Source organism: Podarcis melisellensis, assembly GCF_964234715.1.
Source record: "Podarcis melisellensis genome assembly, chromosome: 17".
Lineage (NCBI taxonomy): Eukaryota > Metazoa > Chordata > Lepidosauria > Squamata > Lacertidae > Podarcis > Podarcis melisellensis.
This window is the reverse complement of record NC_138534.1, coordinates 41433181-41504424: the sequence shown is the minus strand read 5'-3', so window position 1 is coordinate 41504424 and position 71244 is coordinate 41433181. Positions and strand designations below refer to the sequence as shown.

General features: G+C 46.9%; 2 protein-coding genes across 3 annotated transcripts in view; one reads left to right on the top strand and one right to left on the bottom strand.

Moving 5' to 3' along the window:
• Positions 1-23536, top strand: part of VANGL1 (VANGL planar cell polarity protein 1) — a 47115-nt gene extending 23579 nt beyond the window's left edge. For both annotated transcript variants that reach the window (XM_081894374.1, XM_081894373.1), the window contains exons 5-8: positions 10384-10517; positions 13628-13760; positions 19473-19707; positions 23242-23536. In XM_081894374.1, coding sequence (XP_081750500.1) covers positions 10384-10517; positions 13628-13760; positions 19473-19707; positions 23242-23502 — 763 coding nt within the window. In that variant the 3' untranslated portion in view covers positions 23503-23536. The remainder of the gene's footprint in view (positions 1-10383; positions 10518-13627; positions 13761-19472; positions 19708-23241) is intronic.
• A 10171-nt stretch (positions 23537-33707) lies between these two features.
• Positions 33708-70985, bottom strand: CASQ2 (calsequestrin 2). Its single transcript, XM_081894553.1, has 11 exons — positions 70492-70985; positions 58657-58741; positions 57179-57279; positions 56071-56182; positions 54768-54841; positions 52695-52825; positions 49461-49506; positions 45592-45646; positions 44585-44685; positions 37605-37679; positions 33708-34123 (listed from the first exon to the last, which is right to left on the bottom strand). The coding sequence occupies exons 1-11, from the start codon at positions 70723-70725 to the stop codon at positions 33950-33952; spliced, it is 1188 nt and encodes a 395-aa protein (XP_081750679.1). The 5' UTR covers positions 70726-70985; the 3' UTR covers positions 33708-33949.
• Between the last annotated feature and the right edge of the window lie 259 nt (positions 70986-71244).

Here is a 71244-nt window from a genome sequence, read left to right as displayed (position 1 = left end):
GATCGGCAAGTCCTAGGCGCTGAGGCTTTAACCCACAGCGCCACCTGCGTCCCCTGCCCTGTGCGCAAGCCTAGTGCAAAAAGAGGTTTGGCATGCGGGCTGCACTCTTGGGAAGCCTTTCAAGACCAGGAGTTGGAAATTGTTTCTGTGGCCCAGCAGTTTCCTGAGGAATTCGGGCTGCGTTAACTAGTGCGCTAAAATGTTTAAAACTAAATAAATAAAAAGCTTAACTGTGGAAGTTGTTTGATCAGTCTGTTAAGAAAGATGCACCCTCAAAACTAAAGGATTCAGAATATCAGCACCTCTTTTTTGCATTCTTTTTGAAAATATAAGAGCTTCAAGATCATTTCACAACCCCCTGAACATTTCACGGACCTCATGCTTACCCTGAGAAGAGTAAAGCATTTTGCCATAGGATTAGTTCCTCCTTTCTAAGCCCCTCCTAATGACCAAATCAATAGTCATGCCTGATTTATAAACAGTGTAACTTGAGGACCACCACAACATATACTCTGGCGAGACTTAAGAAGACTGCTTAATCTTGAAAATATTAATTGAAAGATTAATGGCCCCATCTCCTTCCTGGTCCTTTCTGTGTGTCAGAGGGAGATCTGGCAGATTCTGCTTCTCTCAGCAGAGTAATGGCAGAAACTGCACCTGCCAAGCTCCTCTCTTCCCGCCTGCAGCCAAACAGTGAGGGCTCGTCCACCCAGGGCCGGATTTAGGTTTGATGAGACCCTGAGCTACTGAAGGTAATGGGGCCCTTTATATGTCCAGCTGTTCTTTGCCAACAACAAATTGTCACAGTTTTTTGTGTTGAATATATGCTATGGTAATTTATGGACCTAATAGGTATCTAAAGCCATTCACACACAACAAAATACAGTGGTACCTTGGGATGTGAACGGGATCCGTTCTGGAGCCCCATTTGTATCCTTAATGAAACGTAAGACGCGACGGTGCATCTGCGCGTGCACGGGGCGCATTTTGCCGCTTCCACACATGCACGTGACATCATTTTGAGCGTCTGCGCATGCACGAGTGGCAAAACCCAGAAGTATCGCGCTCCGTTACTTCTGGGTTGCCGCTGAGCGCAATCCGAAAGTGCTCAACCTGAAGCACATTCAACCCGAGGTATGACTGTATGTATTTCATCAAAGTAATTGTTGAAAAGTCCATGCAGAATGCAAAGTCCATGCAGAATGTAGGCACCCTATATATAGAAATGAGCAAACGAGTGATGTTTTAGGGAGCGAGCTAGCAGGAGGGGCCCATGACTTACATCATAGGAGCCTACACAACACAAAACACGTTTGCTGTATGTAGCTTTTATTTTATTTGTTTTTTATCTTATATTTTGGAAATGTACATCCAGTTTTTCCCCTTTAATTTTTTGGGGGCCCCCCAAGCGAGTGGGGTGCTAAGCTTGTTTAGCTTATACATACGTCCGGCACTGCGTCTACCCCTCTGTTTGCCCTGCTGCTTCCGCCCAAGGAAACCTGCAATTTACCGCTGAATCAGACCAAATGGCCATTAGGTTTTCCATGGATTGCATTCAGTGGTAGACAACGTGTTTTTCTGGGGGGAGCTGCGGGGCAAACACAAAACTGCTCAGACCCCTGCTTTCTAGGCATGGGGCAATGGGAAGTGTGGATGAGCCCTGGCTGTTACTCCTAGCCAGATAGCCGATCCATCAAGCTCATTTCGGCTCAATGAACTCTTGTCATTTTGCACATATAGAGTTGCTCTGGAAGTGACTCTCCTCTGTGCCTGAAACTTTTGAATATCGATATGATTTGGATTCCTTCCATTCTTTTTGAGAAAGTGAGTGCATTTGCCCTTAGTAAACTGTCTTTCAAAAAATGCTCTCTCTGTGCTTCTCATGGAAAGTGGGGTGTGTGTGTGTGTGTGTGAGAGAGAGAGAGTAAAACAAATGCAAGGTGTATATATATATATTTAAAGGTGGAATAAATTTGTATGCACAAGACTTCCCAGCACTCCTGGCACCTGATGAAGTTTTAGAGCAGCACATTCTACTATAGCTGCCGCCTTCCTTGCCAGATCATGCTCTGACATGACCCACTTGCAGAGTTCCCTGCAAGAAGGGGAGTGCTGATGCTGGAGTCTACTGGCACAGCGGTAGGCTAGACAAGACTGAAGCAAGTTGTTGCAACGTCAAAGTGAAATTGCATGCCTGCTTCTGAAACACCCCATAAAAAAATCAAAAGATTTATAGCCCAGCAAGCCTGGTTTTCTACAACCATTATGCATGGTATCATAAGTTTTTCCTTCTTAATTACTGTGGAAGAGCAATTGGTTGGTGGCCAGGGAGTTTAAAAAAGAACCTTGCAGAACAATTCTGTATGTGTCTATTCAGAAGTAAACCTCATTGGGTTCAATATAGCTTAAAGGTAAAGGTCCCCTGACCGTTAGGTCCAGTCGTGGACAGCTCTGGGATTGCGACGCTCATCTCGCACTATAGGCTGAGGGAGCCAGCATTGGGCTGCAGACAGTGGTCATGTGGGCAGCATGACTAAGCTGCTTCTGGCAAACCACAGCAGCACACGGAAACACTGTTTACCTTCCCGCCGGAGCGGTACCTGTTTATCTACTTGCACTTTGACGTGCTTTTGAACTGCTAGGTGGGCAGGAGCAGGGACCGAACAATGGGAGCTCACCCTGTTGCAGGGATTCGAACCACTGACCTTCTGATCGGCAAGCCTATGCTCTGTGGTTTAGACCACAGCGCCACCCCCGTCCCCACTCAATATAGCTTACTCCCAATTAAGTCGGTATAGGATTGCAATCCTAACATGTCAGGGCTGGGGAAGCCTTCCCAATGGCCTGTGGTTTTTCTCCAGCCTGCCTGCTGAAGTCAACCTCATCTAGCTATGGAGGGAGAGAAGATGAATAGCACAAGGGCCCTCCTTGCATAAGTGCCCTGGGGAGCCGCCATAGATCAGGAGAGGAAAGCCATTCAGACAGCACACATTTCCTTGCCCTTATCAAAGCTTCTTCTTTCTACTGCAGTAGTTGGCACAGGGGGACAACTATCTTACAAAATTGCTTCCAGCAACACATATTTTGATGCCTGAGGTGGAAAATCCAAGATGTGTTCCCTTCTTTCACTTCATCCCCGTGCTGGGGAACCGGCTCCCCCCAATACATTCAGTAACACTGCCTGTGACGTTCTCTCCAAGGCACCAATAAAGATAGATATCAGATTTCCTTAACAATCACAGGGTAGTTTCCATATTTACTTTATTGTGGTCCTGTTCTGTTCCAGGTGCCTCACACACAGCTGCTCGGTGCAGTCTCTTTGCTTCCTTGCATGCTGCTGAGGCCCATAAACCTCGGACATAAACCTCTCAGGCGGTTCCCCCATGAAGCACAACAAACCTCTTAAAGGGATATCACCACATCTCCCTCCTTTTTTAATAATAATACTAAAAACTGATAATCAAAAAATGCAATGCAGTAATAGTAACACATAATCACTTTCAGTGCGTCCTTCTGGCTTTCTTATGGCTCTGTTGGACCTCCCTTAGCTGTACAGTATTCCAGTTCCTGCTGCCTATTTGCTCATACTGTTTTGTTTTGCTGAGTTTTGAGGAGTCTGCCTCCTTCCCCTGTCATGGATTTGAGTCCCTCATTTGGTGCGGAGTGGTGTTGGTTGTTGTCAGAGCTGCCCAAGGTCCCAGCTCACAGAGGACCAACGCCAGTTCTTGTTATATACAAAAGTCCTTATTAAGGTTCAGTTTCGATTCCAAAGCCGCGGCGCGCAGCTCTACGTCTCAACCCTAGACCGCTGAAGTCCCGTCTGAATCTCCTCCCCCCTGACACCAGCCCAAGATCCTAGCCCTGCTCCACCTCTTCCGCTGCTCTCTCCTCCTCTGGGTCCTCCTGCCCGCTGTGGCATTCCCCTTTCTGGACTCTTCTGACGCTGAGTCGCCTGACTCCTCCCCCTGCCTCCGGCGGGCTTTAGGACCTGGTTCCCAATCCTCATTCTCTGTTGTCCCGCGCTCCTGTACATTTGAACTTGTCTCTCGCGCCAACCCAGTGACCTTCCTCCTGACCGTTACACTGCTCCTGTCACTGCTTCCGTCTTCCGGGAGGCTTGCTGGACTTGACCTCCCCTCCTTTGCCTGACTCTCCGATGGAGGCGTGGCCAGCCCTGACTCATCTTCTCTCCCTGGCGGGGAATACGCTGGCCCCGCTACCTGGGACTCTTCCCCCCCCACTACGCTCTGGTGGGGAAGCTGGTCCTGATCTCCAACTGCTGCTCTGGGAGTCCCCGCTGGCCCCTTGCTCCTGGAGTGTCCCTCTTGGGGCCCCCCTTGCCCTGGCCATAGGCGCCTCATAGGAGCCTCTCTTCCGATTCGCTGGAGAGGCTCATGGAATCTCTCGGGCCACTGTCATCTTCTCCTACGCTCCCCTCGGATTCTTCCCCTTCGCTCTCCATCTCCTCTCTTCCCTGTGCCTCTGCTCCTGAGCCCCTGACAGTTGTCCATCATTGTTTCTGAGTGAATAATAATAATAATAATATTGAATCAGTAGGAGATGCCTTCTCTTCCATCGTAAAGGAAGGATCATGGGATGATATTGAAGGCCACTTAGTGGTGGAACACTGTCTGTTCCCCTTTTGGATTTCCATTCCTACAGTGGTACCTCAGGTTACAAACGCTTCAGGTTATAGACTCCGCTAACCTGGAAGTAGTACCTCAGGATGCGAACAGAAATCATGTGGTGGCAGTGGGAGGCCCCATTAGCTAAAGTGGTGCTTCAGGTTAAGAATAGTTTCAGCTTAAGAACGGACCTCCAGAAGGAATTAAGTTCTTAACCAGAGGTACCACTGTATTGGAACTCAGCACATAATTTTCTTGAAGTGATGGCAAGTCTTTGGTACCCTTATCGTATTACCATTTCCCCTCAGCCTTGCACAGATTTTTGCACAGGTAGATGTCAGCATCACATTGACAAGCATAAGCCTTAAAACAGCAGCTTCCCCAGAGTGAGTTAAAAGTGCACAGCTTTGCCCTTTCCCTGACCAGGAGCACCTGCTCAAACCCTGAAGATGCATCCCAAGTGGAGAAGCACCTGCCGTATCCCCAGAGTTCATCCCTTGTGGGAATGAGAAAATGACACACTTGTTCAGTTGTTTGGGATCCAGGCATAACAGCAGGCAGCCTTCTCACAATTAATAAAGGATGCACCCAGGGAGCTGGCTCTTCTGCCTTTCAACAGTGCCCAGTGCGGTTAGTCTGCCTAGCTCCTCTTTCAACCTTTTTCTTAGGGCTAGGGGCACATTTCTTGAGACAGGAATGGTAGCTGTGTAACCTTTTTCTCTGTGGTGTTTGCTGTCTTAATCAGGTTTAGGTCTCAGCATGCTTTTAACCCTATGATGGGCACTGGTGATGTTGGCACGGTTACAAGCTGCGCTTCCATGGCATTGCCCTTGTCTTTAATTACTAGTTCGCACATGCCCTTGTCTGGAATGGGGGTTATCTTCAAAGTTTTTGAATTAAACTTCTTGTACTCTGAATAGAGGGGCTTGACTTGCATATTGTAACTTCATTGTGTGGCCTCGTGTCTTCCTTAAATGTTACCGTGTCGAGGGAAATGATCTGGCCTTGTGATGTTTCATCCTCTTGCAGCTTGCCAGTGCAGAAATCTTCCCCACCCTCACCTGTGCAGTTGCTAACTTCACCATGCAGAGCATGAACTCTCCGTTGGTGATACTGCGTCTTGTGGCTTTAATTGCAGACCCTTGAAAATAGTGCAGCTGCTTGCATATGTTGCAACGTATCCTGGGCACTTCAGCCACATTTGGTGCACAGCTTTTTCCTGTTTTCTTCCTTGTGTCTTGCTCCAGTTGCTTGCTTCCACTTGGAGCTCTCAGTTTTGTTTGGTTTCTGCGTGGACTTGTGGGGTGCTGCTTTCCAAATTCCTAGGACTTCTCTGGAGTCCTGCCTGCCTTTTGATGTTTGCATTCCCTGCACTGTTGCTTCAGCTGTTTTGCAAATTCTGAATGCCTTTTCTAATGCGGGATCATGATTTTCCAGCAGCCTTTTCTGGATGCTGTTGTCTTGGATTCCCAATACATACTAGCTGCTCTCTCAGGCAGGTTTCAGTCAACTCTCCATAATTGCATGTTTCCATAGCAGGCTGAGAACAGCCACAAAAGCCTCAACCGTTTCTCTCTCTCCGGTCTCATTTCGAATGTATAATGTTCAAAGGTATCATTCCTTTTAGGGAGGCAGTTTTCCTCAAAACTTTCCTGCGCCAACTTGTAGTTAAGTTTTTTTCAGTGGCAGAACGTTGTAAGCCATTGCATAGATACGTTGCTTCTTTGTCCACTACATTGAGAAAGAAAGGCGCTGTCTTCTGACTGCCATCATCCATTTCTGTTTTTACCCAGAATCACATAGAAGTCAAAGGCTTGTTTAAAACGTTGCCAGCCTTCTGCTTCATTGCTGGAGAGGCTCAGTATAGTTGGTAGTCCTAAATCAACATTCTTATTTTCCTTGACTTTTCTTCTCTTCTAACCAGACAGGTTTTTCTGGAGACACCCCACTCCTGCTACCCTTTTCTTAGATGCACCTATAAAGTCTGATACCAGATTTCTTCAATATAATGTTGTTTCGTTTATTTAACTATTGGGAGGGGGTCATGTCACAATTTACCTTCTCATGGTTCTGTTCTGGGTGCCTCTCACACAGCTCCCACCTACAGTCTCCCTTCACCCCACCCCACCTGCCCCCAAAATATAACAGACCTCTTAAAAGCGACATTGCCACACTTGCTTTTAATGGCACTGAAACTCAGTTATATGAAGTGGCTGCCTCAGTTTGACTTCTTTTAGACCTGGCTAGGGGGGAAAGGGCTTGTGTGTTGCATTAGAGATGTTATCCTATAGAATTGTAGAGTTGGAAGGACCCTGAGGGTCATCTAGTCTAGGAATATGCAGCTGCCCCATATGGGGATCAAACCTGCAACCTTGGCGTTAACAGCACCTTGCTCTGACCAACTGAGCTATCCCTGTTGCTTTTAGCAACAGAAATTAGTCTGGAAATTAGCATGGAAAGAGAGGGCTAATGTGTCCCTTCTGTGGCATTAATAACCCACAGTAAAACCTAGACTCATTTAATCTGGTCAGTAGCCAAATAACTTTGGGAGCCCCTTTCTCACTGTTTCATTCATTAGCTGAACGCCTTTGCAAGCTTTTCTCTCTGCTGAGATGGTTTCCATTCTTTGCTGCCTCTTGGTAGTGTTTGCTCATAGAAGTGAATGCCTGTGTGGGAAGAGAAGGGTGTGTACATGCGCTAACGTTGGGTGGGGGCGGTTCCCATTCCTTTATGGCTCGTAACATGCAGCCGGCAAAGCTGAGTTGCAAAGGGTGGTGCTTCTCCTTGATGTGGGAAGGTTTAAGCAATGCAGCCCCAGGGGGCTGTTTCAGGCATGTGCTCATTCTGCAAATGATTGTGACCTTTCTGGTTTTCTTGTTGGTGCCATCCATGTAATTAAGGTCTGCTCCTCCTTGCCTTTCAGCTGCCGCCTCTCTTTAGTGGGCAAAGGAGCAAGTAAAAAAAGGAAGGGGGTTAGAAAACCCGAAGCCTCATTGGACCCAGCCAATGACGCTTCTTTTGTATGTAGCTGGTTCAGCAAAAAAAGGAACACAAAGAACTTACGCATTTCTCCTTAGTTGACAGCCACAAGATGGTTATATGCATGCAAGTAGAGATTACAAATAACACCAACAATAAATGAATGGAGTGGGGTGAAATGGGACACTTCTTTAATGGCCAAATTGAGCCATTTTATCGGGGGTGGGGGGGAGAGAGCAACAGTATATTTTTGATAAAACTTTAAACCCATTTACTTCGAGAATCAAAGGAGAAATAGAAATTATTTTAAATGATACTATTCTGAGAAACAATAATATTTGTAATGGAATAGCTTGGTAACGGTGTCTGTTTTATAAGATGTTAAATTAATAAAGAAGTAAAATCATTGCATGTGTTAGGAGTTTAAGATACTGGAATAATACATACAAATATGTATATACTATGGGCTGTGACCCCATTTGCTTCTCTTGCCAGCCACACCATCCCGTTTCTTTACACATAGTGCACAGTTGAACTACGGAATTTGCTCCTGTAGGGGACAATGATGGCCACCAACTTATTTGGCTTTAAAAGAGGATTGGAGGAGCCCATGGAGGAGAGGGATCTCAGTGGTTACGAGCTGGGATGGGATGTTCTGCCTGCACAGCTGGAGGCAATAGTTCTTCCGAATACCAGTTGCTGGAAACCACAGACAGGAGAGTGTTCTCATGCTCAGATTTCTGACAGGTGTCTCCTAGGTCACTGTGAGAACAGCATGCTGGACTAGATAGATGGGCCATTGACCTCAGCCAGCAGGCTCTTCTTACCCCCCTGGCCAACCCCTTCCCTTTACACCTGGCTAACCCACCATATTTCCATTGCTCACCTGAGCTGCTTACCTGCCCACATCTCTGTCCTCTGGTTCCCTCCTCCTTACCTTGCCTGGGCTGCTTGCCTGGGCTGCTCGCATCTCCATCCTCCAGACCCCTCCTCCTTGCCTCGCCTACCACCCTGATCACCTACCTGCGTCTCCCTCCTTCAGATTGCTCTGCCTCACCCAGACTTCTTGCCTGATCCACTTGCTTGCTTGCTTCGCACATCTCCATCCTCTGGCTCCCTCCACTCCTCACCTGTGCCTTCATGTTCGTCCTCCAGATACCCTCTCCTCTCCTCACCTGGGCTGCCCACCCTAAGGACCAGCAGCTCCCCATACTGTAGTCCCTTCCAACTCTACTGGTGTAGGATTCTATTATTTTATCATCCAGGATCACCTGTCTGTGGCCAAGCAAACTGCAGCATCATTATATCCTTATAGTTTTATTAGAGAGGAAGCTCTCATAGTACCGGTAATTAATATAGAATAGATAACATATGTATCAATACAATAAAAATAAAAAGCAACCAATACAAAAATATTAGGACTTATTAAGTTGCAAATGGTGTTACCAAGCTTTGTTATCAATACTTGTATAAACAAATGATTTGATTTGCCTCTGAAGTTTTAAAATAAAGGAAAAGGGAGAACTATGAGCCAAAATAGATGGTGGTGAAAGACCACCAATAATAATAAAATTATTATTACTTGATCTCTCAGTAATTATAGCTTAAAACAGCTGCAAGTAATCCACCTCCCTGCCCCCAAATTAGGTTGGTGTTGAGCTGCTAGGAGAGGGAAGGTTTAACCCATGGGTAGGCAAAGTAAGGCCTGGGCGCCGGATCCGGCCCAATCGCCTTCTCAATCTGGCCCGCGGACAGTCCGGGAATCAGCGTGTTTTTACAGGAGTAGAATGTGTCCTTTTATTTAAAATGCATCTCTGGGTTATTTGTGGGGCATAGGATTTCATTCTTCTTTTTTCAAAATATAGTCCGGCCCCCCACAAGGTCTGAGGGACAGTGGACCGGCCCCCTGCTGAAAAAGTTTGCTGACCCCTGGTTTAACCTTTCTCCTGAACACTTTTCCTGATTTAAATCATACGTGATACCTATATGTAGCTCCTCTGGGAAACACATAATTTTTGATCAGGGAAATTGTAGTGTACTTATGTGTAGGGGGAAGGGTTAAAAAGAAAATTTCCCCTGCTACTGCAGCCCCACCCAAACCCTCCCACTAACGTACAGAGAGAATTTCTTTAAAGTTTTAAAACAGCGGCAACAACACAGCCCTGTCCTCTAATTACAATAAGCTGGATAAAAACCAGTGTTGGAGGAAGCTTATGAGAAGCATTACAGAGGGGTAGTCTTGCTCGTACACTCAACAGCATTGCAGTTACGTGGTGGGGGTGGAATATGGTTCTTGGAAGGCTGAGTCTTTCTTTTTTTCTTTCTTTTTAAACATTTTCATTTCATTTTAATACATCACATACAAAAAAGAAATATAGAAATAAACAAAGGCTCTTTCACTGAACCAGTTTGGTGGTGAGAAATTGAAAGACACAATAGTGGCTCTTCAGACACAATGCATAAACAAGTTGAAAACAGCGGCTTTATATTCCTGGCACTATAAGGAGTAGACCTGAGGTGACCTAGGCAGCTTTCGCCAACCTTGGGTCCCCAGATTTTGCTCCCATCATCCCTGACCACTGGTCCTGCTGGCTAGGGATGATAGGCATTGTAATCTAACAACAGAAAGTCTTTATGTGAGTTAGGGTTAAAATGAAGGCTTTCCTTGGGTTTGTGCTTGCCAAAATAGAGAGAGACTATGGAAGTTGTTCTCATATATTGTGGTTTTCATGAACTACATTTTTGATATATATATATTTCTTCCCATTTCTCTTTCCAGTATCCAGCGTGCTGCTTTAGTCGTTCTGGAAAATTACCACAGAGACTTTTCTGTCTACAACCCGCTGTTGCTAACAGCTTCCAAAGCACGTGCCGAGAAGCACATGGCGGGGCTGAAGGTTTACAATGTTGATGGTAGGTTGAGAGAGGGCAGATTAGTTGGTGGTGATGACTGGAGGCTGCTCTATGTCCTTTCCCCCTTTTCCTTGCCTTGACCTGGACTGCAGGAAAGTCAGGCTGCCATCCCACCCCTTCCCTTGCCTCTGTTATGATCCAGGGTTGAAGCTTTCAGCTTATTTTTCACATGCTGAGAGATAGATTTTGGATGATGGACACAGAGCATCATTACCCCTCCTTGAGGATAGTTGAGCCCCCCCCCCAAGACTGCCTGGTGCTGCCTATAGATGTCCACACATTGGCATGACTATCTGGAGGGAAGAGCTATTCACACATAGGCTTCTACCTGCAAAATATCACACCAATGCGTAGACCTCTGTAGCTGAGACTGGACAGCATGCCCAGAGACGTGCAAAGTCTCCAGTAATCATCTGGTGCTCCTATGACATGAGTAATGAATGATGAGGGTCTTCTATTTATCCGCCTTGCCCAAATGCAATGTTTCCAGGGGGGGACCCTTGACCAAAAAGTGTTAAACAGCTCAGAGTCACCTGAGCACTTAATTTCATGGTACACATTTCTCTCTCTCCCTGCCCCGTCTCAACATTAACACTCACCTCCTTGATACCATAAGACAGATTTGGGGGAAGCCATGGCCCTTCAGATGCTGTTAGACTAATAATTCCCATCGCCCTTGGCCACTTGCCACGCTGGCTGGCGTTGATGGTAGTTGAGTCAAACAATGTCTGTAGGGCACCAAATCAGCTACTTCTGCTCCAAGATGTGGCTATAGGCAAGCTCGTTTCCCTTAAAGATGCTGGTGAACTTCTCTACACTTGGACTTGGTGAAGAATGTGGAGCTTGCCTTAGAGCAAAATCTGAATTGGAGATGAAATTGTTTCCTTTGTCCCACCAGCCACTGGCCCCAAACCCCCTCTCCCTTTCCGAACAAGCAGTTGTGGAAACAGCTGGTGCACAGGGAAAGGGGGGCCTTTCCCCATTCCCTCCTCTCACTTCTTCACTCTTGGGTGCTAGGTGTCAAGACCAGGGAACTATGGGTGCTCCAGCAAGCTTGGGAGACTTGCCCATCTTCCATTCCCCTCTCTTGCCCTAATTTTGCTTTTGTTTTTATTTTCCAGCTCAATCATAGCCATCATTTCTAGGCTTGCAAAAGGGATCCTTTTGACCAGGTGTTGACTAGCCTATAGGCAATATTCACCCCCCCCGTAATTTCTAGTGCCCCCCCAGGCCCACAACAACTTGACTTCTTTTTATTTTGTGTGTGTGTGTGCCAAGCAGCAGGGGACATTGTTGAGCAAGGTGGTTTTGACCCCTCCATCAAGACCAGCACAGTGATGTGGGGGGGGGGTGCATGCCTGTCTGCAGGTCCCCCGCCACTCTGCTGAGTGTGTGTATGTCTCTGCCTGCCTTCTTGCCTTCTGTCTGTACACCCCCTGCCCCTGCTGCGTGGAAGTGAATGTGTGGACACCTGCCTGTGCATATGGGTGGTGAGTGTGTGCTGGTCACACCCACTGCTGGCATGCAGACCTTGGATGCATGGTCAGTGGGGTCCTCGAACGGCTTTGACCTCTTTTCCCCTTCTCTCTGGAGTGAAAATGAGACACTCCCATAAAAAACTGGGCAAATCCAGGACTCTTGCGTAGCTGTGATTAGGAAGCAACATGCTTCTCTCTCCACCCCAAGCAAATGCAAGGAGCAAACAACAGTTCCTGTCTTGGGCATTCAGTATGAGCCCAGAAGTACTTTCTCCAGATTAATGAGATGAGTTCATTTCTTACATCTCTGCCCTCAGCAGTTTGCTAGTCAAGGAAACTTACACGGACATTTTGACCTTTGAAAAGCATACTGTTCTTTTAGTTTACAGAATGTCTACTTTTTATGTACTTCTGCACATTGCTTCTTTTGTTAAAAATGAGATGATGGTGCTCATATAATGATAAACATTCTGTGGGTGCCGGCACAAAATGGCTGCCACGGGCAGCGAAAGAAGAGGTGTCAGGACTCTGTACCACTCAGTACTGTCGCAAAAAGCCCTGCTTCTTCTGTATGGCCAGGGAGCCTTCTCAGTACATGGAAAACATGATCTTATTTTGGGGTGGGCCCATTTTGCTTGCAAACTAATTGGTGCATACCAACCAGAGCTCGCTCTCCAAAGGGGTCTGTCCCTCCTATCACCTCCCCCACCCCAATGGGGAGATGTGAAAGCTCCCAGGACAAAAACAGCTTGTAATCCCCCCTTCCCTATTTAGGATGAGAGCCAAACTATAGATGTGATGGAAGACCTGGGCACATTTGGGGAGGGACCATAGCCCCCCCCCCCCGAGAGCTGGACAGCACATTCCTTGCATACAGAGTATCTTGGGTTCAGCCCCTGGCATTAAAAGGAAAAAGGATTCCAAGGCTTGGAATAGTCCTTGGAGAGCCATTGAAGGTTGGAGCAGACAAGTAGAAAAACCCAGGGGCCTAGGGCAGCATCCCATGTCCTGCTTGTCTGGTAGGCGCCATCTTGCTTTACTGTGCCTGTTTCTGCCTAAAAAATCTTTCACCGGTTTTGAGAAGTTTATTTTATTTTGTCTGGCACTGCTTCACTTTGTTTTTTGTCCGTCTCATGTCACTTGATGTTCTTATTTTCTGTCTTTGTTTTTTTCCTTTTGAATCTCTCCCCTCCCTCCCTCCCATTTCCCCTTTCACACTCCCTCTTTCTTGTCGCTGAATTGCCATGTGCTCCAGCTGCCCTTGTGGCCAAACTGAAAATGCATTTAGCAGATGGTAAGTAGCATCTTTGGTGTATGTGTCCTCTGTCTAAGTGTATTCACCCAGTTCCGGTTCTGTGTTGCTGCTGTATCTTCCTGTAAAAGTTGGTTATACGGAGGTTACATCTTAAGTTCCCTTTCCCGGTTTACATTTTGTTCTGCTGATTTCAGTACATCAGGAAAAAAACATCCCTTTACTGCACTTCTGCACCCCAAGGGAATATTTGTGGTCGGAAAGTATTTTTCCATTTAGGAATAAGGGGGGAAATGAAAGGTGGTGTTAGGTTATCACCGTTGTTGGCAAGCTGACGGGCTTTTCTTTCTTAATTCTCAGTCTTTCTGCTCTCTTTCAAGGGCCAGATAACAGTGCAGCTGGGCAGTCCAGGGCCATGATAGCTGCTGCAGCTCACCGCAGAGACTCCAGCCACAATGAGCTCTATTACGAAGAAGCAGACCACGAGCGCAGGGTCCGAAAACGTCGAGCAAGGCAAGAATTTTATCTGCAGGCCAACCACGGGAGATGATACAATTCTTCTGTAGTCTGGAACGAGAGTGGGGATGATACAGTGTTCCTATTTATTTATTAAATTTTTAAACCACCCTTCATCAAAAGATCTCAGGGCGGTTCACAGAAGAAAATACAAGATAAAACTTAAGTAAATAATTGCAACAAAGCAATAACGCCTTCCCCCCTCCCACAGATACATTTAAAAGGCTGTAGGATATTAATCAGCCAAAGGCCTGGTTGGATAGGAACGCTTTTGCCTGGCACCTAAACATATATAATGAAGGAGGCGAACCCTCCTGAGGAGAGCGTTCCACAAACGGGGAGCCACTACAGAAAAGGCCCCTTCTCATGTTGCCAGCCTCCGAACCTCACATGGAAGACACACACAAAGAAGGGCCTCGGATGATGAATGCAGAGTCCGGGATGGTTTATATGGGGAGAAGCAGTCCCTGAGGAATTGCAGTCCTGAGCCGTTCAAGGCTTTTATAGCTCAAAACCAACACTTTGACTTGGGCCTGGAAACTAATTGGTGGCTAGTGCAGTCGGGCCAGGATTGGTGTGCTCTGCTCAAGCCACTTATACCCATCCCAATAGATGTGTGCTGCGCCCTTAACTGGGGAAGACAAATGAGAGAGACCTGTGCCAAGCAAGATGAAATGGCAAAAGCCATTGCATGTCCAGAGAGGCCGCTGAGACTAGAGTGGAGTGCATGGCTCAGCACAGCTGGCTGGATTGGGAAATGACAACACACAGACGAGTTTCCCAGGCTTAGGCAAAAAGGAATGCCTTTCCTTGCGGACTGGACTCACAACTTCTCCGGTACATCTCCAAGATGTAGCCAATGTGCTGCAAAGCAAGAACAGAGGGATGGAACAGGGTTGGGGTTAGACATAGTTCCTAGCTAAAGTGGAGGTAGTGGGATGGGCTGTCCTCATCATGCTATCTTCCCAGAGCATTCAGATTTCTCTCTGGGGGCTTGTCTGACAACCTCATTAACCAATGCAGGCTACTGTGGTGGTTAAGAGCGGTAGATTCGTAATCTGGGGAACCGGGTTCATGTCTCCGCTTCTCCACATGGGGCTGCTGGGTGCCCTTGGGCCAGTCACACTTCTTTGAAGTCTCTCAGCCCCACTCACCTCACAGAGTGTTTGTTGTGGGGGAGCAAGGGAAAGGAGAATGTTAGCCGCTTTGAGACTCCTTCGGGTAGTGATAAAGCGGGATATCAAATCCAAACTCCAACTCCTCCTCCTCCTCCTCCTCCTCCTCCTCCTCCTCCTCTTCTTCTTCTATTGCAGTTTGCCATGTACTTGTTAACCCTCCTGCTTTTTGCAACCCAGGACAAGCGGCAACACTAGGAAGTGTCCAGTGGCCCACCAAGGGCTTAAATCACAGCTAATGGGCTGTGTTTGGCCTGGCTGATCACAAGTACTGTGTGTCTTACTCTCAGTAAATCCTTCCCATTTTTTGACGTGCTCACTGCCCCTTCCTACAACTATTCAGGTGTTTCTAGCAGCACATTCAACCTTGCTAAGAGCTTGTGTGAAAGCTCTTGGCTGAAAGAGTGGAGCTATGTTTAACTGTCAGGTCTGCCTCTAACTAGATGGCCTCAGGCTGTCTCTCTTAGACCTTACCCTAGTCTACTACAGTTGCACCTCAGAAGTCAAACGGAATCCGTTCTGGAAGTCCGCTCAACTTCCAAAACGTTCAGAAACCAAGGCACAACTCCCATTGGCTGCAGGAAGCTCCGGGAGCCACATCAGACTTTGGGGTTCTAAAGAATGTTGCAGACCGGAACACTGACTTCTGCGTTTGTGGCGTTTGGGAGGCAAAACGTTTGACTCGCAAGGCGCTCGACTTCTGAGGTCGACTATATGGGTTTTTATAAGACTTACAACACAGTAATGCGTTCACAGCACTTTGAACACAAAGCGGTCGGAGAGCGTTAAGTGTTCTTCAGTTGTTTGTGATAACCAACCTGTCTTTGCTGCATACATGTCATTCACTCACAAAATGAAGAGTCCAAGTACCGCAGGATACTACAACCCCACAAGGAACTTGGGGTCCATCTCCTCCACAGAGGCTCCAGAAATGAAATCCTGCTATTGCCAACCTCAGGTTGTTCTTTAAAAGGCAGGATCTGCCTTGAGATGCATACTATGAAGCTACCTGATAGTGAAATTATTTTCTATCACAAGAATATATATTTAACCATGTGCATTGTGTTGGGAAATGAAAAGGTTGGGGATTCTAGAGCAGGAGGGCATTGGCAGAGGAGGCCAATCATCAGAGCCTCCAGTGCTTCAAATTGGTACCAAAGCATTAAACTTCAACATTTGTGCCAAAGAGAATTGGGATTGGGAGGATCCTGTTCTCTCAGCCGTTGCTTCATGCAGCTGAGTCACTTGCTTTTTGGAAATATAGCATCATTGCAACCAGGGAGGTAACAGAGCGAGAAGATCTTGATCCGTCTTTAGTTTATGTCTATGCCTCAGTTTATACGCTCAGCCAGGGTGACAAAGATACTGCCTGTAAAGGATAATGAAGCAGAGCCCATCCTTTTGCCACACGGACAATATGTACGTAGCAAGCCACCCACCGCAGTCTTTTTCCAACTCAGTTAATTGTGTGAACTGGGACTGTGCACTTGTGTCAAGAGTTCATGCCGGAGGCCTCTGCGTAGGGGAGGAGAAGGGCTTGCCCCAGTCCTCCACCAACGGTGCTGTTTTCAGTGCCAAATGCTGCTGAACATTTACTGACTATCAGGAACTGACATTCCTTCTCAGACCCATTAACTAGCTCCCCCTCTAGACAGCCACAAGTTCCTTCTGCCCAGCGGTGTGCTCAGTTCGTGTGTCAGTATTTTGCTGGCTTCAAATAAGCATACAGTATATATATTAAAAACCTTCCCGGAGAGTTTGAATTCATCAGTAAACAATATTTGATTATGTGTTTAGGCAGGGCAGATTCGAGCAGCAGCCAAACAATGGGAAAGACCGGATGAATTACACATAGAGATTTCCTGAAGGGATCCCTTGCTGGTTTTTTGGGGTTTTTTTTATCTCTCTGAGTGGAGCTTCCAGACATCTCCGAGTCTTCTATATTTACAGCCTGTCAGGCTGACAAGATTTACTCCTGGCTTCATTCTTTCACAGGAAATTTGGTAATGGGATTCTTATGGCCAAACAACATGTGACATTAATTGCACCTCCTTGTTCTTTCTTTCTGCTGTTGTATTGAAGGGAAGGCAGTTGGGCCCGGTCCCTAATCCAATGTCATGCTCTCTATCTTAATAGGAAGCCTGGGTCAGTTTCCCAGAATGCCCACCCTGGGCTGCTGCATGAAGCTGCTGGTACTGCAGATAGCAGGGGCTGGGGCAGGAAGCTGCTGGCGCAGGGTCTTGATTGGGTATCTGTGCCACTGCTTTCCTGCTGAAATAAAAGTGGCTGGGATGAACGCCCTTTAAAAAAATGTGAACTGCAGTTTACCTTTTTGTGATCTGAAGGCCAAGCTAGGAGAGATGGAGATTATTGTGTGCTGTTTAAACTATTTCCAAAGCAGCTGTAGGTAGGGATCAGGGTGGCCACACACAGGGAAGGAGCTCAATAGCAAATAGCAAGGAGGCAGTTCAGCCAGGAAAATGCATAAGGACATAGGAAGCTACTGGATACAGAGTTGGACCATCTAGCTCTGTACAGTTGGCACTGAGCAGCAACAGCTCTCCAGGGATTCATGCAGGATTCCCACAGCCCCACCTGGAGATGCCAGGGATCAAATATGGGACCTTCTGGATGCAAATGAGATGCTCTGCCACTGAGCTATGACCATTCCCTGCTGTCCCCTGAGAAGGGTCAAATCCCCCCACCCTGCACTTCTCTTCTAATGCAATTTCCTTCACTTAAAAAAAAAATGAAAAGGGGTGGGAAATTAATTATTCGCCTCTAACTATGATGAGGTGTAAAAAGAAAAAAAATGAGCTGCTTCTTTATTTAGCATCATATATGCACGCAAGTCTTTGCAAAGAACAAGAGGACAGGATTAACAGTCTTCCTTTGAATTCTGCTGTCCTCCCTTCCCCCAGTTTCCTTTCTGCACCCAGCTCTGGTTGCTTGCAGATCTTCCCCTGCACTTCCCCACTGTCCGGAGTTTGTTTGCTCAGCTGCACAAAACCAGGGGTGGTTAGCAAAGGTTCAACCAGGGGTGGTTAGCCAAGGTTCCTTCCCTGCAGATTAAGAGAGCTGAACATAGTCACTCGAGCAAGCTGCCTGGAGCGCAAGGGAAGGGGCCCACCCTGGCTGCAGTCTTCTCCAATGGAGGCAACAGCTGTGGAAACCACAGACCTAAAGATACCGGGTGGTTTTCAGGGCTGTCCGATTATCAGTCTGGAATTTCCATCACAGAGCCACAATATTCTCTGTTTTTGCTTAGAACTCTTGCAGGTAGAGAAAAGAACCCAGTTGTATCCATGCTTGGCACTCGACCTCTTCTCTGTCACACAGCCTCACCACCACCACAGGGAAAGGCCCAGAGTGGCAGAGTCCGTGGCCTAGATTCAGCTCCCAGCTTCCCAGTGGGTACCTGGGAAAGATATTTCTCTGTTAACTTAGGCAGCTGCTACCAGACAGTGTGAAGTAGATGGCACAGTACTAGATTGATTGATTGATTATATTTCTATGCCATTTTTCATTCACATGAATCACAAAGTGGCTTACAAGCAATAAATAACATAATACAACATCACAAATAATACAGAAATCATATACGATAATGGACAAATCATCAGTTAACCAGTTACAAACGCTATTCACAAAACAAAACAAAACAAAAAAGCTAAATAGCACAATTACAACAAAAGTTATATTTTAGGATTCACTGCATAATCTATAAAACAACATTAACAAAATAGCAACCAAAAAATAAATAAGGCCCTGTTGATTTCATATACACACTTCCCCACCTGCATGACTTACAATCTTCCACTCCATGCAGTTCATTGAAAGACACACACACACACACAATGCCCATGGCAGCGACTCCATTCTGAAGGCTCCCAGGGCAGGAGGGGGGGGCAAGGCAGGTGGAACAAGCCGTTGCCTGGTGGGCAGCACAGTTTCACCCCCTTCACTGTTCTTCCTCTGGAAACAGCTCCATTATGGAGACTGGAGGGTGGGCCCCAAGTGTTCACAGGCCACTTTTTCTCAAATACCCCAGGGACGTGATTGCTGTGCGGCTTAGCAGTTTTCCTCTCTTGCCTAGCAAAACTCGGCATCTCTGCAGTCTCTCACGCCCTCCCTAATTTCCAGGGGTCTGCTCTCTTCTCCACCCTTCAGGCGAAGGGGAAGTTGCAGCATGAACCTGTACAGAGCTTGGGGCACTTGAGCCAGCCAGAATCAGTGGGCATGCGTACCTTTTGCATGCAATTGTCCCTGGCTGGGACAACAACAGAGAGGACCTGGCCACCCTGATTGGACCTCCCTCCTCATGTCGTGTTGGAATGTTATGTGCAGTTAAATATACTTTTCATATCATTTGGATGAGGTTGGCCGTCCGCACAGATCAGCACCAGATGAAAGTACCGCTGTGGAAGGGCAGCCTCTATAATGTTGGGAACATTATGCAAAGCAAGCTGGACCACATTGCTTCAGCTCAGTTTATCCTGAATGTTAATCCCTGTTCATGTTCTTTGGCATGCAGGCTTGTGGTAGCAGTTGAAGAAGCTTTCACCCACATTAAGCGCCTTCAGACAGAGGAGCAGCCGAAAGCCCCAGGTGACGTGATGGATCCCCGCGAGGCAGCTCAAGCCATCTTCCCATCCATGGCAAGAGTGCTGCAGAAGTACCTCCGCACTACAAGGCAGCAGCACTACCATACCATGGAGAGCATCCTGCAACATCTGGCCTTCTGCATTGCCAACAACATGACACCAAAGGTACCGCAGGAATGCCACTATTGGCACAGAATTCAGCTGTCTGAGCATCTCAGCTTTCTTTGACACATTGCTAACCGTTGCCATAGGTTGCAAGGATATGCTTGAAAGTGTGTAGGCACCTAATAGGGACAGGGTTGCTGAATTCTACTTTTTTTGGTGCAAAGGTCTTCATTTATTCATTTTATGCCACTGGCTGCCTATATTCCCCCCTTGTAAACCCCTTGGAGGCAGGCAAACAACAGTGTTGGGGTGTGCGTGTGGAAGAATGGGAACAGCAGATCACACAGCAGCCTTGGAAATTCAGTGTTAGGGGATAATTGGCCATCCCTTGCTCTGCTCACTTAGGAACACCCTTCTCCCTTTGCTGACCACATCCCCACACTTGGTACTCTACTCCCGCCCATGGGTTTGTTTCTAGAGAACAAGAAGGGAGTCACAAAGGGGGTTGCAAACATTAGAATTCTGCTGCCTTGTACAGTGCCAAGCTTTTGCCCGCTGGCCGTCCCCGTTTCAGCTGGGTTGTGTTGAGCCTGAAGCGAAGGCCTTCCTGCTCCATAGGGAGATGTCAGAGCCACCCGTCTGGTCCCAGCTCACAAGAGACCCAACTCCAATCCGGTTTATTTACAGAAAGTCTTTATTGAAGATCATGGTTGCGTTTACATTCCATCTTTGTGACTCTACGTCTGTAACGTTAGACCGCTGAAGTACCCTCTGAATCTGTACCGCCTCGGCACCAATTTAAGAGGCTTGTGCTGGACCACCTCTTCCTCTCTTTCCTTTTCCGCAGGGTCTTTCTGCCCCCCTGGGTTCCCCCTCGCCGGGACTCGCCCGAGGCTGAATCCTCTGACGCCTCCGCCCCCCTCCTTCTCGCTTTGGGGCCGGGCTCCTCCCCAGGGCTCTCCTCACTTCCGCGCGCCTCTACATTTGAACTTGGCGCGCGTACGTTGCTTCTGACCTTTCTCTCGACCGCTACACTGCTCCCGGTGCTACTCTCCACCCCTTCCGGCTGAGCGTCCTGCTCTGATCTCCTCCCCCTGTCTCCTTCTCGCTCTGCTCCCTCTGACACCCTGGTAACTCCACCCCCTTCACTCCGTTCCGGCTGAGAAGCCGGCTCCTGTGTCCCACTCCTACTGGGGCTTCTCCCTTCGCTCCCCTGCTCCTCCCTGCTTCCCCCTTGGCCTCCCTTTGGTCTGACCAGGGGGGCTCCCTTCTGGGAGTCCTCTGACTCACTGGACAGACTCATGGACGACCTTTGGTCATCGTCATCCTCCTCCTCATCTCTCTGGGATTCTTCCCCCTCGCTCTCTGTCTCCTCCCCCATCTGTTCTTCTCTCCCTGAAACCCTGACAGGAGATAATGTCCAGAAGTGTGGGTTCCTCTGCTCTTGGGCCTTCTTCGCTGCAAGAGAGCCCCTCAAACTGCTTCCAGGAGGTTTCTCTGCCAGGTGAGAGAGCCCCTCCTGACTCCTTCCTCCTTTCTTTGTATGAAGAACACGGAAGGAGTCAGGAGATGCTTTCTCGCTTGGAAGCCCCAAACTTTGTATAGCATCTCTAAGGCAGTGTTAGAAGAGATAGAAGCTAGGGGCCAAATCACTTCATAAACCAGGGTTGCAGTTGCCAAAACTGAATGTCTGGTTGGCGTTTTGGGGCAATACGGCTCTAAAATCTTATTTTTCAAATGATGGACTGACTGTGATTAATTGTCAGTTAAGCATTTGGCTCGTTCAGATGACTACCTTGAGCTAGGTTAAGAACTTTGAGAACTTTATCCAGTGACTGTCCATATATATATATTGGCATATTCCTATGTCTTTTTCTTAATGGTGACATGGAGCATTCTTAATGTGAGAACATTATTCACAACTGTGAACAGAGCAGTGGAGTGGAGTAAGGGAAAACAAGCTACAACAATTAACTGTAATCTTGTTCACTGCTCCTGCTCAGGCTGCACAGAAGAAGCCTTTTGGTTCTTGAAATTCATTCTGATTGTGCAAATAGAACGTAACTGATAGAATTCCACAGGATGTGGTATTGGTGTGTGAAAACAAGTCAAGATTAAATGACCGCCAGGCATGCACCTCCAGATGGTGGAGATAGGTTGCAAGTGGCCAATAGTCAAACTGTGCCTGGTGTCTGGCTAATTTCAAACACTGCTCTAGGGCTACATGCTAGATAGTGTTGGTATTTGCTGGAGCTTTTGGTTTTTGGGAAAGGAGGGAAGAGAACATGGTTGTGCTGTGAAACTTCCTGTGGAACGGTATCTCTTCCTCTTTTTTTGTGTCCCCTCCCAATTTCCCAGAGATGGTTCCTTCATTCTGCCATCAGAATGTCTCCTGAATATCACCCCCATGCTTCCCATTTTAAGAAAGGATGCTACTGGGTGCTAAAGATAGCACACGAGGGCTGCTCTCAGCCTGCCCCCTGAAAAGGCAGATGAGAAGACAAGACAGTTCCACAGGTAGCTTTTGGAACACAACCCTGAGGGCAGCATGGGAGGGGCTGCTCCCTTCTCTTTTCGTAGGAGGGAGAGTAGGCGCTCATCTGGGAACAATTCATATTCACAGGTGAGTGGTTATCAGCCACCCTGGCTTATAGAGATTGAGCAAATGGCACGGAAGATTGAAGCACAGCTGAACAGTGCAGTCACAAATTTCCCTTTGCTTGCTTGCAGCGTTTTCTGCCTTCCACCTTGCCTCATTACAGAGCGCCATCTGCACATGGGCAAACGTCTTATCACTCCTAGAAATCTCCAAATTCTGCTGCCATTATGGACAGGTGCATTTCCAGGTGTCTCTGTAGGCGCAGAGAACCACAAGTTCTAGATAGCAACCCTGATATTAATGTCCTCTTTACAGTTTTGCCCTTGGGCTCTACATTCACAGTGGAGTGGCTATTCTTCAGCTTCCTGTCTTGAGTCCATCCATCCAGTTGCTAAGTGATCCAACCATGATAGTTACCAGGGGTTTTCGTGTGCATGGGAACAGTTTATTGGCTCTGCTCTTCACAGCAGGGAGTTCTCAACAAGCTTGGCATCATGCATTCTGGCAGAGTTTCTCTGCCACACCCCAGTGTTTGCACTGAATAAAATAGAAGTGGTATCGAGCAAGCACCTGAAAGCATAACTTGTTCTTCCAGGTGTGTAAGCCAAAGCACTTTGCTTCCCAGCCGGTATTTTGTCAGCTGTCTTTGCTTTTGCTCAACAGAGTTCTGCAAGTCAAGGATAGAGCCCTTCAGTAGAGAGTTGGAAGGGTGAGGGGCTGCTGGTCACATGGATCTGGTGTGGAGAAAATGACTCGATCCTGCGCTGTTGGCAGAGCAGCTCATTTCATTGGCCCTGAGTGATACTGCTTTTGTAGTCTTCCTTTGCTTATGGCAGATAACAGAGAGACCTGGAAAGGGGACTAGACGAAACTACAAGGGACATTGTCTTGTATAATCAAATTAAATTGGCAGTTGTATTTTTTGAGCTGAAAAGTTACTGGACAACACTGGACCTCATTTTCCCTTCTTTCTTTCCCCAACTGCTTTTCTCTAGGCTTTTCTGGAACGTTACCTCAGTCCAGGCCCAACTCTGCAGTACAACAAAGATCGTTGGATCTCCAAACATTGGACGCTGATTAGTGAGGAAGCTGTTACAAAAGGATTAAGAGATGGTATTGTGTTCGTCCTCAAGTGCTTGGACTTCAGCCTTGTTGTTAATGTGAAGAAAATTCCATTTATCAAACTCTCAGAGGAGTTTGTAGACCCCAAATGTCATAAGTTTGCCCTTCGCTTGCAGTCTGAAACATCAGTCTAGCTTAGAGGCCATAAACATGTGTAGATGATGAGAAGGTAATTTCTGACTTCATGCTTTCAGGTGTGTGTGTGTTTTTCGGGGGGGGGGTTGCTTCATTTTTGTTCAGATTGAAAAGCGACAGACGATGGAGCATCCACACTTATCTGGAAAGAGTGGAGGAGGGTCTCTTTTGACAGATCTGAAGAGCTCACGGATTGGGTTGGGCATCTTCATTGGTTCATGTACACTGCAGAGGCCTGTAAGCCCATGCAGTGTTATGCTTCTGCCTGCCACTCTGCCTTAGATCTCCTGGTGTGTATGTGGTACTTCTGTTCCACCCCAGACTGCCTCTGTATGCCTCAACAAACAGCGTTTCACAAACTCTCATAAGCTTGCTTGGCTCTTGGCAGTCATCTCTGTGGCTCAGTTCAAACCTTATACAAAGCCATGGTTTACGGAACTGAAAACTGGTTTGAACTTCCAAACATATGGTAGGCAGTTCACGGTTTGAAGCAGCCCACTTGCCTTCGCGTTCAGTTCTCCAGCATTCAGTACCATAAATTCATTCCCATGTTGCATATACTGCCTCAGCTTCTGGAAGGGAAGAGATGCCTTCAATTGTGATTTGTCAATGCAGATATTGCATTGTATTAAAATGGTTAAAGCTTCCTTCCCATGGTTTGTTAGGATGCCAGAACTGAGCTTCTGTGAATGGGATTTTCAGTTATTGCTGTTGGGCTCTATCTGATGTGGGAAGGACATTCTGCTTCTGAAATAAGGTAATTTATGTATTTTGAAGGGAATTGCATCTACATAACTCTACCTTTCCAATGACTGACAAAGTTAGTTTCCCCCCACCAGCACCCTGTTTTGTAGCTGTTTGAATAATGACCAATGGTGTGTGTCTGGTACATAAATAGGTTTGTCATAATGGCTTTCATTCCTTTCAGCCTCCTAAAGCTATACACCTGCCCTACTGGGTTAAGCACCCCTCTTCTTTCCTTGTGTGTAGATCTCTGTTAATCTATTTTTCTAACCTTTCAAGGGTTTTTTCATTACTCCCTCTCCCTTATATATATTTATGCAGTTGCAGAATGTTTGAGAAGAGTGCGGAGTTTACTGGAGTCCGACCAATTTGATTGTTGGGGGGGGGGCGTATTTCCTATTTAAAAGGGTTTTCTATTCCCCCGGAGAAGAATAAGGATTTCAAGTCTCTTTACCAGCACATGCCTACAGGGGAGGGGGATCTTAGATTCAGAGGAGGGAATACTTTCCGAGATGCAGTTACTTGGCATTTGAAACCAAGCTGCATTGAACGTTTCCAGGACCCCCCCTCACTCAGCTGACCGTGGGAGTCAGCTGCGGTGGCCACTGATGCTTTTACCCTGGTAAGTCTTCAGTCGTACCCCAACCTCTCACTTCATTTTCTTACTGAGTATCTCCATTGCCCGAAGCAAGTGAAAAACCCCACCAGCCTTCATCCACTCTTCATGCATTTGCTACTCTTCCGTCTTTTCCCCTCGCTGGAGTTGCTGTTCCCAGCCATGGAGGGAGGTGACTGGTTTTTGCACCAGCCCTGTCACTCTGCATGTAGGAGAGGGCAAGCCCTGGCTCTCCAGTGTGTGGAAAACTCGGGGAAGGGGAAGAGGAGTGGGGGCAACTTGGCTGTCACTCTGGTTATTTCACAGCTCCATTTTGGTGGATCCCTGCATGTTTCCTTGGCCATTGTGGTTCTGTTGGTACTACTCCATCCTAGTTTCCAGGTTTTGCTGGCAGCTGCTCTTGTTTGATGAGGGTTTCTTCTAATCTTAGTTTATTTTCTAAGGATATGCAAATAGATAATCAGATAAAACCTAACACTTAACAGAAGGAGTAGTCCCGTAAACATAATACTACCACAAATGGTTCACTCCAGATAGATCCTTCATAATGGTGAGCCGTAGCTAACAGTGCTTGGCGTGTGTCTTCTTCAGGTGTTCCAATAATTCAGAAAATGAGGCCAATGCTTGCTTGCTTACTCAAAAACGCATACACACTCTCAAGCGCAGTGTATTTTCCCATTCCACCAATGCCTACAACATGTTAATTAATTATTTGAGGCTACCTGCCACACTTTCCTCAACTTTTCATTCAAATCAGGAAGCAGACTGTTTTTTTCTAAAACTTTGGTAAAAATACTATATCTAGCAATAACAAATCGGCCAAGTAATCTTTGATTCTTCCTCACAGTACCTGTTAGATAACTACTAATTTCTTAACATTTCTTTAATTATTAAAGCATGTTTCCAGTCCGGTTTTACTGATCTATACTACTCCACACTGCCATTTGTGGGGTTTTTTGGTCTCTGTTAATGCTCTGTACAAATAGCACACACTTTTCTTAATCTGGCAGATTTGTATTACAACATGCACAGTTGTGTAAAAAACATTGCCGGTGGCACATTGCATATAATTTTTAAAAGCCTTTTTGAATCAGTCTGTAAATTCTTGGTCTAAATCTGAACATCTTAGATGGCACATTAAATTGAACAGAGCCGGAAGGTGGTATTCATAGAATCATAGAATCATAGAGTTGGAAGAGACCACAAGGGCCATCGAGTCCAACCCCCTGCCAAGCTGAGGACTTCCTGGCTGGCTGAAACATAGCAAAGGATCCAAACTTCCCATGCCGAGGCATAATGATAGAGTGTGAGTAGAAGGAACAGACTCGTATCCCAAGCCAACAAGGCTCTAACTCACACCTTCAAGCCCTTAGTTGAATTTGGAGCCATAGCTAAATAATTTGGTTTGAACTCCGTGTTTGGGGCTTCAAGCCATGAATGACATCTATGCATTGTGACACTTGTCCTTCTCAAAGCTGAAAAAGAACTTTCTGCTGTGGATGTGTGTTTGATAACCTCTTCAGTTTCTGCAGCAGCGTTAAATGAGGTAGCCAAGTCTTTCAAAGGGGGTGGGAACAGCAGGGGGTACACCAATGAGATTTCTTCTTAATAAGATTGATTTTGTGCTTCCGCTTCTTCAGCTGAGTGTCATGCTAATCAGTTTAGCTTGTGTGTTTTTTATTTAAGGAGCGGTAGTGCTTTCTGTCTCTTTAAATTGGAACATACCTAATGGTTTTTAATGAAGGAAATGACAGCCCTGTCTGGTGTCTTCATTGCTACAAACCCATTTTATGGAAACTGCTGAAGCTGGGTGACCACTTCCTAAAAATGAATTCCATTAAACTGTTTAGGGTTGGGGGGGTTGCCTGATACCATCTTAGCTGGAAGGGAATGTCACATTGACATGTGAGTGTGAATTCAGAGCCAAAGAGGTCTGTAGCTTGCTTGCTGCAGAGGAGTTTATTTCAAGCACTAGTTACCTTATATTTCCCCCTTCTCCAGTTCCCTAAAGTTTGGAGGTTATTTGCTCAGGAAATGTTGACATTCTTAACCTTCTTTTGTACTCTTAGGTGACAAATGCTTGTGAAATGTAAAAAATGTATGAAAGAACCAAAAAGAAGCAACGTTAATTGCTTTGGAATTGGGGTTTTCCTTTAGCTCTAATCTGCACCCTCTGATTTAGAACGCTATAACTTTTTTGTTGTTGTTGAAAGGAACTCTCCAGTATGCGCTCAGTTGAAAGTTATTGCCTGTTCTAACACCTTAGCTGCTTAAACCTGGATGAGAGGACAAACCTCTCCTTATTTGCTGGGTATATTTACTTTTGCATTCTTTTGAGATCTGCAAAGTTTGAAAGAATGTGGGTGGCTGGGGGGGGGCTCTCCTCTTGTCTTTTTCCCGTCTGCCAGAGCTGCGTGTGTGTTTCACTAGGCAAATCGCTCCACTCTCTCATTTTCTTGGTGCCTCCACCCCTTGTTTGTAACACCAAAAGAACATTGTTGCAACAAAGTTGTGATCGATCCTTGTAAAAAAAAAAGTGTGTTTTAGACATCAAATATGCCATACTGACACTAATACAGTAGCCGTAAAATTACAGAGCTTTTCTGGAAGGGAGACTTATCATATTGCTGCTTTGTGATGTCCATTTAAACCATGCAGTTTTTACGAATATGAACTTCATGCAGTTGAATCCCAGAGGGCTAGAGCGAATAGAAAACTCCTCTTCCAGTTTCACTTAAAAATCCTTTTCTTTAAAAATAATTCTTGGTCATAAGTGTAGCTGGTATGTTTTTCAATGTTGTGTAAAGCTTTGGGGGCTTTTTGACTCTGGGCTGATGTAATGTTACCACTGTGAGCTTTGGTGTGGTCACGTTCCTCCTTAAACCAGCAAAATCTATATCCAGGAACCTGGTGGGCTGGTGGGTGGCATGCTACCTTCCCTTGGGAGATGGCAACCTTGGCATGGGAAGTGGCCCTGCCACTCACTTCTTTGACGTGGGCGTGGATGCAGTCGTTTACAAGTGCTGCGTAAGACTTGACCACTCGTAAGCAGTTCCCATGCTGCAACAGTAATTCCACATTGGCCCTTCTTTGCTTCCACTGTGATTTGGGTGCCTTCTTACCTAAGACCAGCTGGTCAGTTTGCAGCCGACAACTTGCTTTCTGCTGCATAGCACAGACTGCCCAAAGGCTGGATCCCTGTTTCATTGATGCGTGCTGACAAAGCAAATGTGATGGGTTGTTTTTCTGTGTGGGAACACCACTGTCCATTGTCAGTGATTTGCTTGTGCTGCTTTTCATATGTTAAATCTAGGGCTGTACCCCCTGATAGTGTTTTCCTTCTGTGGCTGTCTTTATACCTGCTGTGGTGACCTCTCTGACCATGTATCTGATTTGGTATTGGGGATGTTGGGGGGTGGGGAGATCATGTGGTGGAAATCACATGCATCTATGGGGAGGTGTGCATGGCCAGTGAGCCCACAGATCTATGTGTTGCTTTGTAGGGTTATGTGACTGAGTCCATAACTGTTACAAAAAAATGTTCTGTCTGAGTTAGTTCTTGTGTGAACAGATTAATGTAACCACCCTCATCCCACCTATGAAAAACCAAATATAGCTGACACTGAAAACTGACTTTGAGCAGGGAACTGTAGTCTGAATTCCCAAAACAATTTTGGCATCCTGTCCGTTTGGCATACAAGGTGTTTGCCTGGACAGGAAAATGAATGTACAGATTGGAGGGAGACATGGAGGAGGGGAAGGTTTTGTTTCATATGGTGTTGACATTTATTCCTTAATTTCTACGTCACACCTGCCACAATTCCCCACACTGTCCTTTTTTTCCACTTAGAAACACCACACATGTATTTGGGGCTGCAACCCTATCTACTTTGCCACAGGATCTCACAAGTTGGGGAGTAGCAACAATTCATGTGCTTGTTGTAGAAGAGAGATGTATAGGAAATTAACTTAAGCGAAACAGCCATATGAATTCTGAATAATGCTCAAAATTGGGACCAGGACAAACACACACAACTGGGATCCCAATAAAATGCTCATCTTGAGCAATGGCCAGCAGTGAAGCAATGTTTTGTGGCAGACATTATCTGTGTGAATCGGTGCCTTCACGCAGAGTGCTGTATATGCCAACACAGCAATTTCTGCTGTGTTAGTGGCCCTTCTTGGAAACAGCACTATCACAGAAATGGTGCAGAACCCATGGGGAAGTTTACACACCTCCATGTGAACGTGCCCTGCCTCTTCCTGAGGTGACTGCATGCATGTCCCTTGGTGGTTTCAGGTTTCCCTGTCACAAAAGACCCAACCACCAGCCTCTTGGAGGCTCATCATTTACATTAATGGCATAAGAAACAATGGCTTTGAAATGATGGGATCAACTCCATTAATATGCTGCTTAACTGGCAGCCGTTAACACACAGTCACCGATTTCACAAATTACACCAAATTATCAAGCAGCAACTACTTTGTGAATAATGTCATGCCATAAGCCTATCCATTTCGTTCATAAAATAGCTATTATCAGATGTGGGTCAGATACGGTGGTTCTTAAAGTATGCTCAAACACACTGGCTGCTGTGGTAACCAAAAACTCGCTTTGCTGATGCTGACCAGTCCCAGGGGGAGGCAGACAGTGTAAGCTTCTCAAGATGTTTGGAGGTGAGGCCACCAGCTTTTCCCCAACTACAACAAACATGTGGAAACCTCACTTGACTCACTCGGCTGCTCTGGTCTGCTGCTCACACAGACCTAACTGTGAAGTATTGTAATTCTCCTCAGTGCCTGTTGTTACCTAATTTAATCCAGCATGATTGTGTATTGGGAGAAGGTATTTTCTGCTGAACACTCCCCTCCCTTGATCACTGTGCACTGTTCAGCCTGACAACTTTTTTCTGTACAAATTGTATTAAGTATGACAGTCTATTTGTCCCTGGTATTTTTTTTAAGACAGCTTCTCTGCACACGTAACTTTAATGTCAAATATATATACGGTGTGATCTTCTTCCCTTTTTTGTTTTCTAATTGTGGATTGAAGTAAATTAAGTGGAATTCCTAATTGCCTGTAACACTGAATGTACTGTGTGTCAAACATGAACAAGTGTTTGTAATGAAACTGGTTCTTGATAGCTGTTTTTAAAATTGAAACCCTTTTACACTTTGCATATTTGTACAGTTAATTTGAAATAAACCAGAATTGGAAATTTTAATGTTTGTGGTGTTGGCATTTCCTTTGATTCAGTAGATGGAGCTTGTTTTCCTTCTGGAAAGTTAGTGTTGTGCTGGGCTCAACAAACAGCAAAAGCAAAGTAGCTGTTATTGCTGTTCCATGAACAATTGCGCAAGAGAGATTAGGGGAGTGCACAAGTGCTGCACTTGTGCAAATTATTGGGGCAGGATTGAGCTAACGGGACCTGCTAGCAGAAGCCTGCACAAGGACTTCTGCTACTGCAACAGGGCTTCCCCACACCTCCTCCTGCGTCCCTGCAGTTGGCTTGGGGGGTGTCAGAAGGAAACCCCCCTAGAACAGCACACAGAGGGAGGAGAGGGCAGCTTGTTCTCAGCGGTGGAGCAAACCGATGGGGCTCCTGGAGCGGCGCGCATGCCCTGCGCCCAGGGGCGGGGCCAGCGGACCCCCCCCCCACCGCACCCCCTTCCTCCGCTCCTGCTTGTTCCATCAGACAAGTAGAAATGTTTGTGCTGAATTCTTCCTCTGGCGTTTAGTTTTACTTTCCTTGTGCAGTGCTCTAGGTGAGGTATAAAATGGATCTTTGATCACTCTCCTTATTTGGGGTGTTAAACCAGCCACAACATTGGGTCTGTATCCATCACTTTGGAAACCAACTGTTTGAAGTCTGTCCAATCTGACTCATGTTTTGGGTCCAAAGCGGTTTTGTAAAAAAATGAAGTTGTTTCACCTCATTCACTATAATGGGAAATAAAAACTGCAGCTGTCAATCCCTCGCCCCGTTTAGCATAGCACTCCCTCCAGAGTGGATTGAGCCTGACAAGTAATGAGCAAACATGTCCAGGGGTTTTGGGACTGAACACCTTCAACTTTTTTTCTTTTAAGAAAAAAAGAAACATTTATCATTTAATTTTGGAGACAATTTGATGAAACCTGTGCCTTCTGAGCCATGGACACTACCAGATTTCAGAAGAGCAGATCATAGCTGCAGTGGTTTTCTTCAAGGGTAGCTTTGGGGTGGGTAGAAAAGACTCCCTTAATTTCTCTGTGTTCTGTGGGCAATTAATATGAGAATTGCTGAAATGCTGCATATTGCAGTGTCACACCATGTGCTTGGGAGAGACTGATCCCCCCTTAGGCTATCTCTCTTATTTGCCAGGAAAGGGCAGCAACCTGAGCACACTAACATTTCTGGCCAAGATAAATGCCGGCCAGTCTTTCAGCACCCTCCCAGTCACTCCCCTGGTCGACGCCCAAAAGCTTTTCCTTCCTGCATTTTATGGTGCGATGTTACGTTCAGTTTGGAGCAATCAAATTGCAACAGCAAAAGGCTGTTGGAATCAGAATACAGCCCTCCATAGCTGCAAGTCAGTACGAAAAAGCACCATTGAGAAACTGAGTTTGCATCTTGCAGAGTATTGTCTAGCTTAGCCCCCTGTTATTGTTTATTTATTTAACTTTTATACTGCCTCATACTTCAGGCGGTTTACAGTACTGCGGGGCTGCTATGTTTGTCAAGCAGCAAATGATATTAAGAGGTGATGGCAGTCAACAATCAATGTGGTTTTGGGGAGGGGGCAAATAAAGGGCATCGTGCCCCATGGGCCTCAAAAGGACAGGATTGCTATAAGGAAGACACCTTAAATCAGCATTGTATTGCCTGTAAATTCACCCACAGAGGCGGGTTCCCCCCCCCCTGTCTTTTTCAATTGTTCTGCACAACCACATTGTAAGTTCAGTCCTTTTTAATAGGTTCAGGATCAGAAAGCTGGAATCTTGTTTTTCCATAATGAATTGCAGGAGTGGCTCTGAAGGCCATGAAGGGGAGGGAGACTTGCATCTTTTCACTCCCCCACCAAGATCAGAATGGAGGTCACTCCCACCTGCTTCACTAGGAACCTTATGGGAAAAGTCCCCAACGGAGCCAGGGGACTCCTGCCCGTGCCAAAGGTTCCTAGCTCGCAGGGAGCCCAGTATATTTTCCGATCTTGGTGGAGGAGCAAAACCAGAGCCGGCCCACGCATGAGGCAAGAGGAAGTGACCGCTTCAGGTGGCCAAATCCACATGGGCAGCAGATAAATCCTCCAAGGAATGCACAACCTGCTGCTGCCGCCATGATGGCAGTCAGGGGTGCCATCTTGGGACGCCCCTGACTATGTTGGGCCTCCCCAATGTTCCAAGCCATCAGGGGTGGAGGAGGCTGAGCGTGGAGAGGCTTCCAGGGCCACTGCCTCCTGTGGCTGCCGTGGAAACAGGCCCCAGCTCCTTCTGACATTGTGATGTGACCCCACGTGCTTCGTAGGTTGGCACCTCTGGTGGCAGCGACAACTGTGGCACACTCCTCGAAGGCTGGGTCTGCTATCTCCTTGGCAGCACACAGATCCGCATTCTGCCTCTTGGTGAATAGGAGGTATTGCTCATCTCTTCCAATGTAGATCTTTATTCCCCCTTTGTCCTGATGAAGCTATCAGTGGCGTAGCGTGGGGGGTGCAGGGGGGGCCGGCCGCACCGGGTGCAACATCTGGGGGTTAGGGTTATGGTGCGCAAATCCACTGGTTAGGGGGCGCAAATCCACAGGTTAGGGGTCGCAAATTACTTGCCTTGCCCCGGGTGCTGGCAACCCACGCTACGCCACTGGAAGCTATTCACGCACCACTTCTTCCCTGGCAGAGGGTGCCATTTTGTGGTTTGCCTCAGGTGCCATAATGTTTTGGGCTCTCCTTTCCATGCACTGTCTATGCAGTGAGAATCAGGCTTATAGATTTATTAGGAAAAACAAGGTGCATAGCTTTGCATCTAAGCACAACAACTTTATCCCCTCCTTATGTGTCTCTTATTCATTCTTCACTTACTTTAACTCATTTTATGCTTAGTTAGTAGACAAAGCTGCTTTTTAAATTTTCAGAGCTTCGTTTTAATCTGTAGTTGGCTCGGTACAGCTAACAATACAGATAACGGCATAACTGATAATACTAACAATACAGGGTAAATAGCCTGATCATTCTAATCAGGAGAATTACAATGAAGTAAGGGGGATGCGGGTGGTGCTGTGGGTTAAACCACAGAGCCTCTTGGGCTTGCCAATCAGAAGGTCAGCAGTTCGAATCCCCGCAATGGAGTCAGCTCCTGTTGCTCGGTCCCTGCTCCTGCCAACCTAGCAGTTCAAAAGCATGTCAAAGTGCAAGTAGATAAATAGGTACCGCTTTGGCAGGAAGGTAAACAGTGTTTCTGTGTGCTGCTGTGGTTTGCCAGAAGCGGCTTAGTCATGCTGGCCACATGACCTGGAAGCTGTACGCCGGCTCCCTCGGCCAGTAAAGCGAGATGAGCGCCACAACCCCGGAGTTGTCCGCGACTGGATCTAATGGTCAGGGGTCCCTTTACCTTTACCTAAGGGGGCCATAGCAGTGGTTTCTTAAAAAGGTATCCTACAAAGTCTGCTTGATTATTCTCCTTGGGTTCACCCTGAGAGCTTGTTTTAAAAATACAAGTTGAGCAAAGCTCAACCCAAAACATTAAGATGTTTTTGCAATAATCCAAGAAGCTCTCAGCCCCTTGTAAATAATTATCCTTCTTGCCACTGGGATAATTCCATGCTTTTTTCTGCTGCTATTACAAATAAACAGATCTGCAGAGAGCAAAAATGCCATGCAGTCACCTTTTTATTGTCTTATGCTTGGGAAACAGCTTTTGGAAGTTAGAATAGGAAATATGTTGGAGATGGGTACAAAGGAAAGAAAACAAGGCAGCAAGCCTTCAGTGACCCTTAGAAACAGACTTTGGAAGTCCTAAATACAAATGTCTTCCCTTTAAGGGAGAACACTGGGAGGCATAACATCTTGAGGAATATAAATTTAATGTCCGGAGGCTTTCAAAGTGCCATAACCTAGTCGTCGTCATCGTCGTCGTCGTCGTCATCATCTTCATCTTCATCATCTTCATCAACATCATCGTCTTCAGTGTTTATCTTCCCAGAAAGTACATCCTCTATCCAATCTTCCAATTCCTCAGCTGTTGGGAGGTCGTCATCATCTCTGATATCCATCCAGACACTATCAGCCTAAAAGAAAAGGCAGTGTAGAAAGAAAAACGAAGATTTGCTTCATGTAAAATAGCAGGAGATTGGGCCAAACTAAACATTTAAATCCTGATCTGCCCAATTATGTGTATAATGCGAGGTGTTAAAAGGTAAAGGGACCCCTGACTATTAGGTCCAGTCGTGGATGACTGGGGTTTTGGAGCTCATCTCACTTTACTGGCCAAGTCAGCCGGCGTTTGTCCACAGACAGTCTCCAGGTCATGTGGCCAGCATGACTAAGCCGCTTCTGGCGAATCATAGCAGCGCACGGAAACGCCGTTTACCTTCCCGCTGGAGCGATACCTATTAATTTACTTGCCCTTGACGTGCTTTCGAACTGCTAGGTTGGCAGGAGCAGGGACCGAGCAACGGGAGCTCACCCTGTCATTGCAGGGATTCGAGCCGCTGACCTTCTGATCAGCAAGCCTAGGCTCTGTGGTTTAGACCACGGCGCACCACCTTCCAATTCCTGTAGGTGTTTTCTCCTCAGCTGAGGGAGAAAAGTGCTTAAAGGAGGTTGTGGGAAGGGTAAGCAGTGAGAGTCCAACTTTCCTTTTGGCCATCTGCCATGGATGCTTTAGCTGAGATTCCTGCATCGCAAGGGGTTGGACTAGAGAACCCTTGAGATTCCTTCCAGCTCTACAATTCTACGATTCTATGACTCCTCCCCCTTGCCCTGCTTTTGCTCTAAGCACTGGCCCTTAAACTGTTCTGAATTAAGCCCAGTTCATCCTCACTGGACTTTTGCTATGATAAGTATTTGCAGAATCTGCCGTCTGAGATGTGCATGGAACAATACATAGCAATACATACATAGAAAGTTACAATGAATAGAAATAAAAGTTGAATTTCCCTCCGCACCACATTCCTTTTTGTAGTTGTCACAGGACCCCAGCCACACCCCTGCCCATGTGAGCCCCTCACCACACTCGTTTGCTCTCCCCTTCCCCAGACTTTCCCACTGTCCCCAGGTGGAAATTCTTCATTTAAACCCCCTGACAGCCTCCATGAAACAATCTACACTCTGCTGGACCTCGAGAACACCTTCGTAGATTGGCGTTTCAAAAGTTTACTTAAAAAATAAGAAGATTTTTCTTGGGGGGGGAGGGGTTAGCATGGTTATATGCACATAAAATGGGACGCGGGTGATGCTGTGGGTTAAACCACAGAGCCTAGGATTTGCCGATCAGAAGGTTGGTGGTTCGAATCCCCATGATGGGGTGAGCTCCCATTGCTCAGTCCCTGCTCCTGCCAACCTAGCAGTTCAAAAGCACGTCAAAGTGCAAGTAGATAAATAGGTACTGCTCCAGCGGGAAGGTAAATGGCATTTCTGTGCGCTGCTCTGGTTTCGCCAGAAGCAGTTTAGTCCTCTGGCCACATGACCCGGAAGCTGTCTGCAGACAAACGTCGGCTCCCACGGCCTGTAAAGCGAGATGAGCGCCACAACCCCACAGTCATTTGCGACTGGACTTAACTGTCAGGGGTCCTTTACCTTTTGTGCACATAAAACATTCCCCAAAGGGCAAGGGAAATAAAACAGGATAAATGCATCCACCTAGTCCCATCTAAAACTCTTTTTCATTTCCTCAAATTCTTTTAAGTAAGATTATTTCAGTGGAAAGTTCTTAGGCTCTTCTGTCGGCTAGCAGCCCTAGCTTTTTCCTCCTGCACCAGGCTAGAGTTCTTCAGCTCTTCCTGCATGCTGCTTCTCATCTCTGCAAGCACCTCCACCATCTGGATCCCTGAGCTGCCCTTTTCAAATCTCAATCCACAAACAAACCAGAACAACAAAAGTTCACCTTTGTCTCAGTTCCATCTACAGACAAGATTTCAAGCAACCCACACTTTACCTCATTATTTTTAACACCTCCTGAAAGGTTTACTTGCCAGACAAAGTTGGCTCCAGTAAAATAATAATAATAACCATAATTCTCAAACCAAACTACATCCCAGATTTTTTTATTTCTTTGTAAACAGGAGTGCATCCGAGTCATTCCCTCAGCATCCCAGAACAGGATGAACTGTTTTTAACAAGTGACAGTTGGCAAGTTCTATTCTACATTAGTTGAGATTTTAGCATTGTCGTGGATGCCTTCCAGTTCTACAGTTCTGTGAGGTGCTACCAAGGACTCCCAATAAAAACCACTATCAGCAAGAGAAGGGTTGTAAGTTGTTTTAATATTGTTTTTAATGCTGTCACCTGCTCTGGGACCTTAGCATGAAGGTTCTGTTATGAATAAATTAGTAACAGAAAGGAGTATGGGAAACATGGAATAAAAAGGAGGGAAACGATAAAAGGTATAAATGTAGGTGCCATATGGAGTCAGTTTATCATTGTATCTGGATCTGGGAGCAGACGGCCTCCAGTATGAAGTGTGGAAGATGGTTGGGAAAATAAAATGCTTGTAAAAAATTATCAGGTGTAAGAACACGATTTGCAAACAGAAATACAAGACTGCCCTCTCTAGTTTGGTGGTTCCTATAATCAGTTATAATAGTTTGAACAAGATATCTCACTCCTGACAGAACCGTGCTCTGCCAAATTGCTGAAATAAATGTTTGCTTTTCAAATTAAGAGCAATTGACAGAATCGAGCAGATAACGCTTTTTCTGGGCTGCTCCTCTTCAGACTGCATGCATACTCATGACAGCACTCAGCTTCCTGTGCCTCCCTCATGTCTTCCACTTGAACCGGGGAACCACCGATGGGCAGTTTGCTAATCTCACTGCTGGTGCTTCTCTAAGGGGCAGAGGCTGACTGCAATACAGAATATTTTACAATATTCAGCCAGTTTTATTTCTGTCCTTAAGAGATTTCAAAGCTCAAATTTAGCTCTTAGGATCAATTAGGCAAGGCAAGAATCTTGTCTAACTTATTCTGAAGTTTGACTTCCAAAGCACGGCTTCTGATTGGCTGCATGAAGCTCCTGCAGCCAATCAGAAGTCGCAGAAGCCCCATCAGACATTCGGCTTCTGAAAGAACGTTTGAAAACAGAAACACTCCAAGTTTCTGATGGTTCGGGAGCCAAAACGTTCAACTCCCAAGGCATACAGGAGCCGAGGTACAACTGTATCTGAATTTTTGTACCACTTTATTGACTTCATGAATCAAAGGAAAGATGCCATAATTGGGAATTAGCAGGCTTTCCTCCTCCCTCCACTTGCTACTGAACTGACTTCCAAGCTGTCTACGATGGATCAGGGTTGGCGCCACCACTCCTGAGTCTGAATATGTATATGATCATTCTCAGCACGCAACTCTAGTTCTGTCTCTGAAATAAGCAAGACTTAAGTTGGCAGAGGACTTCCTAGAAGTATACTGCAGTGGGATACCTGGAAGAAGAGAAGAGTATGGGTGCGCCAAACGAAGAAATCCAGTTTTTGGACTTTGGATAGGCCCCATGTCAGTTTGTCTCTTCCTTGAACCTAAAGCTACCAGGTACATGAACTTGCTGATACTCACATCTGTGACATTGACCACACCAATCTGTGGCTTGAAGAGGTCAATCTTGAAGGTCTTTTCCCAGTACACAATGAGCTGTAGGGGCAAAAGAAAAGGGAAGCATTTCATATAAATATGGTGATTTATTAAGTGGTGCACAAATCCAAGTTCACCCAAATAAATAATGGGGCCTGACAAGGGGGAGACTAGAGGGAAAGAAAGGTTGCCATCCAAATGTGTGTGTTATTTTTGTAAGACTTGGGCTGTTGTTCTCCATTTCTCGTTCAATATTGTCTTCCCCTTTCCTCCTTTGTCTCCACCAACACATTCCCGAAAGTAAGTGTCACGGCCACCCAGGACGGGTCCCAGCTCACAAGAGACCTCACTCCGTTGCAGTTTATTTACAGGAAAAGTTTATTGAAGATTTCTGCTTCTCGTACAGTTCAGCATCGTGGCCGTACGTCTGTCACGTTAGACCGCTGAAGTCCCCTCTGACTCCTCCCCTCTTCCACACCAACTTAATAGCCTGGCTCTAGACCACCTCTTCCTCTCCTTTCTTTTCCGCAGGGTCTTCCTGCCCCCCTGGGTTCCCTCTCTCCGTGACTCGCCTGAGGCTGAATCCTCTGCCGCCTCTTCCCCCCTCCTTCTGGCTTTAGGGCCGGGCTCCTCCCCTGAGCTCTCTCCACTTCCGCGCGCCTCTACGTTTGAACTTGGCGCGCGTACGTTGCTGCTGACCTTTCTTTCGACCGCTACACCACCCCTTGTTCTGCTCTCCACCCTTTCCGGCTGAACACCTTGCTCCAACCCCCTTTCTCTGTTCTCTCCTAATCCTGCTCCCTCCGAGAGGCTGACGACTCCACCCCCTTTACTCCGTTCCGGCTGAGACGCCTCTTGCTGCGTCTGTCTTCCACTGGGCTCCTCTCCGCTTCTCCCTTCTCCTCCCTTTTGCTTGATTAAGGTAACCCCCTTTTGAGAATCCTCTGACTCGCTGCTCAGACTCGTGGATTCCCTCAGAATTCCGTCATCTTCTTCCTCATCCTTCTGCCCCTCCTCCCACTCGCTCTCCGTCTCCTCTGTCATCTCCTCCTCTCTCCCAGAAACCCTGACATCCATCCCCCCCTCGAAGCCCCCCCTTCCCCCCTCCCGCTCGCCGGGTGCAGGTTGAGGAAAACGTGGTTCTTCCGGGGTCGGTTCAGGATACAAGTTGTCCACTTCAACGTTCTCCTCTGTCATCTCCGTATATGTGTGTTCGAACTCGGGTTCCCCACCCACAGACCTCACAGTCTCTTCCTCCATCACTGCTTCTCCGGGCGCTGCCTGCCAAGGACCTACCATCCATCTCTGACTCCATGCCTCCCTTGGCTGATCCACCCACCAACAAGGGCCTGTCTCCTCCCCCCCCAGTCTGGGATCCCTGGTCGGGCTTGTTTCGGGCGTATGGCCCTCGGGTGAGGAGAAACCCTCGAACGTGCTGTCTGACAAAGTGGGCGTGAAAAGCCAATCATCAAAATACTCCTCGGGCATGGGCTTGTGCGGAAAAAGTGCATGGAACTCCTCCTTCAACAGGGGTTCGTCCAACGCGTAACCCGGCACCCAGCTATTGGCAGAGGCCGGAGTGCCTTCCCTGGCTAGAAAATATTCAACTCCCTCCTCCCCCCATCTCGAGTCCAGTATCTCTGTGACCTCGTTAAGAGGTTCTGGTCTTGGCGATTCCCCCCCCTCAGGCGCCCTCCTACGTGGCTCTGGGAGTGCTCCTGACTCTTGAAACCTGTGTGGGGTTTTGTAGGGAGTGAGCACCGACCTATGAAAGACTGGGTGCACCCTGGAACCCTCCGGAAGGGCTAGACGAAAAGCCACCGGATTGATCTTAGCCTCAACTTGATATGGCCCTAGCTGCCTGTGTCCTAACTTCTTCTTGGCCAATGACCTGGCCGGCATCGCGTGGGCTGCTAACCACACCCAGTCCCCAATCTGGATGTCCTCTCCCGCCCTCCTGTGCTTATCGGCCTGCACCTTATACGCCTGTTTTGCCAGCTCCAAATGTCTCCGCAGCTCCTCGTGCACCTCTTGCAACTCCGCTGCAAACTGGTCGGCATCTTGAGGCCCCCCCCCTCCTGGTGCCGCAAATCTCGGGAAGGTTCTGGGATGACGGCCATTGTTCGCGAAGAAAGGCGTCACCCCGGTGGATGCGTGTTTCGTGTTGTTGTAGGCGAATTCAGCCATCGGCAGATAGTCCACCCACGCCGCAGGTCGCTGGTTGGCGTAGCACCGCAGGTACTGCTGCATGATCGCGTTGACCCTCTCCGCTTGACCGTTGGTTTGTGGATGTCTCGCCGATGTCAGGTTGATTTTGACGTGCAAGATGCCCAGAAGCTTTCGCCAGAAAGTGGAAACAAACTGGCGCCCCCTGTCGGACAAGACGGACTGCGGAAGTCCATGCACTCTGAAGACGTGATCGATGAAGAGCTTTGCGGTCTGTTCTGCCGTCGCCACCTTGGCACAAGGGATGAAATGCGCCATCTTGGTGAACAAGTCCACCACCACTAACACCGCCGTCTTACCTCTGGAGCTGGGCAGGTCCGTAACAAAGTCCAACGCTACCCTCTCCCACGGTTGCTGCGGTGTCTCCAGCGGTTCTAGCAATCCCGCCTGCTTCTGGTGCACTGGTTTGGACCTCTGGCAGATATCACACCTGGCGACGTAGTCCGCCACCTCTCCTCTCATCTGGGGCCACCAAAAGTCTCTAGCCACCAACTCCATCGTCTTCTCCTTGCCGAAATGGCCTGCACTAGGGGCGTCATGCAATTGTTGCAGAACCTTGGCTCGAAGATCGTCGGTGGGCACGTAAAGGGCACCCTTACGAGTCAAAAGTCCATCTTGCAATTGGAACTCATCGTTGTCTCGCGACCCTCCGCGTAGCTCCTCCATCTTGGACTGTGCAAACTGATCCCTTTGCAACGCGCGTCGCACCGCGTCCAGGTCGACTGCGATGGTAGCGCACGTCCACGCCTGCGGTGCGAAAATGTGCTTTGCTGCGATTGGAGCTGCTTCCTCCAAGTATTGCGGCTTTCGGGACAGCGCGTCTGCAATAACATTGGAGTCTCCTGGGATGTATTCTATTTTGAAGTCGAAATCCGCAAAGAACTCCGCCCAGCGCATGTGTCGCTGGGTCTGTAACTTAGCCGTCCACCAATACTCTAAGTTCTTGTGATCCGTGCGGACTTGCACCGTGTGCTTGGCTCCTATTAAGAAGTGTCGCCACGCTTTGAAAGCTGCATGAATGGCCAACAACTCCCTGTCCCATATGGTATAATTGCGCTCCGTCTTGCTGAGCTTCCGGGAGTAGAACGCACCCGGTCTCCAGTTGCCTTGTGAATCCTCTTGCAAAAGAACGGCCCCAACCGCTCTGTCTGACGCATCGGTCTCTACCCGCATGGGTCTGCCGGGATTCACGTGGAGCAGCTGCTCTTCGGAGGCGAAAAGACCTTTAAGCGTCCGGAAGGACCGCTCCGCTTGTTCGGTCCAGACGAACTTCTTCTTCTTGGAACTGAGGGTGTCAGTGATAGCCGCCGTCGCGTTCGCAAAACCTTTAATAAACTTGCGGTAAAAATTGGCAAAGCCGATGAACCTCTGAACCTCTTTCCGATTTCGAGGGCTTTTCCAGTCCAACAGCGCTTGAACCTTAGCCCTGTCCATGGCCAGTCCCTCGTCGGACAACTTGTAGCCAAGGAAATCAACCTCTCTGACATCAAACTGGCATTTTTCCAACTTGGCGTACAGCCTGTGGTCCTTCAGCCTCTGCAGGACCTCCCTCCCATCCTTATCGTGATCCTCCGGCGATTCCGAGAAAATCAGGATATCGTCGAGAAAGCAGACACACTTCTTGTAGAGGAGACCTGCTAGCACGTGGTGCATAAATGCTTGAAAAACGTGGCTGCCATTTTGGAGACCGAAAGGCATGACTCTGTATTCGTATGTGCCCAGAGGGGTGAACATGGCGGTCTTCCACTCATCTCCTTTCCGGATGCGGATGAGATTGTAAGCTCCACGTAGGTCCAGCTTGGTGAAAATCCTGCCCCTCCTGACGGTCGCTAAAAGGTCGTCAATCTTGGGCATGGGGAAAGCTTTGGGCTTAGTCAAGCTGTTTATGAACCTGTAATCCACTATAAGCCTTTTTTGGGGCGTGTTTTTCTTCTTCACAAAGAACACAGGGCTGCCACCCGCTGCTTTAGATTCCTGGATGAAACCTCGCTTGAGGTTATGGTCTATGAACTCCCGAAGCTCTTGCATCTCGTCTTCCGACATGGAGTACAGCTTGGCAGCAGGCAGTTGCGCCCCTGGCACTAAATCAATCGCGCAGTCGTAAGGTCTGTGAGGCGGCAACTTGTCAGCTTCCTTCTCACAGAAAACCTCCAAGAAGTCCTGGTACTTGTGAGGCACTGTTTGCACCATACCCAGATGCAACTGCTGCTCGGCTTCTCCTCCCTGATCGGTCTGAAAGCAATGCTGAGCACAATACGATGAACAAAAGGTGATCTGCCGCTGGTACCACGCAACCGCGGGACTGTGCCTCTCCAGCCAACTCATGCCTAACACGATGGGTGTGTCCGATAAGTGGGTGACATTGAAACTAATAAGTTCTCGATGGTTGCCAATCTGCATCATCATGGGAGGGGTTTGCTGCACCACTTGCCCCCCCAGCAACTTCCTGCCGTCTACCGTGACCACGTTTAGAGGCGTCGTTGCAGGCAGGAGCGCCATGTTGTGCTGCTTAACGAACTGCAGTCCCACGAAGTCGGCGTTGCTTCCGGAATCGATCGTTATTGGAACCTCGAGGAGTCTCCCATCAGGCAACTGGAGTGTTGCTGTGAGCAGAACTGCCGGTCTGGGAGGCAAAGGGTCCACGCTCTGCCATGATGCTGGGGGCTTGTCTACAGATCCGCCTGGCTGAGCCCCAGTAGCTCTGCTTCCAGCCAGGCACTGTCGTTTCCCTGAAGCTGCTCCCCTGGTTGCACCTCTGCTGTTACAGTTGCCAGTGCTGCAGTGTGCTTCTGGAGCCTCTGGGGGCACTCTTTCGCCATATGGTGCGCACTGTCACAGATGTAACACTTCCTGGTTCCTCTAGGAGGCTTCGCTTTGGCTGCACCAGGGACAGGGCTCTGGGATGGCTTCTGAGCCCTAGCACCACCAATCTCCATTGGCTCCTCGCTGTCCTTCCCCATTGGCGAGGGGTGCGCACGGCTGAAATCCCTGTGCACAAAAGGGAGAGTCCTCGCTTGCGCACGCGCTTGGGGCCCGTCCTCCTCGTGCCACGGACGTCCCTCATGTCGAATTCCAATAGCTAAAGCCCGTTGCACCACGTCTTCTAGGGTCTGGGGTCTGTCCCCCCTAGCGATCTCATCCTTGATGGGGGGGCTCAATCCCTCCCAAAAAAGATCCCTGACCGGCTTACTGTCCTTTGGCCAATCTAAGGCGGTGAGCAATGCAAAAAATTTAGAGTGGTATTGGCGCACAGTCGCTTTCCCCTGCCTCAGCCCGTGCATTTGACGGCGCGCAATGTCCACATCCACAGAGGATTGAAAACAAGAATCCATCGCTTTGATGAACGCAGTTGAATTGCGACGGGCCGGTCCATCTTCGCGCCACAGATTGCGTAGCCAAGCCCTGGCCTCCCCATGCAGGTGCGAAACAATGAACCCCACTTTCTCCTCCTCATCTTTAAAATCGTGACGGAGTAAATGCAGTGCATATACGACGTCCGCTCTGAAATTGGGATAGTCTTGCAAGTTGCCATTAAAATGCGGAACCAGGGCACCCCCCCTCCGTCCAAGCGCAATGCCCTCCGCTCTGGAACCTGGGGCCCCCGCCCTGTCCGCGTGTTCCCACCTTGCCTGCAAATCCTGGCACGTCTTCTCCAAGTCGTCATTCTTCTTCTGCGAAGCAATGACTGCCGATGTGAGAGCGGTAACCTGATCCCGCAGTGCAACCAGCTGCTCCTCAGCGCTCATGGCTGCTCCCGTTCGTGAGCTTCGCAAAAAAAATTTTTTGCTTTCAGAGAGGGGACTTACTGTCACGGCCACCCAGGACGGGTCCCAGCTCACAAGAGACCTCACTCCGTTGCAGTTTATTTACAGGAAAAGTTTATTGAAGATTTCTGCTTCTCGTACAGTTCAGCATCGTGGCCGTACGTCTGTCACGTTAGACCGCTGAAGTCCCCTCTGACTCCTCCCCTCTTCCACACCAACTTAATAGCCTGGCTCTAGACCACCTCTTCCTCTCCTTTCTTTTCCGCAGGGTCTTCCTGCCCCCCTGGGTTCCCTCTCTCCGTGACTCGCCTGAGGCTGAATCCTCTGCCGCCTCTTCCCCCCTCCTTCTGGCTTTAGGGCCGGGCTCCTCCCCTGAGCTCTCTCCACTTCCGCGCGCCTCTACGTTTGAACTTGGCGCGCGTACGTTGCTGCTGACCTTTCTTTCGACCGCTACACCACCCCTTGTTCTGCTCTCCACCCTTTCCGGCTGAACACCTTGCTCCAACCCCCTTTCTCTGTTCTCTCCTAATCCTGCTCCCTCCGAGAGGCTGACGACTCCACCCCCTTTACTCCGTTCCGGCTGAGACGCCTCTTGCTGCGTCTGTCTTCCACTGGGCTCCTCTCCGCTTCTCCCTTCTCCTCCCTTTTGCTTGATTAAGGTAACCCCCTTTTGAGAATCCTCTGACTCGCTGCTCAGACTCGTGGATTCCCTCAGAATTCCGTCATCTTCTTCCTCATCCTTCTGCCCCTCCTCCCACTCGCTCTCCGTCTCCTCTGTCATCTCCTCCTCTCTCCCAGAAACCCTGACAGTAAGGGTTAATTTGAGCCAAGTACAGCTGGCAGAATGGTACTTTCCGCACCAGAGTTCATCTCTAGGAGATTTGCCGTTGAAGAAATAGATAGGAGGGTGCCTATGAATCTATCTGGAGCACTGGGAAAATTACAAAAAAATGACAATAATGCCATCATACTCACCAGAGGAAAGTCGTCTGGGTCAATCCACACAATGCTCAATTCAGGGTTGTCGGTATTGTCTTTAGCAACCTGCTTGACAATTTCCAGGAATTCAAAGCCATCTGAAAAGAAATACGGTTTAAGTTCCTCTCATGCATAGATGTCAGAAGACTCCACTAAGCTATCATAGTCGTTGTCGTCAGGGTGAGAACAGGATGTCCCAAGCAACCCTGCCAGTGGCAGAAGAGAATAAATAAAAAATATTGGCCCTCTGCATTTTCTCATTGCCATTCAACTGTCCTTTCTGTTCTGGACATGGGAAGTAGCCCAATAATCTCTTCGTTTCTTTGCCCATCTTCTCCTCTGCATGAAAAACCCGCCTCATGACTTAGATGGCATGTAAACAAAACATTCCTGGAGCAACAAAGCCATGTTGGAAGCCCCTGCAAACAAGGGAGCTGAGCTGCAGGGAAAGGGTTCCTGTGAGCAGCCGTAGTTGGCTGTACAAAGTGCAGATTAGCTGGTGCCTCTGATATCACTGGCCCCCTTCCTCCAAATCCCTGAGGTAGTTTTGCAACTCAGGAAAAGCTGTACACTAATAATAATATTGAAATGAAGCAACATATTTGCACTGTTCGTAGCCATGAAATGCAAGAACTGTAGTCTCCGATAGATTTGTACACTCTCACATAAAGGAAAGGTGTGTTCACAACAATTCTTTCAAACAGTGGTAGCTTGTTCTTGCATTTACGTCAGCAGTAAATTACTTCACAATTGTGCAGTTCAAACACAGCCAAAGCATGAGGGAGCAAATTACTGCTGCCTTTACTTTGTCCCCAGGGTGAGTAGAAAAGTATCACTGACCAAGTATGAATCCTACAGACATAGGAGGGTTAGAGATATCCAAGCAAATGGTTTTATTCCATGATCTGCTCTCTTGTGTTCTTGCACGTAGGAAGGGATATGTTGTAGAGTAATTCCCATTGATCTCTGAGCTCCAGAAAGGTGGACAAAGAAAGATATCTTACCTGGGTCATCTTCTTCAGCAAATGCCACAATGTGAATGCCATCGAGGTCATCCTCCTGTGGACAAGAAATATGGGATTGGTGAGCTGAAAGTTAGGGACAACAGTGCGCTGGGCATGGGGAGATGGACCTGAAGATCAGTCAACCAGAGAATGTCAAGAAAAATCTATGATTAGAAGTGTTTCTAGAAATTAACAGAAAGATAAATATGAACAGAATCAACAAAAAAATTAGGCAAAGTTCAGTGGGGGGTCTGAAAATAAATGAGCAGACACAAGATGGAGATACACTGGAAAGGGTTCTAAATGACTTGCCTCAATATGCTAATTCCGCATTTTATACTCCTGGCTCCTACCAATAGAATGTCGTCCTTGTTTGGGTCCAACAGCAGTCAATAATGACAACCTTACAATGAATTCCAGTCTTCATTGTAGACTGTCTCACCAGAGTGGTGCATGCTCTGGTCATCTCCTGCTTGGACTACTGCAATGCACTCTACGTGGGGCTACCTTTGAAGGTGACCCGGAAACTACAACTAATCCAGAATGCGGCAGCTAGACTGGTGACTGGGAGCATCTGCCAAGACCACATAACACCAGTCTTGAAAGACCTACACTGGCTCCCAGTACGTTTCCGAGCACAATTCAAAGTGTTGGTGCTGACCTTTAAAGCCCTAAACAGCCTCAGTCCAGTATACCTGAAGGAGTGTCTCCACCCCCATCGTTCTGCCTGGACATTGAGGTCCAGCTCCGAGGGCCTTCTGGCGGTTCCCTCCCTGTGAGAAGCCAAGTTACATTGAACCAGGCAAAGGGCCTTCTCGGCAGTAGCACTCTCCCTGTGGAACGCCCTCCCACCAGATGTCAAGGAAATAAACAACTATCTGACTTTTAGAAGACATCTGAAGGCAGCCCTGTTTAGGGAAGTTTTTGATGTTTGATTGTGTTTTTAATATTCTGTTGCAAGCTGTCCAGAGTGGCTGGGGAGGCACAGCCAGATGGGCAGGGTATAAGTAATAAATTATTATTATTATTCCTGTGATTGATCGGCAGGTTCCATGGTCCATAAGGCTCTTCCCCCACAAGTTATTTTTCTTGCAGAGGGATAAAGTGTCCCAGAACACATATGGCAAGCCACTTATTTATAATGACTGAAGCAGAAGACTTGGGGAGTACATAGATTCTGTCTAAGACATGTAGCACAGTTACTCATCTGAACTGCACCTGAACAACCGTTGACTAAACATTGTATTTAGTCAATTCACCAGCTCTCTCCTGTGGCCCAAACCACAGCAATCGAAAACTCCCAACTGAAAACTCCAGCCTTTTTCACACAACTCCATCATGTGGTCAGTGAATGTATGAATGGCAAGCAAGAACACATCAGATAGTGAATATCAGCAAATCACTCTGCCCAACCCTGATTGCTCCACATTGTTGTCGTTTAGTTGTGTCCGACTCTTCGTGACCCCCTGGACCAGAGCAGGCCAGGCACTCCTGTCTTCCACTGCCTCCTGCAGTTTGGTCAGACCCATGTTGGTAGCTTTAAGAACACGGTCCCACCACCTTGTCCTCTGTCGTCCACTTCTCCTTGTGCCCTCCATCTTTCCCAACATCAGGGTCTTTTCCAGGGAGTCTTCTCTTCTCATGAGGTGGCCAAAGTCTTGGTGCCTCAGCTTCATGATCTGTCCTTCCAGTGAGCACTCAGGGCTGATTTCCTTCAGAATGGATAGGTTGGATCTTCTTGCAGTCCATGGGACTCTCCAGAGTCTCCTCCAGCACCAGAATTCAAAAGCATCAATTCTTTGGCGATCAGCCTTCTTGATGGTCCAGCTCTCACTTCCATACATCACTACTGTACTTAAACCATAGCTTTAACTATACGGACCTTTGTTGGCAAGGTGATGTCTCTGCTTTTCAAGATGCTTCTAGGTTTGTCATCGCTTTTCGGAGCAAAATATGTATGGCTGAACACAAATGTTGGGCTTCCACACCATCAGGGATCTGCACCATCAGGGTTTTCAATTATTTGAAGAACAAAAGAAGCCTTTTGTATATGCAGTTGCATGCATGTAAGGACTCCTTTTATGCATCCAACTTTATACGGCAAGATGGAAAGGCCAACATAGGAGGCATGATTGCATGCTTCTCCTGTAACTTTGTATGAGGAATGCTTATGAAGTTAAGAGGGCTCCCACCTTTCTACAAAATTCTGATGGGTATAACATTTCAAAGACTGTAGAGAGACTCCAAGTCATTAAGGACCATTAAAGTGGTTTCGTACAGGTCGTGATCACCCATAAAGTTTGTAAGGCAAAGCAATAGACCAATTCATGAGAAACAAAGCAACCAAACCATCACAGAAGGTTCTTTCTGGTGCTGTCCAAAAGTGAGAATTGAAGGGGACAGTTGGGGCATAGGAATGGGAGAGAGGAACAAAAAGATTCTGGCAGGGGTGTCTGTAAAATCTAATAAGAGGAAAAGAGAATTGAGAAAGGTTAGCATTTTTTTAAAAAAAATAAATAAATCTGGGATGGTTTTCTTCCTAAAAGCCACAAGGTTGGCAGCAAGGCCTTGGGTATCTGGGCACAATGAAAATTATATTGGCAAAGGCCATCTGAGTTGGCAGTCAGGTTGTTTATTGTGCACCTGCTATGAATGTCATCTTGGAATTATACCATGGAAAACCCTCATGTTCCTTGTCTTCCACCAATCCCAGCTTTCAATTTCAATTGGTATTAATGCAAGAGGAAAAAAATCCATCTAAATGCTAATTTCTTTCCCCTCTGAGCCCACCAGTTACAGAACCCCCATAAAATGAAGAGCTAAAAGAATAAGTGGAAAACATCTCTGGGGGAAGGTGGGGGAAGTGTAAGAACGAGGCTTTAGAGATGTTGGGAGCAGATTTACTACTGAAATGAGAGCAAAAACAGTCCACTGTGATGTGTGGTTTGTGTGTTTCTTTTCTTCCACCCCCCTCGCCCCACAAGACAATTCAAACTGTCTCAGCACAAACACAGTTCCAAAGTCGATAACTCATTAAACAAGTGGCAAAGGCTCATCTCTGATGCAGTGGAAGAAACCCGGGCTTCATTCTCCTAGCATCTCCCAGTGTGTTAGAGAACAGAGGCTGCCATTCAACTACCAATGGGTGGATCTGTCCATTTTGGTTTATCTGTGCTTCAAAATCCCCCCCCCCCCGATTTCGGTTCACCCTATCTCTGCATCAGTTTAGAATTAGTATTATTATTTGAAGTCATCTGTATTCATCTACATGCGCCTTTCTCCTAATGCAGGCATGTCCAAAGTTCGTTTGGGGGGCAGTTTATTCCAAAAAGCTCAACAACTTTAATCCTAAAAAAAAGAAAAAGCTCAACAACTTTCAACTTTGGCCGGCCCTCTTTGAAAAACGTTTGGGCACCCCTATAATGCATGCATTTTGCCATATATACATATGACAATTTCTCTTATATTTGTGTACACTATTTTCCTGAATACTGCCTTTGACTAGGGGGGTTGGTCCTTGAGGGTGCCCCCTGGTGAATGCTGGATAGCAGAGCTACACGAGTCCCAGGTTCACATACCCAAGCTTCAAGGGGGGGGGTGTAATTTCTTCCCAGTTCTTTGCTGCATGGCTGTGTTTTGCAGCTGTTAACCTGCCCAGGAGATCCGAGGGCTGTGATTCTTCCTTATGACATAATCCACCTTCCCAGATGCCTTGGATTTGGTTGTAGCAAGCATAACAATTTTACCATATACTTTGCATTCTGAGTCTTCTTTACGGGCGTGCTTGACAATGCAGCTAGACTAGATACTTTCTCACGAAAATATCCCCATCCCTACAGCTCCCAGTGCTCCCAATTTGTTTCACTTACCCAGGTCTCAAACATATCTTCTGGGCGCAGCTTGCGCAGTGTGGCTCTGAAAAGAAAGAATAGAGACCTCAGTTTTATGGGTGAATCTGTATGGTGATTATGATTGTAAGATTCTGTATAACAAAAGTAGACTCAGAAGACAGGAACTTCCACTGGCAGGCGTAAACCAGATTGACACAGTGGTCCATTTTTTTTACACCTGCAGTAAGTCTGATTCCAAACAATACAGGAGCATCAGCAATTTCCATTAACACAAACAGCAACAACATGGGAGCAAGGAGGAATAGACCCTATCCGGGCACTACATATCATGTACAGTGGTACCTTGGGTTAAGAACTTAATTTGTTCTGGAGGTCCGTTCTTAACCTGAAACTGTTCTTAACCTGAGGTACCACTTTAGCTAATGGCCTTCTGCTGCTGCTGCCACGCGATTTCTGTTCTCATCCTGAAGCAAAGTTCTTAACCCGAGGTACTATTTCTGGGTTAGCTGAGTCTGTAACCTGAAGCGTATTTAACCTGAAGCGTATGTAACCCGAGGTACCACTGAATTTTTTTCTTTTGTGAGTTGAGGCCCAGCCCCCGCTTGGAGATAAAATAATACACATGGACACAAGTATTTAGGTTAATGGGCTAAGAAGGCCACAAATTTATTGGTTACAGAATGTGAGTGGCATTGGCTTAGGCATTGGATCGGACAGACTATACTTGACTCCTGCCCGCTCTGCCGGGAGTCACACAAGGGTTAACAACCAGTAGGGGGAACTTGTTGGTGCAAATCAACTGGGAGCTTTCCCCTAGAGTCACTGGGGGTCGAGCCATGGCCCTAGCCACCCCCAGGGCATCAGACAGGAACCATGACCGCCGGCTTCCTTTAACAGAATACCCTTCAAGGGGAGTGGTAGGTGATGGCCACAACCTCCCCTCCAACACACAACGCGTTTTCCAATGCCTAACAGCCAAACCTGATAAAGTTGTGACGATTTGCTATGAGGTAGGCGAAAAAACCAAGTGGCTGGTACCAATCTGCCAAGTGGAAAAAAATTTCCTACCAGGCCCCCTGGACAACCAAGGCGACCAACCGAAGTCCATAGCAAGGTCAAGAAAAGAAGGAAGAAACCTAAGGGAGGAAGGGTGGGTGGGTGATCCGAGGAAGCCAGGAACAAGAAGGGAGAGGCTGTGTGTCCGCGGTCGTTCAAATACAGCTAAGCCGTATAGGCTGGCTGGTGAGCGTGACATGGGCACAAGACTCAGAGACGCAGGGGGCTGAGTTACGCCCCCTGCCAGCGTGGGAAGTGGTTCCCGCTCACAACACCTGCCCTCCGTGAAGAGGAGAGGCCTTTTCTGATAATTTTTATTTACGATTTTCAATTTTATGCATTTCAATAATTTTACAATCATTTTAATGTTTTGAAACTCAACTTCCTTCCCCCTCTTTCTGCGGTTCCTTCAATTAATTTTTTATATTTTCTGCATATTCCAAATTAACTTAACCATTTATTCATCTACTTTAAATGCAAACTCTTATAAAACTGCAGGTTATTACAATAATCCTGCCAATGTTCTTATCTGTTTACAGTTTGTTTGTAAATATTCAATAAACCATTTCCATTCTTTTATCAAAAGTTTGCTATCTTGATTTCTTATTTTTTCTGGTACGTTTCGCCATTCCTGCATATTCCACAATTTTTTGTATCCATTCTTCTTCCGTCAGGACTTCTTCTGATTCCCATTTTTGGGCAAGTAAAATGTATCTTTTTCTATCCACCTACTATTTGCATGCGTTTAAAGGGTTAGCAAGAATGGTGACCACCAACATCCAGAAGGATTTATGGCATTTATGCCACCCAAGAATTTGGCAGAATCAACAGGAATGCGCTCCCTTTCCCTGTGAAAGTCATCTACTAAAGCAGCAAAGTTCATGTCTGTTCCGCGACCAGACTTGAAGCCAGATTGAAATGGCCAGGAAATCAATTTCATCTAGGGAAACCTGGAACCAAGACCACCTGTTTCGGTTTGGGCAACACTTTGCCCCCTAAGGAACTATTTCAGACTGACCAATAGTTGTGTAATGCTGTCAAGTCCAGTGACAACTTTTCAAAAAATGGCCTGACCTCCTCTTACTTGAAGCCAGATGGCATTATACCTTGCTAAAAAGAGAAATTGGGCACAGCACAAACCTATGTGGCCAGACCTTCTCTGGCAGCTTTTATTAGCCAGGATGGGCAAGGATCTAAAGCACAGGTGGTGGGCCCATATCTCCACAAATCCTAGCTACATCCCTGGGCAACACAAGCTGCAAATAATTCTTCATTGCAATCCATGTACTGTATGTGTGTGGATGCAAACATGGCCATGCAGATTATAATGTTGCGAGCCTCTCAGTAACCCTTCATTCTATTGTTCTTTTCACAAATAAGTAAACCCTGCAGGTTTTCCAAATTATTGGTCTATTGATACACCCCCATTTTGAGTTACCATATATCTGCAAATCACTCATGAAGAGGTTTTTGTGCAGGCTGTGAGGAGGAGGAGGAGGAGAAGAGGAGGAGGAGGAGGAGGAGGAGGAAGAGGAGGATGAGTTTGGATTTGATATCCCGCTTTATCACTACCCTAAGCTGTCTCAAAGCGGCCAACAATCTCCTTTCCCTTCCTCCTCCGCAACAAACACTCTGTGAGGTGAGTGGGGCTGAGAGACTTCAGGGAAGTGTGACTGCCCAAGGTCACCCAGCAGCTGCATGTGGAGGAGCGGAGACGCGAACCCGGTTATCCAGATTACGAGTCTACTCTCTTAACCACTACACCACACTGGATACAATAATCAAGAGACCTGCAATAGGATGAAAAAAGGGACGTCCTATTCTATTATTATTATTACTATTACTATTACTATTACCCCACCCATCTGACTGGGTTGCTCCAGCCATTCTGGGCAGCTTCCAACATCTATAAAAACAGTAAAACTATTACAGGGCTGCTTTCACATGTTTTCTAAAGTTTATAGTGTTACTAATCTCCTTGGCTTGGAAGTCGCACATCAGTCAACATTTCTCCGTTTAAATTGGCATGGCCTTAGGAAAAGTGAGATGTTCTAGGATCAAATCAGAAACCAGGACGGCTTCTGTAAATCTGGGATGGTCCCTGGAAAATAGGGACACTTGGAGGGTCTGCACTGCAACTGGGAGGCCCTGACCCTATAGGACAAGGGGTACTATTCTGAGTTCCATGATTGATACCTTCTGTGCTCATTCACAAAATCAACCAGTTCCTCTTCTGTATATGGCTTGTCAGGGACATGGACCGGTTCATCCATAAAAGGCTCATAGAAATCCACTTCATTTAGCTTCAGGCCCAGTTTCTTTGCAACCTATAAACAAGCAAAGACACTGGTAAATTATGGGCATTTCTTTTGCTGAAAAACATTTCTCTCTAATATATTGTCAGCTCACACTGAATACTTTCTGAATGATGGAATTATTCAACATGTAAGTATGTGGAAAGTTAAAATACCGCAACAAAGAAATATAGCACTACATACTTTCATAACAACAAAAACACTGTTTTCATCAGAATCAGCAATGCTCTTCTGAAAACTAACAAAGCAAAATTGAATCTAGCAAGGTTGAATGGCAGTTTTCGTTTGTTTGTTCTTTAATCCCACATGCACAGTTTAAAAATCCCCTTTCTATATGCATATACAATAATTTATTATGATAATTTACATCTAGTCCAAATATTTTAAGCGGCTTGCAGTTAACAACATAAATAACAACATTAATAAGTTAAAGCAAGAACATCCACAGTTGCTAGGAAAAGATCTAAAACAAGTTAGCATTAAAAGCATCAGGCAATAAACAATGTTTATCTGGTGCGGAACAGACATCAGGATCGGCAGCACTGAGTGAGTCTCCTTAGGGACGGGATCCCACAGCCAAGATGCCAGAACAAAAATACAATTTCACTGGTCACCATCCACCTGACTTCAAAAAATGTGGGAACTGAGAAAAGTGGAAACTCGGATGGCAAGGATACTGTTACATGTGGGCAGATTATAGGAGTGAATGATTATTTCACACAAATAAAGAAATACACAAGACCTTTATATGCCCCTTAACAACTATGAAACACTGTACATAAAAAAGAGGCAAGCTAAGAAAAATGCAAAAGAAATCAAATACACTCCTCATCTTCTTTTGAATTTCATTCCAAGTCATCGAGGTTTGAGTATCAAGTCCCAATATAAATGGCAAGAGAAACGGTGGCCCCCACCCCACTTCATCAGATGAATGAAGCGTTATCCTGAGTTGCAAGTACTCAGATATACGATTGGGTGCGAGATTGTAAAAAGTAAGGTCGGAGGGAGATTAATTTTTGAAAACTACAGATAATGATAATTACATTCTCAGCAGCGCTAATTCACAAAACAATTTTGATAACACAGACAATAGCTCAACCACCCGGCTCTCATAAGCCATTCTTGAGTTACTATACCAATAATTTAGGAACTTTCACCATTTTGTAACTAAGCTAAGTGCTACTGCCTCTGTAACTTTTCTGACTGATGTATGGAAAAGCACATGACTCTGACCTTTGGAGAATTTGTAAGTAAACTCTAAACGTGTTTACTAAACGTGGTCTTTTTCCTCTGCTGGGGGGAACGGGTAAGTTTGGAAAGAAACTTTTGAAGGGAACATTCTGGAATTTACTTGGTAGGGGATATTTAAAATGTCTAAGAGCCTATGTTTCCACACATTACTTTGCTGCATATTTTGTGACTTTAAACCTCTGCTAAGGTTGTCTCTCCAAAGAGTACTTGCCCCAAAATTGAATCTTGGCATTCAAGAATTCTCCTTTACACACACACATACACACTTGCACCAACACCTAGGACCCTGAAGAGTAGTTCTTGCAAGCCACACAGTGAACAACTGGCAAACTCCCTTGCCATGGGAGTATTGCATGACTTAGGGATCAGCAACCTTTTTCAGTCGTGGGGCGGTCCACCGTCCCTCAGACCATGTGGTGGGCCGGACTATTTTTTTGGGGGGGGAATGAACGAATTCCTGTGCCCCACAAATAACCCAGAGATGCATTTTAGATAAAAGGACACATTCTACTCATGTAAAAACATGCTGATTCCCGGACCGTCCGTGGGCCAGATTGAGAAGGCGATTGGGCCGGATCCGGCCTCCGGGCCTGAGGTTGCCTACCCCTGGCATGAGTCATACTTAGCCACCACCAGATTTAACCATTGCTGCAATCCTTCCTAACAGCTCTTATGTGGAATTTGCGGGGTTCCAGCTGCTTACCCCTTTGTCAAAGGTGGCAAAGAACTTGACGTAGGGCTGGAAGTGTTCCGCTGCCTCCTCAAATGCTTTGTAATCTGAGAAGCAGAAAGGAAGGAGAAGATTAGTTCCCATTTGGTCATCTTAAATGAAGATTAACACATGCACTGGCATCAGCTTCTGAAAGCTGGATCAAAAATAGCTCCCACGGTAGTCAGTCTAGAAACCAACCCTGCATTTCCACCCTTGCTGCTGCTGTGCTACGCAGCCTGGCCTGATTCTGCCATCACAGAGCCCCTCTTTCCTCACGGAATAAGTGGGAAAGAGGGGAAACACAAAAGCAAGCTAGTCTCATAATATGAAACGGGAGATGAGGTAAAATATCACTTTTCAAAAGCACAGAGAACCCTTTAAAATGAGATTTATTTGTCTATATTATTCTCGTTTAAAAACCACATGCATCCAGCTCCGAAGTTTAAGGAATCCATGTTGTGGATTTGCAAGAGCTCACATGCGTTTTCTCTCTCTAGCTTTTGCAGTGAATGGGAAAGTGAAAATATTATGTAGTTAGGAGAGGTTCATGGAGGTGGCAACCTAGCTGCATCTTGAACTGAAAAGTTTAATAATAATAATAATAATAATAATAATAATAATAATAATAATAATAATTTACTATTTATAGCCCGCCCATCTGGGCAGCTCCCAGCATAATATTAAAAACTTCACTAAACAGGGCTGCCCAGCTGTGGCTTGAACTGAAAAGTTAAATGCCTCAAGAGGGTGAGAGACGCTCTCCCGAAAAACATATCAAGGGGCACAAGGGGCTACTTATACAGAGGGGGTGGCTCTAATCACCCCAAATTAAGCTTGGAGACAAAGAATGGTTAAGGAAGTTCATGTGAGGACAGCCCCTGCCCTGCACTCTACCCCACATTCTTCAGGAGGACCCCATCCTTCTGGGATGTCTTCTTGAGGGATGCAGGAATCTGCGGAGGCAGGAGGGGATGAGAAACTTTCCTTCTGTGTGTAAGCCTGCACGCTTAGGATCTGCTCAGACTTTTGGATGTGCTGAGGATGGGAGCAAGGGCACCACCCACCCCCTTGCATTCCATCTCCACTGCACACATTTCGTGACCTCTTTCGGTTTTCCATTAACATGCTGAACAGAACACGGGAATTGCATCACAAGACCAATTCAGTAGCAAGGCGGACAGAGCTCCCTTAAGCAAGTCTGTCTATCTTGCTACAGAATTTGGATGGGAAACGTTGACCTTCTTAGACCCCTTCAGAATCCGCCAAGACCTACGAATCCCCCGACGAAACCTACGTTCTGAGTCTTCTCCTTTGAAGTAGCCAATGAGCTTGGTCTCTTCTTCCATGTGGTCAAAGGCCTGCAGCTCCAATTTGCTGTTGATGATCTCCACTGGGTCTTCCATCAGCTGCCATGAAGAAAGAATTTGGTTAAGAACAACTTATTAGCAATGTAAATGGGGTGCTTACTGCCTGATATGAAACAAAGGGTGGGTCTACAAACAGGGGGAAAACACGCTATAAATAAGTCAGAAATTAAATCATTATAACAAAAGGGGAAAAACACTATGGAAAATAACATAGGTGGGTTTTTTTGCTCTCCAGCACCATCTGGTGTTGCATTTTTGTAATGCATTCAAAATGCTGTTTTCTTTTACTAATGTAACTTTTGTAGTAAAAAGTGTCTCATCAAGTGGGACTATTTCTCTATATGCCATCTGGGATTATTCACTCGGCTCCATAGTATTGAGCACTGGCCAGATATTTTTGACTATAATGCCCATCTGTCTGGCCAGTTATGCTGGCTTGGAGTGATGGGCGTTATAGTCCAAAACAGATCAGGGAAGATTGCTGTATACAAACTAGGTGCTGAGGATACGGCTCTACAAGAGCTGATTCAATGGCATTGTCTGCATATTAAAATCTTCAGAATCAGCATTTAGGGAATATGTCAGAAATACCAGGTATTATTGCATCATAATCCTAAACAAGTTCACTCAGGAGTAACCCTGCATGGGCTAACTTTCTAGTGTTACAATTTGTGGCCATGCAGTCCCATCTAATGCACAACTATTCAAAAATAAGTCCCATGATATATAGTGAAGTTTACTCCCAATTAAATGCGCATAGGATTGCAGTCTTGGGTAGTGGCCATGCTTGGAAGAAAACAAGAGTTCAAAATTTCCACTTGAAGAGTATTGGAGAAAAAAGGAGAGAGCGTTGAGAACAGTCCTTTTTAGACAAAGCGTGTTTCCATTCGCAATTCATGGCTTATATATTCCATTTGCCCGGAGACCAAGAATAAGGTACCACATAAGTTGCAAAGAGCACTAACACCAATACATTATTTCAACTAGAAATGGGGGAGAATTTATTGGGCCACTTCTGCTTTGCTTTGTACTTACATCCAGGAGGAATTCAACCAAGACGTCTGCAACCATCTGCCCATCAAACTCGATGATGTGATCCTCCTTAAAGATGTACAGGCTCCCTTCTTCATCCAGACCTGGAGAAAGGGCATAGAGAGAGAGCAACGACTTTGCAGTTAGACTAAATGGGCTGGTGAGGTTCCTTCCAGCCCTGTGATTTTATAGCTGTAAAACTGGATTGTGTAGAAAAAGAGACTGCTAAAATGGTCACACTAGGTCTATTAAGAATCTGCTGTGTGATGTTAGCTGGAGACCATTCTGGAACGTGAACAGCCTTCCTTGGCTGGAGGTGCTGCCAGCAATATCTGTATCTGAAACAGAACAAAGGACAGTCGGGGCTCATCCACACTGCCATTTGTCCCACAATTTGTCCTATTTGTCCTGTGATTTCTAAGTTCTTTTCTTGTCCTGCTGCTCTGCCCCGCAAAATAAATCATAAGACAAACAAAAGTGTGGATGAGCCCTCAGTCCTGTTGGAAAGATTCAGATAGCATACTCTCCAATAGTTCCATTTTCTCCAGGGTCACAGTATACAGCAAATATTCCTTTTAACTGTTTAAATATTTCAGAGCGTTGCACTTAGTTCCTCCTGGTCCTTTCCCTCTTGCTAGACAATAAAACATCTCTGGGCAATATGAAGCTTTCTCGTTCTATCAGCACAAGGATTTCCACTTGTGCAATGAAACTGTCAGGAGCTTGTCCTACACTCGAGTAGGACCCTGGAAGAGACACATGCTCAACTGGCAGCCTTATCTCCCTCCCGATCGCTTGCCAATCAGCGGCTTTGTTTCAACACCCCCTTCCCTCTTTCAAAAAAAGAGAGCATGATCTGCTTTTCACGCCTGGGCAATTCGGCTCCAGGGACCACGCATTCGCTCCATAAGACACACAGACATTTCCCCTTACTTTTTAGGAAGAAAAAAGTGTGTCTTATGGAGCGAAAAATATGGTAATTTCTTACAGGTCCTACTCCAAGCCTTTTCAACAATCTCCGTCTTCTGCCTCCTCTCCATCACTTTCTGTTCCTCCTTGAGGCTTTGTCCCCTGCTATTGGCGGCTCTCACCTTTGAGTGTCATACCTGTTTTTAAGTACCCACACAGTCCTTTTAAACTACCACAGAAGTACAGCAGCTTTAATTTTACTCCAGCGTAGCCATGTCATTGTTGTCAAGGGCTGTTTCGTTCACCTGGTATCATTGGAACAATCTAGAGTGAAATTTGGGCAAGGGCCTCATTGCAGCCAGCCTGAGGCCAGGTGGCCGCTGCAGTGCATCGTGTTGGATCAGGGCCCTGGCAAGGGAAGCCTAGGCACTGGCCGTCATGTGTAAAAACCCAGCAGAACATTGGCTGCTCTGCGAATCGTACTTTGACTTTGGTCACTGGATATGTGACACTGGAATCCCCTCAACATTCACTCATGATTATCTTCAGCATTATAAACAGATCACACTTACCCAGCTTTTTGGCAAGTTTGGCATCTTTCTTGGAATCCACTAATGCAAAACCAATGCCTTTCTCTTCTAGGACCTGTGCAGCGAGCTGAAGGAAAACACAGACAAGGTTGTCAGTCCAAACTTCCTCAGGCCAGTATCCCACAGATAACATTTGATGGAGCAGAAGACAGAGCCAGCCATTTTGAGAGCCAGTGTGGTGTAGTGGTTAAGAGCGGTGGACTCGTAATCTGGGGAACCGGGTTCGCTTCCCCGCTCCTCCACCTGCAGCTGCTGGGTGACCTTGGGCCAGTCACCCTTCTCTGAAGTCTCTCAGCCCCACTCACCTCACGGAGGGTTTGTTGTGGGGGAGGAAGGGAAAGGAGAATGTGAGCCGCTTTGAGACTCCTTCGGGTGGTGATAAAGCGGAATATCCAATCCAAACTCTTCTTCTTCCCATTAAGCGAAGTGCAGCAGTTTCCTCAGGACACAGATATGCAAGAGGAGGCCTTCCAGCCGCCCCACTGCTTCCACCCCACCCCACCCCACTGCCACTCGTCCTCCCCACTCCTTGGGGGAACAGGGGGCAGCTCTGTCTCACATCAGGTGGCGAAACAGGATGGGCTGCCCCTGGTAGAAGACCCTCCAAGTGTCCCAATTTTCCAGGGACAGTCCCAGAGTTACAGAAACCGTCCTGGTTTCTGATTTGGCTCTGGAATGTTCCACTTTTCCTTAGGATGTCCCTATTTCCATCGGAGAAAGGTTTGAGGGTATGTTACGTGACCCCTGAGCCAAGGAGATAAGGAACTATACCACCTTTAGAAGACATCTGAAGGCAGCCCTATATAGAAAAGTTCTTTAATGTTTTATTATGTTTTTATATATTATATATTATGTTTTTATATATGTTGGAAGCCACCTAGAGTGGCTGGGGAAACCCAGTCAGATGGGCAGGGTATAATAATAATAATAACAATAATAATAATAGAATAGGACATGCCTATATTCATTGGAGAAGTGTTGGAGGGCATGTAGAAGTCCTAAGTACAGGGCAACGCAAGGGAGTGATTCCCTCACCTTTCAATTCTGATATACTCTTAGTGGCCTGACCAACTTGTCAGGGGTTACAGAGGGAAGGAGGGGCAACACCGGCTATGTTGAGAGGTCAGTTTTATTGGGCTTCTCTTCTCCTTCAGCTGTTTCCATTAAAGCTGCCCATTTATAAGAAGTCTGCAATTCCAAGAACTATTGCCTGAGTTTGCTTGCTTTCTTCTGTCCTCCTCATCCCTTTTCCATTGTGTCTTGCAGATGAAACCTGAGGGCAGAGACAGCCGGGCTTCTTATTGATCTTGCACGAGCTGCCCTGAGAGCCAGATGAAGAATGGGATAAACGTGCTTTCAGTATATAAGCAAATTGTTCTTGCTGTCAGATCTTTTTAGCCCTTTCCCCGTGGTCCTCATCATTCCCCTCTTTTCTGCATTTTCCCGTTTTGAGGCAAGGTGACACCCAAATTGCTCCAGACCCAGAACTGAGGGCTTATTGATGCTTTATAATAGTGTCCCTTTGATATTCTATACCCTGTTTTATATTTTCAACATCGTTCCCAGTGTTTTCTTGTGTTTGAGAGTTTTTGAGCAAATGCTACCGGAAAACTACCTAATTTGGTTCCAAGATCTCCAGTGAAGTTTTAATATAATGCGTGGAAATATCCAAATGATATCCAAAATAATGCCAGAGGTATTATTATGGTTTTATTAATTGACGAATCGCCTTTCATATAAGATTAAAGGTAATTTACAATCATGCAATAAAAACAGCTAAAGTAGCCTTTAAAACAATATAAATACACATTGAAAGCACCATTAAAATGTTTTTCTTATCCAGCAGGGGGAAAGCTCCAGGGCAAGAAAAACAGTGTTTGGACACAGACCTTGCCTGGAAAGAGCAGAAGAAAAGTAATATGCATAAGCCCACAGACAGATTTTAATCCACATTAAACTCCAACGTGGACAAGCCCTTACTCAGCATTTAAAAAGTGTTTCCAGAATTTAAAAAGTTAGACCTATATTATGAAGTTTGTTATGTATTCAGTGGTCTGTGTTTGCCTGAGCCTGAGTCTGGACTAAGGATTCTGAGCTCCTGTATTCTAATTCGATACATGATATTCAGTCACAGAACATTTCAGGATTTGGGCCTCTGCCATTGGCCCTTAAACTCTGAGTTGTGATTCGAAGCTTGGAAGTTCAGACAGCCAATCACGTTGGGAGTGGGAGTGGCCCAGGCCTTCAGAAATGTATTTAAGCAGTTGTTTTGCCTCTGTTGTCCAGTTCTGTTAGTTCAAAAATGGTTCTTGCTGTTATCACTGTGTCTTGCCTTGTGGGAACCCACCTATACTTCAAAACTGTAATTTTTACAACAGGTAAATCTACTAACTGCTCCTTGTTTTGTTGTAAACTCAAACCTCTTTTTTGCTCCTGCAATTGGAATCTGTTCTCTTGCTATTTCTCCTCCGTGAGGGTTAGGGATGCAGGTGGCGCTGTGGGTTAAACCACAGAGCCTAGGACTTGCCGATCAGGAGGTCAGCGGTTCGAATCCCCGCGACGGGGTGAGCTCCCGTTGCTCAGTCCCTGCTCCTGCCAACCTAGCAGTTCGAAAGTACCAAGTGCCAGTAGATAAATAGGTACCGCTCCGGCGGGAAGGTAAACGGTGTTTCTGTGTGCTGCTCTGGTTTGCCAGAAGAGGCTTAGTCATGCTGGCCACATGACCCAGAAGCTGTACGCCGGCTCCCTCGGCCAATAAAGCGAGATGAGCGTCGCAACCCCAGAGTCGGCCACGACTGGACCTAATGGTCAGGGGTCCCCTTTACCTTTACTGGCGTGCAAGGCAACTCAGCAGCCTGCAACTCCAGGCCCAAGAGCCTGGGAAGGCTTCTTCCTTTGGTGACACATGTACAACATATCCCCCCTTCAATGCATCAGCATTTGAACCTGGCAACTGGCCTTGCAAAATTGGCAAAGGGCCACACTTGCAGGCAGATAGGCCGATTTTTAAAATTCCGCCCACAATAAGCATAACACCCGGGAAGTCTGAGCATAAACTCAGGACTTGGGGCAGGTTGCTGTCTTAGCACATGCCAAGACACATTCCCAAAGTGGCAGCTCCCGGAAAGGGGTTTGCCTGACAGCTTGCTTTCACCTTCCCATTGTGTTCAAGTGACACACCTCTGCCTGGAATGGAAGCATTCAGGTCAGGCAATGAGGCAGAGGAGAAAAACAAAAGTCAAGCCCTGCTGAATTTCACCAGAAAGGCCTGTCTCTCTTTCGCTCCTCTGCTGTCCATCTGCTCCCTTGTTTGGCAACACTTGGTTTCAAGTGTTTTCCTTGCAATCGGTTAAAGAAAAAAAAGACATTTTGTCAACCAGAGCCAGGGCTTTTTTGGCCGTGGCCCCGATCTGGTGGAACGCTCTGTCACAAGAGACTGGGGCCCTGCGGGACTTGACATCTTTCCGCAGGGCCTGCAAGACAGAACTGTTCCACCAGACGTATTCCACCAGGCCTTTGGCCAGGGCACAGCCTGACTCCCTCCTTTGGCAATCCTCACAGAACTCTAGCCCAATGGTTGCCATTAATTTGACTCTGAATTGATTTTAGAATGAATTGATTTTAGAATGTATTTCAACTAATTGATTGTGATTTTAGGGAAACTGTGTTATTTTTACTGTTGTTAGCCGCTCTGAGCCCGGCTTTGGCTGGGGAGGGTGGGATATAAGTAAATTATTATTATTATTATTATTATTATTATTATTATTATTATTATTATTTGAAGAATTCAAATGCAACTGGGAGAACCTTTTTTTGCACCTTCTCAGAACTAGCTCAGCTACGCGCTACATACAATGAGCAAAACCACACTCTGCCATATATCCCTTTTATTTAATGCATGCGCAGGCATTTGGCCACTTGGAAATCTGCCGAGGGAGCCTGCCCTGTGCCCCTCTGCTCCCTGCTGCGGCTGGGAAGACCCAGAGTCACTTTCCCACTCACAAGACAGAGGAAGGACCAGGAAAGAGAGCCCTCTGCAGACTGAGCCTTCCCCTTGGTGTCTCTACAGGCAGCTCTGATAGGGAAGAAAGAAAGCCATGTTCCTGTGGGATAGCTCAGTCTGACACGAGACTCCTCCTAATCTCAGGCTCATGAGTTCGAGCCCCACTTTGGGCAAAAGATTCCTGCATTGCAGGCGTTGGACTAGATGACCCTTGTAATGCCTTCGACCTCTACTATTATACGATTCTTTTTTAAAAATAGTTTTTATTTGATTTTTACAAATTCATTCACACAAGTAATAACATTTGCACAAGACTTCCCTCCTCCCCTCTGTGGGTTCTTCAAGTAACTTTTTTAAAAACTGCATATTATAAGTCCATCTAATTTACAATCCTCCATTGTGTCCAAAATCCATGTTTCATTGCAAGAATTACGGTATTTAAAGCCTGCCAAAGAGTTCAAGTGTTTACAGTGGTCTTTCAAGTACAATACAGTGGTACCTCAGGTTACATACGCTTCAGGTTACATACGCTTCAGGTTACAGACTCCGCTAACCCAGAAATAGTGCTTCAGGTTAAGAACTTTGCTTCAGGATGAGAACAGAAATCGTGCTGCGGCGGCACGGCGGCAGTGGGAGGCCCATTAGCTAAAGTGGTGCTTCAGGTTAAGAACAGTTTCAGGTTAAGAATAGACCTCCAGAACAAATTAAGTTCTTAACCCAAGGTACCACTGTATATATTTGTCCCATTCTGTTTTGATCTTCCTGATTTCTGATTTTCGCGGTTAATCTTGCCATCTCTGCATAGTCCAATAATTTCATCTTCCAATCCGCCCTGGTAGCTATCTTGACATCTTTCCATCTCTGGGCAAGATACTATTATACAATTCTAGGATCCTCTGTCTCCAAAGAAAGATGCACGGATGATTATGGGGAATGTAGCTGTACAGGGTCTTCTCCTATGTCCAGGGCCGTCTTTACCCAGGGGTGCAAGGGGTGCAGGGCACCCAGCTGCCGAATTCTGGGGGGCACCAAATGTATACCTACTGTATCCTGGTCCCTCTTGATCGGCGGCAGTGAAAAGCAATGGAGTGAAAGTCCTTGCCCCCCTCCTCTGTCACTGTGTTACTCCGTAGCGTCAAATATTCCCGACGAGTCAGGATACCAAAGCAGTTTATTACACGTGAGCAATTTCCCCCTTAAAAAGGTCAACAATTTTGGGGCTCCAAAAAAAAGCTCAATAAAAGTTAATTTGGGGGCGTTGGGTGGATCTTTGCACCCCAGCGGCATATATGCTAAAGACGGCCCTGCCCATGTCCACCTTGTACTGAGCCCCTCACTCTATCAGATCCTTCTCTTTGGGATTACTGAAATGTCATACAATAGCATGGCTCTTGTGGAAGTGCAGCATGCCCTAAATCTTTGTTATAAATAGCCCAAGCCCAAGTGTGCTCTGAAAGCACCAGGAGGCTGAAGAAGATAACAAATGCCAGCTGGAAGCCTCTTGCGGGGGGGGGGGGTGTCCTACCACTAAATCTGCTCATGGCACTCACTGACAGCAGTTCAGGCTTTGGTTGTAATGTTAGAAGCAAGGGCTTTCCGAAGAGAATTGTGCTATTAATTTGCAGGCACAACTTGGAAGAGTGGTGTGGGCTATTTGCAAAATGGATTTTGAGCAGTCCGTTGGTGTGCTTTGAAGTCTCAGCAACTGGGAAAGGTGGCAATTGGTTAGCTTGGAAAGTTACGTGCATATCGCATGCAGTGGAATCTCTCCTTATGCGTTCTGACATGAAAATTAGGAATCGTGTGAGGAAAGGATATAAAACAGAATATGTGATTGGTTGTGCCTAACGCAGTGTCCGATGAAAGGATGATATCCTAAGTCCAGCAAAACATGCCTCTCCTGTATTGGTCTCTACAGACACAGCAGGCAATGCAACCTTCCAATAGTTTGACTTCATTCCCAAAGACCAACTCCTCCATTGTCTCCTGAGAACAATGGAATGTGCAATGAGATTAGGAGGTCAGTGGAAGATAGTTTATATTAAACTCTAGGTATCTGATGCACCACTCTGCCTGCGTCATATTGGTAGCATGATCCTATTCACGTTTACTCAAAAGTATGCCCTGCTGTGCTCACTGGAAAGACAGATCCTGAAGCTGAGGTGCCAATACTTTGGCTACCTCATAAAAAGAGAAGACTCCCTGGGAAAGACCCTGATGTTGGGAAAGATGGAGGGCACAAGGAGAAGGGAACACAGAGGACAAGATGGTGGGACAGTGTTCTCAAAGCTACCAGCATGAGTTTGACCAAACTGCAGGAGGCAGTGGAAGACAGGAGTGCCTGGCGTGCTCTGGTCCAGGGGGTCACAAAGAGTCGGACATGACTGAACGACTAAACAACAATGCCTGCTGAGTTTAATGGAACTGCGTCCTGCAACCATGTGCAAAAGATTGCAGCCCTAGCCAAAAATCCTGTACCAGTTGCATATGCCAGCGAGGAAACCGAAATTGGAAAGACTGCAGTCGCTGCAACTCATCCAATTTGTTTCTTTTACCAGACTTGTAACAGGGCATAGGAATAAGTTCTGGAGTTCAACATGGCCTCACCCTAGGTTCACAGGGCTGCAGGATGCCTTTCGCTTAAGGTCACTAAAATTAGGAACACCCAGCCCAGCTAAAAATATGACTTAGTAAGACTATATGAAACCTTTTGTGAGGCAGTGTGCAGATCAGCCCACCATTGTGTGTCCCAGATGCCTGTAAACTGAATTCCTGGAGCGTGAGCAGAGAAACCTCTCTCCTGTTGGTGAGGTAACTGCAGAAGATACTCTCCGAGGGAGATTTAACAAACACGTCTGCCTCCCTGGAAATGGGGGGAAAGTCAAAGATGTGCACCTCTCTCTCTCTCTCTCTCTCTCTCTCTCTCTCTCTCTCTCTCTCTCTCTCTCTCTCTCTCCCCCTCAACCCCTCACCCCATAACCTATCATCTCAAAACTGAGATGGGAAACTTATTCTATGTTGAAGGCCTTGGTGGGTAATCTGGTGGGGGCCACATACTGTGGGTGGGTGGGGCAGAAGCCAGCTGTGGGTCAGATCACAAATGGGTGAAGCCACTCCTTCCCTGTTTTTCTCTGCTTGCATTTTGTGCGCTGGGGAGGAAGAAAGGGATTTCTTTTCCTCTCCACCCAGTACAGGAACACACAACTTATGCACCCTCACTTACTTTTTGCCTTGCTCTTTCCAGGTGCAGATATGCACTTAAAAGAGCCACATCCAAGTGGGGGGGGGTTTTGTGGGGGGGTGGTAGTGGAGATGCCCCAGAGCTTCCCCTGCCAAAAACAAAAAGCAAAACACTCTTTAGCAATCAATCGGAGCAAACATCAATTTGAACTTTCTATGGATTGATGTTTGCTCCGAATGAGCGCTAAAGAGCAAGTTTTCATAGGGAAAGCTCTGGAGCAAAATAAAAGGGTGCTTGGACACAGAGCTTTGAAGTGCGGGTTGTGCCTGGAATTTGCAGAGGAAAGGCAAGTGTGGATGAGTCCTGACATGAAGGATGTCAGGGCAGAGTCAGTTTGTAGTCTGTACCCAGATTTGGTCAAAGGAATGAACTGAGGAAAGCTTTGCACTGCTCTTCACACCATTTGCCAAGAGCGGGTCAAATCAGAGTGATCTACACTGGCATCAGGGGCGGACGTCAGTAATCTTTTGTAATATGGCGCCCTGCGCTAGGTCAACATTTGGCACCCCCTAATGGATTTTCTCAATTATCAATCATCTCAATTTTGTGCCCCTTTGGCTCAGTGCCTTGTGCAGGTGAACCACACGCACCGTCCTAAATCTGGCACTGCTGGCATCTGGGTCAAGCTTGCTAGTGAGCCCAAGGAAATCTGTTCCCTCTGCCTTAGCACACCCTCATCCAACAGATGCTGGTCTTCCGCTCTCCTCAGTTGTTCTCATTATACCTGAAGTATACCTGAAGGAGTGTCTCCACCCCCCATCATTCAGCCCGGACACTGAGGTCCAGCTCTGAGGGCCTTCTGGTGGTTCCCTCCCTGTGAGAAGTGGAACCAGGAGAGGGCCTTTTCAGTAGTGGCACCCACAATGTGGAACACCCTCCCATCAGATGTCAAGGAAATAAACAACTATCTGACTTTTAGAAGACATCTGAAGGCAGCCCTGTTTAGGGAAGTTTTTAATGTTTAATGTTTTAGTAAAGGTAAAGGTACCCCTGCCCGTACGGGCCAGTCTTGACAGACTCTAGGGTTGTGCGCCCATCTCACTTAAGAGGCCGGGAGCCAGCGCTGTCCGCAGACACTTCCGGGTCACGTGGCCAGCGTGACAAAGCTGCTCTCGCGAGCCGGCACCAGCGCAGCACACGGAAATGCCGTTTACCTTCCAGCTATAAAGCGGTACCTATTTATCTACTTGCACTTAGGGGTGCTTTCGAACTGCTAGGTTGGCAGGCGCTGGGACCGAGCAACGGGAACGCACCCCGTTTAATGTTTTATTGTATTTTTAATTGGGAGCCACCCAGAGGGGCTGGAGTAACTCAGCCATATGGGCGGGGTATGATGATGATGATGATGATGATGTTGATGCCACAGACTGATTGCCAGGCCTAGCAAGACCTGTAATTGCACAAAGGCCACCCAAGAACCTGCTTCAAAAAAATAACAACACAATTCTCTCCCCGATGCTTTTTAACATCTTTATGCGCCCCCTTGCCCAGATTATCCGGAGCTTTGGGCTGGGCTGTCACCAATATGCTGATGACACTCAGCTCTATCTGCTGATGGATGGCCACACCGACTTGGCCCCGAACACACTGACCAGATGCTTGGAAGCTGTGGCTGGATGGTTTCGTGGGAGCCGATTGAAACTAAATCCTTCCAAGACAGAGGTCCTATGGCTGGGTCAGGATGGCATGGGTATGAGGGACCAACTCCCTTCTCTTGCGGGGGCCCAATTAGTGCCATTGCCTTCCGTTAAGAGTTTGGGTGTAATCCTTGACGCTCTCCCTCTCCAAGTTATAGCAACAGCCAAGGCGACATTTTCCCACCTTCGCCGCATCAAGCAGTTGGTCCCTTACCTTTCCCGCCCCGACCTGGCCACAGTGATCCAAGCGATGGTCATCTCCAGGCTTGACTACTGTAATTCACTCTACGCGGGGCTGCCCTTGAAGCTGTCCCAGAAACTCCAGCGGGTACAGAATGCTGCAGCGAGGCTCCTCACGGGGTCTCTGCCATGGGAGCATATTCACCCAGTGCTTTTCAAGCTGCACTGGCTCCCGGTGGAGTACAGGGTCAGATGTAAGGTGCTGCTTTTGACCTTTAAAGCCCTTCACGGCCTAGGACCCTCGTACCTACGGGACCGCCTCTCCTGGTATGCCCCATGGAGAGCCTCAAGGTCCATATATAGAAACACCCTAGTGGTCCCAGGCCCTAAGGAAGTTAGATTGGCTTCAACCAGAGCCAGGGCCTTTTCAGCACTGGCTCCGGCCTGGTGGAATGCTCTGCCTCATGAGACCAGGGCCCTGCAGGATCTGATTTCTGTAAGACAGAGTTGTTCCGCCTGGCCTTTGGCTTGGAGCCAATTTGATTCCCTCCCTCTCTTTTTTCTTTTCCTTCTCCTCCTGCGATGAGGCTACATTTTAATATTTTAATGTTCCATTATTTTAATGTTGTATTTTATTTTTGTTTTTAAGTTGTAATCATTCATCTTGTTTTTATTATTGCTTGTAAGCCGCTCTGAGCCCGGCCTTGGCTGGGGAGGGCGGGGTATAAATAAAAAATTATTATTATTATTATTATTATTGTTGTTGTTGTTGTTGTTGTTGTTGTTGTCTAAAGTAGCCTTGTGAGCCAAGAATGGAGCATCCCTTAGAATGGGACAGAGCTTTAAAGGGCAGGTTTTCGTTCAGAAAGCTCCAGAGCAAAAACAAGTGTGCGTCAGACTATGCCCGGGAACAGCAGAGGAAAGGTAAATGCGGATAAGTCCACAGTCTGTCTTTCGCTGGCTGAGAAGGCACCATGATTCCTTACCCCTGCTTTATGGAAACAATTTGCTACAATTCGTCAAACAAGTCTCGCCACTGCTAGCAACACTTTGGCACACTTAAGTCCCTTCGCCATAACTATTTCCGTGAACAAATTTCCCACCTCTCTCTGTGTTTCGGCCCCTGTCTCTGCTGCGTTTCTTGGCCTCCTATTTTTGCATATTGGGGCAAAAAGAGGCAAAGGGGAGGGGAGAGGATGCAGCTCATTTCTGGCATGCAAGCCTGCAAAGGCATCTGTGTGGACATGAAGGCAACATGCAGCCGTGGCAGGAAGATGACCTGGTTGCAGCAGGTGGGAGATGCTAAAAGTTGCCACTGTCAACATGAATTTGCTCTACCTCTAGGCTAGGAGAAGACTTCCTTCCTTCTCATATCATACAGTTGCCTTGCTTTGAGACACCCACAGAAGTTCACAAGACGCAGCACTAGGAGGAGGCCACAGTGGGGATTTTAGCTGGGAACAGGGCAATGTGGGACAGCTTCTCTGTAAGAAGGAGCTGTTGCATCTCTTTCTCCCAACTAATATTCTTAGCTTGGCAACTTCAGGAGAATCAGACTGCCAAAAGTTATCCCTCCACGATGCCTTGTAGTCCTTTACATGTTTTACAGTGGACGCTCGGGTTGCAAACATGATCTGTGCGGGAGGCCCATTCACAACCCACAGCGTTTGCAACCTGCAGCACCACGTCTGCGCACATGAGGGTTGCGATTTGGCACTTCTGCGCATGCACAAAGCGCGATTTAGCACTTCTGAGCATACGTGTCAGAGCTGCCCAAGGTCCCAGCTCACAGAGGACCAACGCCAGTTCTTGTTATATACAAAAGTCTTTGTTAAGGTTCAGTTTTGATTCCAAAGCCGCGGCGCGCAGCTCTACGTCTCAACCCTAGACCGCTGAAGCTCCGTCTGAATCTCCTCCCCCCAGACACCAGTTCAAGACCCTAGCCTTGCTCCACCTCCTCCTTTGCTCCTTTGCCTCCGCTCCTGAACCCCTGACAATACGCAAGTGCCAAAACCTGGAAGTAACCCATTCCGGTACTTCTGGGTTCTGCACAGTGCGCAACCCGAAAAGACGCAACCTGCAACATCAGTAACCCGAGGTAGGACTGTGCTTACTTATAGGATTCCTCTGGCAGCCAGTATAGCATTTTGTTTTGCTCCCTGATAGTGGAACCTTCTCACCACCAGAGCATTAAACACATTCTTGGCTCAGAAATAGGTTTTGACAATAAATAAACATGAACAGCAAACGGTGAAGAGATCTGAAAGCAGGCAGCAGAGAACAAACTGGCGTCTAGCACAGACTGAGGCTTTCTAAGTAATGGAATATTTTTTTCAGCTTGGTTTAGCAGAGGCTTGCTTGGGTCGGATTCCTGACGGGGGCAGAACAATGGCTTTGATACCGGAATGCAGATGGAAGAAACACTTGGATTAAACATAAGTGACTGGGAAATTCATTCCGAGAGTTTGGCTAGTGGATGAAAGCCTATCAAGCTTGCATTTGTGATCTTGTTGAATTGCTCTGATGTTCCCCACTTACTGCAACTCAGAGGCAGAGACCTTGCCCCACAGAAACATGGACAGCTTTGAGGAGGTTCATTGGCACAAACCTTCCAGACCGGAAAGGTTAAGATTTAGGTGCATGTCTGCACTCAAGCATATTTCAAAGGCCTCTTTAGAGGTCCCCAATTTGGTGTGTCCCGCGCCACCCCCCTGCCAAGGTGCTGAGTGTGACCATGACATGCAACCAACACTTACCTCCAGCACCATCTCAGTCATTTGAAAACGCCTCTGCGAAATTTTGTCGGATGCCACAGGCTCATGAAGTAGCACGCCGACCATGTCATACTTCTTGAAGGCCTGCTTGTAGTTTTTCTCGCTCAGGTCAATCACCCGATCTTTCCCATCGTAAGTAGGGAATTCCAGTCCTTCTTCTGCCCTGCAGCAAGTGAGCACGTAAAAAACTGCCAGGAGCCAGCAAGCTGTTTTCATCTCGGGGTGTTTCTTGTTTATCTTGGGGGAAGGAAGAGGAATTCCAGAGCCTGCGGAGGTCCAGCTCTCGGGGTGCCAGCTTGATCTGCTACCCTCCTGCCACCTCAGCTTCCCCTATGAATCCGTCTAGATAGATTGAGGTCACTGAGAAGCAAACTAGCAACCCTGGTTGGAAGACAAAGGCAAAAAGACAGACAGGAGAAGCTGGGAGACCAAACCCTGGATACCTTACATAGCTTGGCCCGGCTTCTGGGTCATTAAGAACTCCATTTTTAGGAAGCAGTTGTTTCGGGCTATAAATAGACCCTGCAATGAATAAAAAGGACAGATATGACACGATTGAGGGACTTCGCTGGCACTCTGCTTTGCCTCAGAGAGAGAAAGGGAATAGCGGAGAGGGGAGGAGGGGCAGGAATGTGCAGAGATGCCTCTACTGTACAGAAAATGCACATATCTCCCTTTGAGTTTCAGAAGGGGACAAGCAACTACATGGACTTTGTGGGTAACTGGCCTTAAAAT

Excerpts from the sequence above, each read along its gene's own strand:
- CASQ2 (XM_081894553.1), bottom strand. The coding sequence starts at position 70,725 with ATGAAAACAGCTTGCTGGCTCCTGGCAGTTTTTTACGTGCTCACTTGC. Across the intron at positions 58,742-70,491 it reads TGACTGAGATGGTGCTGGAG|CTCGCTGCACAGGTCCTAGA; the intron begins GTAAGTGTTGGT and ends GTTTTCCTTCAG. Across the intron at positions 56,183-57,178 it reads TGGTTGAATTCCTCCTGGAT|CTGATGGAAGACCCAGTGGA; the intron begins GTAAGTACAAAG and ends TCTTCATGGCAG.